The sequence below is a fragment of the Xiphias gladius genome, chromosome 5, assembly GCF_016859285.1.
Source record: "Xiphias gladius isolate SHS-SW01 ecotype Sanya breed wild chromosome 5, ASM1685928v1, whole genome shotgun sequence".
Classification (NCBI taxonomy): domain Eukaryota; kingdom Metazoa; phylum Chordata; class Actinopteri; order Istiophoriformes; family Xiphiidae; genus Xiphias; species Xiphias gladius.
In genome coordinates this window covers 19,505,130-19,577,218 of record NC_053404.1, presented here as the reverse complement: position 1 = coordinate 19,577,218, position 72,089 = coordinate 19,505,130, and the positions used below count along the sequence as shown (strand labels likewise).

The 72,089-nt window shown below is 41.0% G+C and overlaps 1 protein-coding gene across 1 annotated transcript; it reads left to right on the top strand.

The window, feature by feature from the left end:
* Nucleotides 1-12,264: 12,264 nt before the first annotated feature.
* On the top strand, nt 12,265-70,030 carry LOC120789770 (cadherin-18). The gene is made up of 11 exons (XM_040126748.1): nt 12,265-12,495; nt 25,143-25,437; nt 30,324-30,443; nt 40,531-40,698; nt 42,001-42,188; nt 42,982-43,235; nt 48,537-48,673; nt 50,994-51,115; nt 53,080-53,197; nt 62,406-62,657; nt 69,215-70,030. Exons 1-11 carry the CDS (start codon nt 12,265-12,267, stop codon nt 69,718-69,720), a joined length of 2,391 nt encoding a protein of 796 aa, XP_039982682.1. The 3' UTR covers nt 69,721-70,030.
* The last annotated feature ends 2,059 nt before the right edge of the window (nt 70,031-72,089 follow it).

Here is a 72,089-nt window from a genome sequence, read left to right as displayed (position 1 = left end):
GTCCACAGTTTCATAGGAAGAATGTCATTGGAAAACATTTGATTGCCAATGTGCTGCATGAATATTTAATATACTGTTGTGGGGGTGTTTGCTCAGAGACTTTTCCTTTCTTAAATAACTCTTAAGGATGAATTGTCATTATGTAATCACTGTGCATTTCTGCCTGGACATCCAGGAGGTTGCCTCCGAGTATTTTATTTTGTTCTCTGCTTAAAAGCGTCGGGGTGGTGAGTATGCCTTTTGGTCACATTCGGGAGGTTTCAGCTTCTTCAAGGGGAAAGCCTATGTTTTATTCACCTGGGCACATCCCTTATCATTCTTATACCCGTCTATATTTACACTCTAAGCTTTAGGCATTTCACTAGGACTTTTATACTCGTAGATATACACAGAATAAATTGGTGGACAGTCAGCATCTTGCTCTAGGAGAGTTCAGCAGAATATAAGCATGCTGATAGACAAAACTGAGATTAAATTTCTGGTGATGGGGCGGCTTCTCTGGCAGCTTTCACTGGGACATGGAGTTCTAAAAAAGTAGCACATAATGTGCAACGCATTTGATGGCGCAGGTTTAACACAAATTACTCACCTTTATTAAATACTTCTTAATAATATATGTCTATATGTCTGTAGAATTTGGTGGTTTTAAAGCTAAATATTTTCAAGTGAAACCTTACAGGAACTGTTTGTCATATTGTGCTACCGCTGTGTTGAGAGACATTATATTTACTACTTGCTTTCAGTGCAATATGGATTCCAATTCTAAAAGCCATGTTGTATCCTGACAGAGAGAGTCCTGCCAGTCAGTCGTCCGTGCCACGGCGCAAGGAGGAACCCCGATGTGTGGCACTGATAAAAAAAAAAAAAACTAGCGTGCTGTGCGCCTGTCAGACCCGCTCACCCTTCACGTGCATCGCCGAGACGAGGAAATGTGAGATAGATGTTAATTGGACAATGCCAATGATTTATGAGAGTGAGAGGAAGAGGGGGGGAGATGGACAGGGCGTCCCAGCGGATTCACAGATCTGAGGTGGATGAGGGGCGAGCCACGGGAGGCCTTCCGCCAGAGTTGAGACGACAAAGGGAATTTTAATGCCACTTGAATACCTCTGCAAAAGGTTGAATTTAATACTGAGTTTTATAAACAAGCAACGATAGTTTCGCCGAGATACATTTTTTTATACAAGTTGTCTTCTATTACAATAACTCATGTAGAGGCAGAGGAATAGGTAGAATAGTCAGAGGAAAGAGACTGAAGTAAACATGCGCCTTCGCCATTTTCTCATTCTCTAGTTTTAGACAAGAATGTATGCCTTTGGTGTAGTTTTTTTGTTTCTATATTGATGCACACACGCTACATTTTGGAAATAATGGAAAGTATTGTTTCATTCATACAGTCGGTCCATCGCCACCATCGCTGTTAGCGCTCCAGCCGAGTCGTGTATTACGGAAGCGGATTGTCTTAGAACAGTCTCCAGAACTGTGATTGAACCATTCACTTTGTGACAACATCTGCTCGCTTCCATGCCTCTGCTACTGTGCTTGTGGGCTAGTGCACTGTTGCCAAACTGTCAAAACCTGTGCCAAAGGTGTCAAACAGCTCTCCCCGTGCTAAAATGAATCTCAGTGCGCCTAAACGACTCGGTGTCAGAGGTCTAATTTTTAATCTAGATGTCCAGTTGATACCAAAACCAGTTTTTTAAGTTTATATCCATAAAATCTTCTTGTACTCCAAAGATGCATTAAAACCTGGGATTTCATTCATTTATTTATTAAATTACAACTCCGGACTTTCCACATCATCAAGAGTTCCTTTCTGTTTCATTTTTCATGATTCGGGGGGGGGTATTGCCCTGAGTGCCAGGCACTACTTCTGAGACATGGACTACAGGTAACATCAGATCTTTTCACAGATTTGCTGATTCAAATACTCAATTATTCAATTAGTCGACTGGCAGAAATCTAATTTACAACAATTTTAATGATTAAATAATTGTTTAAGTATATTCCCTAAGCAAAAATGGCAAAAATCCACTGGTTCCACGCTCCTCAGATCTGAATGATTTCTGGTTTTCATAGTCTTTTATGATAGCAAACTGAATATCTTTTGGTTTTGGATGGCTGATCAGACATTTTCCAAGGCTCTGGGAACTTGTAATTCAGTTCAACTCAATTAAAGATACCTAATTTGTTCCAACAATTCAAGGCAGCGACTCTGCAAACAAAGCACACATAGACAACCCACCTACACGCAAAAAACAATTCAAGAGTACAAACATTAGAAAGAGTTAAAATACACAAGGATCTATAGCAGTGGCCAGTCCATAGCTGGCCAACAAAGTCCAACACCACAAAGGCACATATCATGTCAAAAAAGGGTAGAGGTCAAATTTGCCAATGCATAAACAAATCAAACTGACCATTTCATGTATTACGGCTCTTCACAAGTCTAAATTGCTTCTGGAATACAACCAAACATTCTTCTATCTGTTTTACCTGCAGCCAATCTAAAATGCATTCCTGATGGCATTAGCTCAAAGTAGTCATAGATGGGGATTTTTCACTATCTTCTGACATTTTTTGATCACAATCATCGATTAATCAAGAAATTAAGCGCTAGATTAATCGATATGAAAGTAGTTGATTGTAGCAGCGCTTGTCTAGAGGACGCCACTACTCAGTTTTCTCCGGAGTCCGAATAACGGCTGTTGCAGTGAACAACGTAGACTTAATGATTTACGCAAATATCAAACCTTTCAAATCTTCCTAAACAATCCCTCAAAGTAGCACGGTGAAAGAGGAAGCCTCGAAGGAACAACAAAAAGAAAAGCGAAACGAGTCCCAATCAAGAAAGCTCCACTGGTGATTTAGAGAAAGAGGAAATAAGTTGTGAGAGAAATATAACCTGAGTGGGAAAGTCGTGATTCGCATTTTGGCCAGAAATATGCTCTGATTTTCTTTGCTTTTCATGGTACTGCGGGAGTTTTAGATTTCAGCAGCGTTGGTAAAGATGTGAAAACACTACTGCCCCCCCCCCAACCCACACAACATATTGCACATTCTCCTTACACTTCCCCATGACTATTCATCCCTCACCAGCTTATTCTTTATTTGGACGATGACGTGGCATATTTGTCTGTTGCGGCTCCTAACACTCCCTGTCTCTGTGGGCTCTTGAAAAGCAGCGTGGTGAGCGTTTTGCGAAACCCCCAAATCTCTCGCACTTCAGCCTCTCATGAGGGAGTCTACCTGGCAGCGAGAAAGCAAGCTTATCTGTGTATGAAATGCTAATGTGAATAGCCTCAGCCCTACTTTGTGGATGAGAGCACAGAGGCCCTCTCCTTGTTGTAAAACCCGCCTGCTCTGTGTGTTTTAGCATGTGTGAAATGGTGAAGCCTGCTAAACTCCAGTGGCCTCAACCAGAATTTAGACGTCTCAGGAATGAGGGGAACCAAGTGCTGTAAGGGAAATTTAGATATCTTTCGTTCTGAGTCCACCTAAATCCACTAAATCCCAAAAGCATTAGTGGCTCATCCAAGTGGTGCTGAAACGATTAGTCAATTCATTGATTAGTTGACTGACAGAAAATTTATCAACAAGTATTATAATTAATTATTCATTTAAGTCATTTATCAAGCCAGTATGCTTCTTAAATTTGAGGGGTTTACTTTGTAATGCCCTTAAAGGTGCTTATTTTTTTGTAAACTGTTCCTCCGACCTGAACGACCATATAGGTTGTTTGTCCCCGTCCTCTGAGATGTCCCAAAGGACCGTCTCCAGAAATAGTGCCCAAACACAGGCAGACCTTTGAAATCATGTCTTCAATAATAAACACACAGTTAAGGTTATGGCGCAGTCATGGATAAGAGAAACAATGACGACGGTTCGTTCCATGTGGGAGGCGCACGGCAGTCTCTCGTGTCAAAGTCCTGTGTTTCGTGGCTCTATCCATCCACCTTAGCCTTTGTCGCTCTTCATACTGCATCACCTGACTTCCCTACAGGACTTGACTACTACCAGGCGCATTGAATGAATTTTCCGTCCTCGTGATTAATTTGCAGCCCATTTTTGGAGGATTTTCAAAGCTACTTTGTTTGGAACCCTGTTCGCTTGCCAGCTGTCTTCTTCTTCCGTGGCTCTCTAGGTGTATCGCTGTGTTTCTTGACATGTTACTGCCACCAACTGCTGATCAGTGGAATGGCGTCGGACTGCCTGTAGGACTCATGCACGAGATACAAATAAAGACAACCAAATATTGCTCAATAGTGCCACGGGTGGTCAAAAACTCCAGACTACCTTTAAGTTTTGGACTGTTGATTGGGCAGAGCAAGCAATTGGAAGTAGGGCTGGGCAATAATTCAACATTATGGATTACTGACTTTCAGCAGAATAATGTGATTATGATCTCGTATCTTAGTTATTTCAGTTTTTCAGTTTTACACGTAGGAAGAGTTTGGCCTTATGTGACGCATAAAAGTGGGACACAGTTGGACACAGCGATTTAATATGTGATTTGCATCTGCGGGTTTTCGACTGTTCATCGGACGAACTCAGCAATTTCACAACTAATTTAAAGTTGTAATAAGCACTCTCTTACATTTTATAGACTAAACAATCAATCAGGAAAAAACAATCAACAGATTAATCATTAAATAATGAATAATCATGAGTTGGAGCCCTACATCCAAGCGTTTGCCAGTCTTCTCCATCTCATGTACATGATTTTGATGGACCCTTGTCTGGATGTTGTGCAGCAGCGCTGCAGTCAGAGTGTAGAGAGATGGCGATGATGATGATGATGATGCAAGTTGAAAAACTGTGTGTTTTTTTTTCCCTGCAGTAGCCAGCAGATGGGTGCTGTCTGCTTCATCCTGGCACTCGCACTGTATTATGAGAGCTCAAGAATCCAGCCATTACACACACAACAGATGGGACATTTTCCATCATCCACTCAGCTCTCATTAAGTAGCCAAACAACATATAGTGAGGTGGACGAGGGCAGCCATGTTTTTCTAATTTGACACCAAGAAAGAAGAAGAAAAAAAAAAAAAAACGAGAAAGAACTCCTCCTTCACAGATATAATTAAGGTTGTTTAACTTGGCATGTAAACATGAGGAGATGAGACCATCGGAGGCTTCCCGCTCTCATCTCGGAAACCTTTGCCTCTGCGAACTGTGTGTGAGGAGTGGTGCATTTTGAGTTTGAGGTAATCAAAGCTGAGGGTGAGGACAGATGGTATTTGGGGGTTAGTGTACTGTAAGGACAAGTTGCTGTTGACTTAGGGAGACATGGTGGGAGGGGGTGACTGACACACCATCCTGCCCACATGACTCAGTGGGAGTCGTTACTGCAATGGGCCTAATTACCGTCAGGCCTAATCTGTGTTTAAAAACCTGCTGCTTATTCCTTTTAATTACCCACAAGTGTAGGAAAAAGATCAACATGCAAGGTTGGAGCATTTGTCTTTTTCCTGATTTTGTATGTGCATGAGAGAGAGAGAAAATAGATGGTTAGAGCATATCATATTTTTGATTGATATTTTTTCATTCTCCCATTCAAGTGAATGAGGAAGTGACTTTTGGAACCCACCGTAGTTTTGTTTCTCCTGGACTGTATGCAAAGAGGCCTTTAACCGTCCTCGTGCGCTGGAGCACAAGTGCGCTCGACGGTCAAGTATTTTCTCTCGGTTTTACACCTTCATTTAAAATGTTACTCAGCCAGTTCTACTGTCCGTAGCCGGAAAATTGAATTACTTTAGCGCTCATCACTTTAGGGAAGAAGAAAGAGAGCTGATTCTCAGATCTTCAGATGTCCATTTGACAGGAAGATGAGTCGGGGAAGTGTTATCTATAGAGTTGGGTCATGATTATTAAATTATTTTAGAGATTGTTTCCTGCCGACCATCCTTATCAAAGACGTATTATTGCAGGTGATGGAGCATGAGCTCAGGATAACTCAGAGAAGAAAATATCTTTCGCTTCTGGAAAGGTCCTCAAATCGATGTAAAATGTGTATATTTATTAAAAGCAGGGGGAAGGAGTTGCGGGTTGGAAATGAGATTTATGAGGACGGGCGCAATTCATTTTGCGTTGGGGATGCGTAATGGTTGGAGAAGCGAGTGTGTGACTGTGTGGAGATGCTGGTCTGAATCTCAGGACATATTTCTGGCTAGAAAAAAAAAAACTAGTCTCAAGGTGAGCAAGGCATTTAACGCCAGCAGAAAAACTGTGACGCTGCAAGACAGCTTACATCTCTGAAAACTATTTTTATCCAGCTGTCTGGACAGAACCTTCGTCAAATCCACAATGGGTGATGTTAATGTGCCAGAGTGATATTAAAAAAGCCCATATTTACCACTTAATTCAGCCATGACTCCCCGTGCATTTTCTAGTAAGATGGCATTGTGGAAATAGTACAATCAGCTTGGCTAAAGCCCTGAATCGCTGGCACCTCTCCTCAACCTATTTGTCTCCTCCAATTTCGTGGAACCTCTAGGGTGTGCCACACATTCAGAGGATTGCCTGGCTTGTGAAGCTGATCAGACTAATCTGCTTCCTTACACAAACAATGAGCTGGGTCAAATCAACCCGATAGACTCCAGGCAAAAAGCGCTTATTTATAGAGCAGGTAGAGATCATTCAAATGCGCTTTTGCAGTTCCGAAAAAAACCGGCCGTTGTCACTGTCAGCGAATCAGACAAATACTGTATGTACAGCATTTAGTTCCAGAGGCCATACCACGACTGGATATGCAGACCATGAGTGTTTATTACTGACACTGGATTCTGAATGAGATGCATCCGGAAACCTTTTTTTTTTGCTCAAAAAACCCCCCCAAAATAAACCGAAATAAATTCATCAAATCAGACCCAAAGTCTTTGTATAGCTTAATGCATTTTAATATTTTGCACAGATCATAGATGAACACATTTGTGGTTTGAAGATAATGTGTGCAAATATGGCTCCTCCGGACTAAAAATGTATAGTAAGTCTGTAGGTTCTATACAGCTTCCTATAAATACAGCTCTCGCAGATATTTATATTTCTAACAGATTAACCGCTTGACATAGCTCTAAACTCAAAGTGCCGCCTCACAGGAGTGAGTGATGTGGATAAAATTCCCTCTCATGGCGTGTAATTTTATAACAATATATATATATATATATATATATATATATATATATATATATATATATATATATATATATATATATATTGTGATGTCAGACGGACATTTCATTTGAGGAATGGTATTTTAGTTAAAGTAAGCAGACAGAAATGCCTGGTGTTGGATAATCCAGCAAATAAATCACCTGACAAATCAAGGTACTTTCATTACATCAACTCAGAAAGCATGTAAAACCTGGCGTAGTATTGAAAGAGTGGCAAACTATTTGACGGTAGACTGTACACATGTTGTCTCAGTGTATGTAATCATACAGCCCAGCCCTACTCATTACAACCACTCACAGTTACATTTAATCCGACAACCCAATTCTGTTGATTTCTCCCACTTACAGTCAATATAAAACCATGTGTTTGCAAAGCCACATACGTTTTCTTTTCATTGTTCTAGACAAGAGACGAGGCCACAAGTTGCATCCACGGATCCCGAATATGTCTTTAAACTTGCCCTCCGCTCAAGCTTCCATTACAACGGGTTCCCAGAGATTTCCATCTGATTCAGCAGAAAGAACAGAGAAGAAAACATAAATTCCTGTTCAGGCCTCAGGAACATTTCGCGGCATTGTAACAGAAAAACACAACACATTTTGCTGTGTCACTAATTTTCTCCTCTGCTGTTTGTGCTTTCCTGTACTTATTTTAACCCTCTTGTTTACTTAGCGTAGCCCGGTGAAATATCGCCCAAGACTTCAGGCCGTAAACAGGCCCTATAAAAGGAGCGGAAAATGTTTGTATTGGTTCCCTCGGGTGAGGTGAAAAGTCAAGTCTCTGTCTCTGTTGTCATCGCTCTGTCCGGCCCTCTTTGTACTGAGGCCAGCTCGGTGACCCGCCCCAGTCTTCTGCTGTGGGCAGAGAGCCGATGCCGCGCAGTCGAATGCAGTGGGTGAGCTCTCAGCGGGGGGGGGCAAAACATTAGCTATTAGCGGCAGGCGACAGGAGCGTGTTCTCCACCTCTGCTAGACAGAATTGAGGTGACTCTCTGTTGCTTTCTCAACAGCTCTGTCTTTTCATTTTACTTTAGATTCCTACCTCCTTAAGTGTTTCCCCTCCTGCAGTGTCATCAGTGGCGGTGGTTACGTGCAAGAACTGTTGGTTCTGCCCCGACTAAGGTCTTATTCAATTGAAGTTGTTTACATGGCCAGTTGATTCCCTGCGATTGAGTTTTCCTGTTTCCATGAATAAAACAGGAGACAGAGACACAGTATTTCTGTCTGCCTATAGTGTCCTAGTTACAGGTTGAACAATCCACCATAGCAAATAAAAAAGGAAAAAAATAAAAAGTATGAAGAGGTTCAACCTACCGCTGTGGTTATAAGTATATTTTGCAATTGTGCAAACAATGGGCAGATGTGATAACTCAGTAAATCTAAATTTTGCATGTGATGTGATGTAACTTTGTCAGAGATATTAATATTTTAACACATTACAACATAGTTACAAAGGTTTAAAGGACTCATTTATCGACTGAGCAGTAGGTTATCTGGGAGAGAAATCCAACAGCTGTGCAGTGGAAGTCTTGAGCCATGAATAATTTATTTTTATCAGTTAAAAAAAAAAAAAAAAATCATTCAGTCTATGAAATGGGAAAAAACGAAGAAACAGTTGTATAAAACAAAGAAAAGCAGGAAATATCCCCATTAGAGAATCTGAAAGCAGCAAGTACTTGCTTGATATAGACCGATTCAATGATTATCAAATTGTTTTTTGGGGTTTTTTGGTTGTTTTTTTTTGTGGGCTGACTAATGAGTTGGCTGGTGTTATACACAGTATTAATATATGTAATTCTTATATATTTTAAATATGTATGTTCGTCCGTCTCGCAGTACTTTCTGATTTTCCTACCCTGTCGGTGACTCAGTCCCAAACCCACTGGTTTCTGGCGAAGGTCTAAATCTTTGAAAACAGGTCACAAATGTTTAATTTCATTTTTTTCTACAACAGCCGTGGCACTCGAGTTTTTAGTAAACGTGACTCAAACTGGATTAAATAGTGCTATTTTCAGCAACAGATGTGTTTCGTGGGTTTTGAAATAGCTTTTGGACAGCAACGGAGGTCCATAGCGCGGAGCAGTAAATTACATCAGCTTTGACTTCACTAAGAATACTCCAGATCATTGTCGGTTTTGGTCTCTTCATTGGATTAGTTGACAATAAGAAAAACATTCAATAATGCCAGCCTTATCCTTCAGAATCGTAGAAGAACAATCCGGTTTTTCATAATCCGATTATCAACTTAACCAGGATGTTGCCATCAAGGTACAGCGTTAACAAAAGCAAATCACACCGAATTGCATGTGGATGTTAACGTAGCCATCTTTGTGTGCATCCTGCCAAAGTCTCTGTGGCTGCCGCTGTGCAGAACCCATCCAGTTAAACGCTGCACATATATAAACACGCCGTGGGCAGAAGGCTGCTCAGAACAATATCATCAACATAAAAAGGGGGAAATGATTTCCATTGACAGAGCCAGATGCTGTTGATTTCATGGCTCCCTGAAATGTATTTTGCTTAGAATCAGCATGATAATCACACAATTAGGAGACTGATTGAAGAGAGCCCCAGGAGGTGAAAGTGAAACCACTGGAAAAGATACTCTCACTCTGACAGAGAGTCTGACTCACTCAGGTGCCACAGTTGTCTCACCAATGCTACCACTGTGTAGGAAAATTTGCTACAGTGAGGTTTGAATCATGATATAACTGAATCGGTTTTGAAGCACGAAGAAGGAAACCTTAAAATCTTTTTGACAACCTTTTCGAAAGATCTTCTCCATCGCTCGTCTTTGCGGGGCTCGCCGCCATCTTCTCATTTGTAGAAACGGCAGGTAAAGCAGGATTGGGGCGTACCCGTACCTGTGCAGATGAGAATCTTCTCCCAGATTACACATGTTTAGCGTCTGGCCCGAGTGTTTATCCTCCGCTGCTTTAATCCAAGTTGATTAGGAACAGACTCTGCCTTCCTTAGCAGTAGGTATTGCCCATTACAACCACTGCACTTAGTCAACGCCACCAACAACTATAGTTGAGCTGCATAATTTGCATGTAGAGATATATGAAACACGGGGATTAGTCAGGGGATTCTAAGCACTCTTAATCCATATATATGTAAAAATATTTATATTCATAAAAAAATAATTCAGTGATTATCCTTCAAAGTACGTGACAGTTGTAAGTTGCATTAATGTCTCGTTTTAGCGTTTCTCTCTAATGTTGTCACAGGAATTGTAAGAGATGGAGAGCAGCAGCCTTTGAAGTCTGTCAGCTTCTATATCCTATTAAATATCAAATGCATGTGTTTGTCCTCCTGATAATCCCCACAAAGCTGCTATTCTACTGCAGCACTTTGAATGTTGGACCAACTCTGCTGCTGGAAGTCGGTATTTGTATACGCATCCGTATGCACTTCCCTGTTATTACTGTTATTTATGAAAAAGTGCCCAATCTCCTTTTTTGTTTTGTGTTTGTTTTACAGTGTCGACTCGCTTTTCTTTTATAATTGCCCTGAAGATGGTGGTTGGTTTTTCATTTAAAAGGGGTATCTTTCTAATTTTATTTCATTTCAAATACACATTGCAGTAATAATAATGGGTATATCTGTAGACAACATGGTCAACACACTTGAAAGGCTAGTTAAATGGACCTTTGAGATGAGAATCTTTTGTCACAGCAGGTGTGCGGTTGTTTTTAAGTGTAATCACCAGAGCCTGGCGGGATGCTAGTATGTAGGAGAACTCTGTGTCCTCCTGTTCTCCCGGCACAACTTGATGCGGCGTGTTTTGAGGGAGGCCGCTGATCTTGCAGAATAGCAACCGACATAAGATTCTGAATGATTACTTTCCTTAGTTGGGCAATCAAACCGAGGGGCATCTCAGAACAGCAAAGTCAAAGAATGCAATTTCCTCTCGTCAAAAAGAGGCACTTAAATGACAAATCTGACGCCGAAATCCACCCCAAGACCAGACAACGCTCTACAATGCCTCATCTTTAAAGACCACAGACTTGCAGCGGTGCAGTGAACTTTCTTGCAGAGGGGACCCAAGACTAGCAGAGCTTCACCCGAATCCTCACTAACGCTGAAATTCAACAATGCTTGCAGTTATTTTTCTACCTCTTCAGTGCCATCTACAATGCATAATTCTGACTGAGAAAAACTGTTTCCTTCTGTCTTTTCCATTCCAGTGCCTTCTAAAAAAAAAAAAATCACCCTCTGCCTTACGTCTGAGTGGCTTGACGTCTGTCCTTATCATAGTAAATGCATTTCTCCCTGCCACACTTATTATTCACTGTGCTGAGACACACACTAAGCCTCGCAGTGTGCCCTGGTCACGTTAAAACATCCAAATCAAACCCCTTTTTTTTCAGATTTGCTTTAATAAAGCCAGCTCATCCTTTGAGTTACAGGGCCAGCACTGCACTGCTCTGACACATGACTCTGACCCCACATGGCAGTATCAGTCACCAAGCAGTGATCTGACCTTATGGGCATGGACAGCCTTTTAACAGCACTGCAGCTCCTTTGGTCCGAACTTATTTGTATCATCTGCATAATGGTCAAAATGACACAGGGTTTCTTGTTGCCTTTTTGTACTTTAGCACGGTTCGAAAGTTTGAAGTGGACGTCCTCATCTGTATGGATTTATGAGATGCAATTTAATTGGAGGGAATTAGTGGACATTTAGCTTCTAATATCCATCATATTAATCTCTAACTCTGTGTTTCTCTTTCCACTTGTCTCTCTCCCAGGATATCCAGAATGGCTTCAGGGATTAACCTCTGCTCCTGGTAGAAGTACCCAGAAGTTCACCTCCATTTGCACAGCATCTCACAGCCTGGGAAATTTCATAATGTAAATGTATCTTGCCCCCCCCTTTTTTTTTTTGATAAACCTTTTGGCTTTGGGCCATGAACCTTAGAGGAGCTACCAGGACTGCTGTTTCCTTAGATTGGATTTAGATTCCTCTTTTGCCTGGACTACTTCAAGGGCCTGCAGCGGTGGCTAGTGGTGGTGGCTGTGGCGGTGGTGGCGGGAGGACCTTGCCACCTTGGAACACAGGGATAACGTTACAAAAGCGCGCACCACCATGAGGGTATCCACCACCTCCTGTCTCTGTCCCTTTCTGGTCTGCCTCTGCTTCATCCAGAGGTGCTCTGGGGCAGGCCACCATCTCCCCGCCAAAGTGCCCTCCAAGAACGTGACCAAATTGGCTAATGGGGAGACGGAGGTGCACCACAGGCCTAAGCGTGGCTGGATCTGGAACCAATTCTTTGTTTTAGAAGAACACATGGGACCGGATGCACAGTATGTGGGAAAGGTAGGATTTTACTGAACTGACTGCAACTGTAAAAAAATAAATCTTTTGATCCCAGGGAACTTGCTTTTGAACAGCTTACTTGGCATTTTTGTCTCTCCTCTTGTTTATTGAGAAATGGGTTACAGCAGGGGCGAGCTGTTCTATTGAGGTAGATTGCCACGTCGGCATTGTACATACTTTTTTCCTCTTCTGAAGTGGAAATCCAATTCTCATTTGTGAAGGTGTGTGTGTTTTTTTTTTCTTCCCCCCCAATCATTACGACGTCTGACTGAGTTCCTCTCACGATAATGTCCAAAAACTGTTTTATTCTCTGTAATTAAGGAGTGCCTCTCAGCACGTGTGCCACTCTGGGAAGCAGGCAATGCAAGAGTGGATTAAGTCTGAAAGTGCGAATGGCCCTCTACATCAAGCTATCTTTGAACTGAAATATTAGATTTCATTTCTCTGTGGGAAATTAACCCAGATTTGATCTCTTGGTGGGAAATGAGGCACCACAGTACAAAATTGGACAGTAGTGCAATAGGGACATAGTGAGCAAGGGTGCCTTATGGTTGGAAAATTTTATTAATGTAATTTCAGTGTCATTTCAGAATGACTGATGTCCCTCACAGTGGGGGAGATAGTAGTGGGTGTTCTTCCTGCTTGTGCAGAAGGTAAGGTATAGCGTGGTTGTTTGAGGTTGGTAGTGACTTTTCTGTTAGCTCCACAATAAGCCACAGGGAGCTGGTTAAGTCCTTTGCTTGCAGATTGCCTGCCCTTATCTCCTGAAATGTGAAAATGTGTTTCTCCGCTGCAGTGATCATTATTCTAGGCACTCAGGCACAGACTAATCCCCTCAACTGCACTCTGACAGAAAGAGAATGAGAAAGGCAGAACGCTCCTCTGACTGCACATATGTCTGTATTTCCACAACAGTACCATTTGAAAAGAAAAAGAAAGAGAGAGCGTTGACGTGCTTGGAAAAAGGGTGAGAGGGGGAAAAAAAAAAAAAAAAACAACAACAGCAAATATCACTTTCCACCTCAAAAATCTGGTTAACTGACAAAGCATTAAGGAAAAGTTATTTATTGGAGAAACATGTTTTGGCTAATATTATTTGATGCATGATTGAACCGTAAAATCCCACAGTGCCAACAAAAACAATCCGTCAGCGTGCATGAGGCATCGTGTCCTGAGTATTAGACAGTACAAAGATATCTGCAGCATATTCAAAGCCTCGGTTTATCGATGCAGTAAGTGCATGAAGACGTTATTAGTCAAACATTAAATTCATCCACTGCTTTGAAGTTCATGATTGTTTGGTTTGCTGGCTGGTTGGCTGCTAGCTCTACTCCTTCCTTAAGGGTGTTGTTGTTCTGTGTGTGTGTGTGTGTGTGTGTGTGTGTGTGTGTGTGTGTGTGTGTGTGCGTGCGCGCATGTGTGTGCGGCAGGTGCTGCTGATGAATGCAAAATAAACATAAACAGCTAATCCTGGATGATAACAAAGCACTGAGAGGAAACATAAACATTATTAAGGAATCAATTTGACATGCATGTTTAAAGAGATGAGGTCTCCAGATGGTTAGCACAAAAAAACATTTAATTATGTGGGTTGGGACTGGTGTGCAGTGTCCTAATGTGGCCAGCAGACAGAATGACCCTTAATTAGACAAAGACAGGAGAGCAGGAGGAGGAGGAGGATTAATGCACTTGGCACGTAGTGCTCTGTATTGTTTTTTTTTCTTCCTCCCTTTGCTTGATTAAAAACTCTGGACATTAGCAAGCGGCAAATGAGAAGTTCCCCTACAGGGAATCGCCAAGACTTTTTTTTGCCGATAATTGCTTTCCTCAAAAAATGCGAAGTTTTGAAACAGACGCTTCGTGACAAGCTATGTGGTAAAAAGGTAAGCAGAGAAATGGAAGGTCATTGGATGGACAACATAAAAAGCCGCTGCGTGCCAAGAAATCTGCAAGGTCAAACGTAACACTTCCATACTACAATGTAAGACTCGACCTTGGCAGTTGGAAATGTTATGCGTACTCTTTACTGATACTCTCACATAAAGGACAGCAAGGAAGGACTTCTGACAATAAGTGAAGCGGCCAGTCTGTCAAGAACATTTTTAATCCCCCTGAGGTATCCCATAATCCCCAGTGACACCTTTCTGGGGGGCTGATGCATTTGGGAAATGACAGCTTTGTGCATGAGTGAGACGCAAATGCTTGGTAAAGGGAGAGGGCTTGTCCAGATACGAGACAGGAGACATCCCACTCTCCCAATGGGGAGAAATGAATGTCTTCATGTCAATCAGCTCAGCTTGGTGCTTTGAAGTAGTCGGGCAGGTTACAGGCTGGATGGTAATTTTTAGAAGATGATACAAATCCCCAAACTCTGAAAGAACATGAACTGCAGTGAACTGCCTGCTGTAACTTAGTTGGAAAATGGGGTGCAGCTTTTTAATAAGAAGAAACAGATCCTTGGTCAGAAATCCTCAAACCGAATTACCATTGGGTGTCTGGCTGCTGCTAAAATGTACAGTAAATAATGTGAGATTTGACGGAATGGGTGCTTCAACCCAGACTAGGAGGAATACCCTCCTGTCTTATCCTGTATTCATTTGTAGCGTAAAGTAGCAACCTTTAAGAGAGGTGCCCTAAATGTTTTATTCATACATCTAAAAATGGATTTTGCAGTGACAGAATCAGGCAAATGTCTTGTTTCATTTCACAGTAATTTCACAGCTAGTGTTACATTATTACACTGCGTTGTTGGAAAGAGAAACATCCTGAAAACGGCAGAAATAATACAAGCACTGAGGGTTTTATGACACTGAGGCATGCACATATGAGTGTTGAAGTGTGTCATTGTATGTATGTGGGGCTAAAAGTGAGTACTCTTTTAATTACTCTTTTGTTTAAAGGCATAATTTTAGAAAACAGTGAAGAAAAAGCAGTCCAAAACCCAAGATATTCTATTTATAATGATATTAAACATAGAAAAACTGTGAATCCTCACATTTAAGAAGCTGCAAACAGTTTTATTTACCTATTTGCTCTAATTTTAGCTCTGCTTTAGTCTCCGCCAATTCCTGAGGAAAATATCTGACTGTTTATCTCTACTATGTTCAGCAGCTAGTTGCTAATTTTCTCTGTCTGCTTTTTGGAAATGGACAAGTAGCACACAATGGTTTTATCAGAACTTTTGCACTGAAAAAAGGACCAAACAGTTAAGTTGGGGCCTAAAAAAACCCAAAACATTAGCTAAGAAAGATGCTAAAAAGCTTTGTAGAACCTTGTCGTGAAGGGGACTGCAGAATTGGGTGATCATTATCTGTGGGAAAACCAAGGGAAAAAAAGGAAAAAGCAACATAAAGTTTCTTAATAAGGTGATGGGCCACCATGTGCCGCCAGAACAGCCCCAATGCCCCTTGGCACTGATTGAAGTCTCTGGACCTCCACTGTCAGGATGAACACTATTATTCCAAAAGATATTCCCTTATTTGGTGTTTTTGATAATGGCGGTGGTGAGCTTGGTCCAAAATCTCCCATAGGTGTTCAGCTGTGTTGAGATCTGGTGACTGCGAAGGCCATAGCATATGACTCACATCATTTTCATGCTCATCAAACCATTCAGGGACCCCTCGTGGCCTTTGGATGGGGGCTTTATCATCATGGAAGAGACCACTCTCATCAGGATAGAAATGTTTCATCGTATGATGAAGGTGATCTCTCAGAACAACTTTGAATTGATTATCAGTGACCCTTCCCTCTAAGGGGACAAGTGGACTCCAACCAAGCCAGCAAAATGCCCCCCGCAGCATAACAGAGCCACTATATCCCCTCACTGTTGGGGCCAAGCATTCAGGCCTGTACCGTTCTCTTGATGTACGCCACACATGCACTCGCCCACTTGTCGAGAACATGTTGAAGGATGAAGCATCCAGCTTTTTTCCACATCTCTGTAGACCAGTGCCTATGGTTTCTGCGCCACCCAACTCTCAAATGTGTATACATCTTTGTAATGAGCGGTTTATGCGCTGCAACCCAACTATCATATCCGTCTCTAAGTAATTGTCGACAGACTGATCTTGCTGACACAGTCTGATCACGTCCTGCTTTCACATTCTCAGTCACCTGAGGAAGAGTTGCTCTTCTGTTTTTCCCCACATATCTCACTAATGCGGGAGCATCGTCCAATGTGCGCTGTCGACCACATTTTCTGACCCTATTTACTGACGTCTTTCCCATAGATCTAAATGCAGATGTCACTTTAGCCACTGCTCCTATTGAAACACAGGTCAGTTGAGCAGCTTTTGTGACTGAATCTCCCGCCGTCTCTACCACAACAATGAGCCCTCTTTCAGAGTCACGTAGATCTTTTCCTGTTGCCATCTTCATGCAGAATCAGAATCCACTTGGCCTGCTCACATTTTTATACACGTCGCAGAGAATGATTGGATGTTAACTGCTTAATCATACCATGCAGTGGACCTGTGTGGAAGCATCTGCAATCTTTATGTTTCTCAACTTATTTTTTGTTTTTTTCCTTTAATTTGTCAACCCTCTGTATTACGGATAGTCATGTGATCCATTACTAATATAAAAATAATGGTCAGTGAAGCTTTAATCAATTCATGATTATCAAAATCATTCACTGAGTAATTGTTTCAGCACCAACATGTACATTCAGTAAGTGCTGTGTGTGCGTACAAGTGGCAAATAGAGATTCATTGATTTTTCTCACTTGCGTTTTAGGCAATTTGGATCAACAGCCTTGGAAAGGCTCATCATTATCTGGTCAGGGATAGAAATGTATCTGCCGTGCTTTGTCCTTGATACGGTCACACTTTCATCGAACAAAAGATGCAAAAAAAAAAAACAACTAAGCCATGCCAAGTAAATTACAGTTTAACGTCAACGGATTAAACAACTGCAGAAAAAAACACTTGAAGCTCATGTTTGCTGCCTGTGCAGGCATGTGTAATTTCCAAAGTGCATTCCCCTGTCCTCTGGCTGAAACCTTCAAACATATTAGCACCATTTAGATACTTGAGAGTAAACCATTTGCCTTCACTCTCTGCCAGAGCACGAGGCAGAAACTTCATGTTTTCTAAACCTGATATGCTGACAAATTCATTCCTGCCCCTTTCAAATATTAAATTTTAGCAGCAGTTATAGGCAGAGCCATTAAATGAGTGTCAGAGTTCCTTCTGGGACTCTAATAATCTCATTACTGTACATCAAGAAGTCAACCATCCTGCTGGGAAGACAACGATTCATTCTGTTGTCTCCCCACAGATGTCAAAATAGAGGACAACTATTAGGGCGGATCTCCATGATGTGCAACATTGGCACGTCTTTAGCACACCCTCATCACTGTCTCTTGATGTATGGTCATTAGGGCTGGCGCTCCATCATCAGGGTTTACTGTGACTGTTACAAATCAATCGAAGAGAAGGGGGTGCTCAGAGGAGTTGATTGGAAGGGAGCATGGCCAAAATGTGGTGATAATCAGACAATCAAGCACGCCCACATAAAAAGTGATTAAGTCCTCTTGAGTGAAGTATAAGAGCCAAGATTTAATCAAAAACAAACCCACCCCCCTTCACTAATTGCAAATATGAAGCCAAGGCACTGATCATCAGCAAGGGCACGTAGCCTGCTCATTTCTTCTTCTCTTCACCCCCCCCCCCGGGGCTCCCTTCACTATGCACACTGTTGATGGAATAAATGCTCCACTCCCTGACTCCTACCTTCATCTCCCATTTATGCATCAGTAAAGGCCTGCTTTCAATATCGAAGTGACGCGGTTTTGATGAATCTTTCAGAAAAGAGAACACGAAGTTAATGTCACTACTGTTTGTCCGGTGCAGGTCAGATTACGAGAGTTGTGAAATCATAAAACCAAGAACACACAGGTAAACAAAGATGTCGAGCATGGAGTGATGCATGCAAAGCTATTTGTAGCTTTGGTGCATCTGTGCCCTGATGTAGCCTGTAGGCCCATTTAACTGTGCCGTGAAGTTGATGTCTCACTGAAATTTTAACTTGCTGTATAATCGATTATAAATCAGCATAGGATCAGTCAGCTGAAATGTAGCCACTGTGGTTGTATTTTGGCATATTTTGTGCTCTGTACGTAAAATTGGCCAAACTGCGATCCTGGATTTCATATAATTTTCACATCCAGAGTTTTACACAATGCTCGTTCATTTTCTGCTAGCTACAGAGGGATAGTCTTCTTGTTCACCTTCTTGTTCTCATTCCACACAGCTCATAATGAGTGGACATAACAGCAGTAAAGCAACATCCTCTGAGACAACCAGAGAGCAAACCAGGCTGGCTAGGTACATACATTATGCGGATCTGTACACTGAATACAACCAAGCCATTACAGAGGGCAGTCACCGATAATGCAGTCCGGCCAGGCACATACATTATCAGGATCTGCACAATGAAAAGGACAAAGCCATTTAAGAAGAGAAAAGAAGTAGAGGTGCAAAATAGATGAAGGTCAAGCTGTGTAGCAACTAGTAATGTATCAGGATGGCACTCAGTCCTTCACTGGTGCTATGTAACAGTGAAGATGGTGTTACATATCATGTACTCCTTTTCCAAAAAAGTTATTTTCCATGTTCCATTACAGTTCCCCAGCATGAGGAGCGTTTTGGGAGATCATCACAACACCATGTGGCCAGTCAGCTGTATATTTGTTCAGCACAAAAAGCTAGCAGGGAATGAGTAATTGGCATGGTGGTCAGAATAATAGTAATAACATATCACATTATTAGTCTGTGTTTTTATTAAGTAAGTTAAAACAGTTGAAAATATGCTACATAAGTAGTGACTTTCTAAATGGCCGGTTAATGTACATCATGTGGCAGCTTGTTACATTTAACCTATAATCTTGATAAATGATTCTGTCTTACAGGTAAAATACTAACATTTCCTCCTTATTCATCAGCGCAATTTTCACACTGTGTTCTGTGGGAAATAATTTGTGACTTCCAATTTTTCATCAACTCTGACAGACTGAATGAATGACTGAATAATTAAAATCATAAGTTACAGCTCTGCCTTAATTACGTTTGTGACCCATTAACTTTATTATATTAACCCGCATTATTACACGAGTAAAAATACGATTTAATTTTGCAGAAATAACGTTCCAATGGCGGGTTTCTGACAGGTTAGAGGAGTGCTTTCTTCCTCTAATGTCTTCTCTCCTCATAATTGACTTTGACACCTGACAAGTGGCACAACAGAGGCAAAGGTAAACTGTTTGGCTGTGAACACCAATTAGCTTGCGAACACAAACAGTTTAAGGCTACTCTCGACAACGAGTATACAGAGCCCAAGCCGTGAAAAAAGCAGAGCTTGTTTACAAAAGGAAGTGAAGATACACTTACTATTAGCTTGTTCCTCTGGGCATGTGATGAAAAGTGGGGGTTCTCCTTGAGATTGGAGGGTTTTCGCCGGCGCCTTTAAAGCCCCAGACTCTGCTGATCTCTTTAAACTCCTCCGAAATGTATTGCCATCCGCCAGCCGCCAGCCACATGCCAGTCTTCTATTCCACCAGTCTTTAATAAAGTCGCCCATTGAGACAGAGAGATAAACACGATCCCGTGTTTTGATGCCCTGTGGAGGAAATGTATTCCTTCAAGTCGCTGTGGGGAATATGGGGGTCTATGTGACAAAGCAACAAGGTCACAGAAGTCATAATTTCACCTTTATCATGGCGTCTCCTCGGACTTCTCTGATCAGACTATATTAGAGATTTCCATACATTTCTATTCGGTATTTATTGTATGGACTGGACCCCTTCTGCATTCCCACACCGAGTTCTGATGTTTGTAAGGCTCATATCAGGCCTGCTCTGCAGTTTAACAAAATTAACGTGTATTACACTGAGGCGGGTAGTCATGAAAATTTCTGTCTGATCAAAATTAATGAACTATAAATAAAACATCCCAGTGCTGAAACCGAAATACACTGGTGGCACCCTCTGCAGAGAAAAGTTGTGTGCAGTTTTCCTGCAGCCAGGGGGTATATCACTATCTATCAATATTAGATCTATCAATATTCGCACCGACACCTCATGTTGTTGTCTTTACCTGCTCATATGGCCGGCACTTCATTATCTATTTATGAATGTTTTTATTTTATTTTACTTTACTGTTCTAAGTGAAATGAATACTTGGTTTTTTTTAGCTGCTCGGATCATGGACCACATCAGACACCCAAAATAAGCAAAAGACTGCTACGTATACTCAAACAAAGGTATAGTTGATTTCAGAGGAAACTGAAACTAGTGATTATGAAACGTCTATAAAATGTCAAAAAAAGGGTGGAAAATCATCAGTCACAGTTTCCCTAAAGGCCGAGAGTTGCGGATTAAAAGAACGGAAATGTATTGTGAATTGATATATTTGTTGGGAGAATAACAAGGCAGCGTCTATGTAGCCTGAGGCGACCTGTAAGATTCCATCAACATTTTGATCCACCCAGAGCTTCACTTACCTGTTTAGAGATCAAAATCAACTGAGACTGTAGAGGTTATGAGGGCATTCATCACTCCTCAGTGGAAATTGTTCAGTACCTTGCACCCGTTCGCAAGATACCGAGGAACACATTTGCTCAACTGAATTTCTTGCAGACGTTTCATGTTTACCCAGATCATGTTACATGATTCCTGGTTACTGAAGGTAAAATTGACCTCTCTGACCTCTCAGGTACCTGTTGCTGCCATTTTGATCCTCAGAAATACAGTGCAAATACAGAGTTTTTTTTGCTTATTGTTATGGTTTTATTGCTGTTATTTCCCTTTGCTCTTGTCTTTGAAACTGGTCTTTGTGTTTTTATCTTTTTTATGTGGTTTTCACTACACAACTGTTTCTGTTTTCTTTTTAAAATGTGCTTCATAAGGTAACTTTATTATCAGAATACTCAGTGTTATGTCCATGCCCTTGCAGGTGACAAGGTAACCTAACTATCTGGTTGTGAAACAAATGCTTGGAAAAATTCTTTTTTTTTTTCTTTTTTCTGAAGACATCTTAAGAGTTCTGGATCCTGGATCTTCTGTTCTGCACCGGAGTCTGGAACGTTTCGAGACATGTACGATTAAAAAGCTTGGAATTTACAGTATATCATTCACATAGTCTGTAGGACACATTTATCATGAGTACACGGTGGACCATAATGGAGCGTTATGGAAGGTAAGGGTGATTTTAAAACCATTTAAGATCACCAACACACCGAGAACCCCTGAAAATACTCAACTCGAGCATGCATCCTCACTGCTCAGTAACTCCTCCCTGATTTGGACCTTCCGCTTTCTTCATATTGCTTAAGTCTCAGCTGGCCTGACGCTGCCGTTCTCTCAGCCTGTGATGTTTGTGTAATGGCCCGCAACCTGTTGACACTTTTATCACCCATAGATTTCGGAAGGCAGTAGTCACCATATGCATCATTGGTTCGCACTTTGTCGAGCTTGATTTATTGTCTCCAGCAGAGGAAGTCAATGGCTAAATTAGCACTCTGACTGGAGGTGAAATTACATTTATGAGCTGGAGTTATAGAGTGCTGCTGGACAGAAGTGGATATATCCTCGTAGTAGTTGTGGAAGTGGACTGCCCTTAAGTAAGAAGTCTTGTTGTCTGTATTTAAATGATTCAGTTTATAGGAAGGAATTGATTTTCAAACTCCAGGCAGCACTGGAACCTAATATTTCTAAACTCTTCCCACACTGCCACTGATGGGCGAACAGGGTCTGATTTCTCGCTTTGGAGGTTGTATTTCATATTACTACAATCCAGCAACTGATTAACTACCTGATTCAACAGGATCTTTGACTCCCTATCTAATTACAGGCTTCTTGTTTACCAGGGAAAGGACAGTTGGCTCTCATCAAGAGTCAGGCTTGCAATCAACAGAAGCTTTCTAATTAGTAATTCATTTGCTAGTCCAGGTTATGATTAGATGTGGCCTGGGGACCTCCGGCATTCAACTTTTGAAATAAATTGTCTCTGTGAATTGCTGGGCATTTTATACTAGTAAAGCCAAAGTGTTTAGCTTTTCTCTTTTTTTTTTTAACATTAATTTGTACCTCCTTGGTTTTACTCATCGTTAAGTGACTGGAAAATATGCCCCGGTTGGCCAGAGCCGAGCTTCAGGGTCAGTAAGGTAACACGAGCGAATTCATTTGGACTTGAATGGACTTCATGGTGAATGCGAGCTGTCTAGTCATGCCAAAGCTCCCAGCAGAGATTTCTGATGGGGGTCTAGTAGAGAATTTGCTGCGCTTAAAATTGGGATTAATTATGTGACAAACGGACAGAAAAAAAAAAAGATGTGTAATGCAGTTTGGTCAAGTGTTTAATGCTGTAAAGAAAACTGAACAGTCTGATGATTGATTTGATTGTAAATTTGGATTACTGTGAAAGTAAACTCTCTTGTCTTCAGCTCTAGTCTGTACTCCAGAACACAATAGCTACGTCCCAGTCCAGCAAACTCCCCCAGTCAGATGTATTTACAACAGAATCACAGTGGGTAATGTGCCAGTTATTCTTGCAAGCTGTCGAGGGAAACATCATCTAAATCGTCGCGTATCAATCCGGTGTAGGTGTGATCAAGTTTATCCCCGTGTTTTTGTTTCAGATCAGTCATTATATCATGTATCACAAAATGAATTAAGTTACAATTTCTGTTGCTGAAATTTCATATTACGCTTTGTTGAAACATATGCTGAGGCATCTAAGACTGAACGTTCAGAAATTCAGTTAGTTGTAAAATGCTGGCTCTCTTTCTAGGGGCTGAGTGTAGAACCATCAATAAGGCTTTTAGAGAATCTTAACTCATAAAAGCCCTTGATTTAGCCCTAGTATTGTGGCACTGAATTACATAATCAACACAAATTTTTATTTTAATTTGAAAGTCAAGATGCGGCGGATCCTGGGATTTAGACTGCTGCATCCCCGCCAACAGCATTCGTCTGTGTTTGTTATCCTTTTTATTTTGCACCACCCAACTTGAAATATTGATTTTTTTTTATATTTTATTATTCTTTGACCGATGCACCTGCAGTTCAGGAACAGATGATTTGGCCCTTATGGAGCTCTGTTAGTTGGCTGATGCTCTTGTTAAAACTCAAAGCGCGGCGCGCAAGACCTCTTTTGTATGTCACATATTCTGCTAATTGGGATTCGAGAGGGAAAAAAAAAGAAAATGGTAGCAATGGTTTTGAGTCCCTTTTCATGCCATTTTTACATTATTTTGTTATTGGGTCTCCCTTTTACATTTGGGTGCTTTGCAAACAGGTCTTCATAATATCCATGGTTATCCACACTATGTATGTATTATACATAGTATATTGAATGAATTATGAATGATTTATTTGCTGCAAGTGTATCTTATGTTCTACAAAGACTTGCATAAGTCTTGTTTGAGACAAGACTGAGGTATGCTTTGGAAATCAAAGGTTGTGTTCACAGCTCGCTGATGTGCATCTACAAATGTGAAACATAAAAATACCACCAGTATGTAAAGTGTTGCCAATGCACATTGAAAATGGATGTTCTGTTAGGGGAAAAGGAGGGGAAAAAAAAAATGTGTTTCTTAACATGTTTTATTCATGGGTGAAAATGAAATTGTTTAAATGATGATGTTACTGTGGTGCCCTGGTTTGGAAATTCAGTTGTATCGTAAAACGATATTTAAAAAGTTTAAAACTGCAACCCAGCTGAGCAATTGGCATCAAAGTCTTAATGCTCTTGGTATCAATTATGGCTGAACAAGTGGCTTGGCTTTTCCTTTATTCCTCTCTCTCCTGGTGAGAAAGAAGGCAGCGCTCTTCCATCTTTAACAGTCTTGTAAGGATTTTCCCCCAAAACGTTAATCTCTGAACATTTTTTCAGCGCTGCTTGGGTACAGTCAAGCCTGAGAGAGGAATATTGAATAATGTAATGTCTGACTTAGATGTTGGGAGTTTTCTGAAGCTTAAACGTGGGATGAGGGCCGCCATGCAGTGAGTTAATGCTGCAAAGGTGACTGCTATATAAAATTCAAATATTTTAGATAGCCTTGGTAGAGATTATATCAAAGCATAGAAGGTATACCACAATTTATTTATAGATAGATCACAATTTATAGTTATACGGCCTAGAACCATGCCTTCATATGGACTAGGGCGGCAATTACTGATCATTTTCATCAATATTGTTATTATTTTGTTGATTAATCCATTGATTATTTTCTCCAAAAAAAAAAAAAGTCAAACAGTAGTGAGAAAGATCCATCACAATTTACAAGATCTCAAGCTAATGTCTCTAATTTTATTGTTTTTGCCAGTCCAAAACCCAAAGATATTCAATTGACAAAGATATAAACTGAGAAATGTGGAAGAATTTCACACTTGAGAAGTTTGCACTAGATAATGTTTGGTGTTGTTATCAATTAATCAATCAATTATTTCTGCACTAATATGGACATAATAGTGGTAGAAGTCCTTTCTCCTGCAGCAATTCCACATCAGTGCACTGCAGCCGTTGTAAATTTCACAACCAGGAATCATATTTTGAAACTGCGCATCAGAAAAAAAACCCTAAGAAGCGATTTTTGGCAACGTTCTTCCCTCAGTATTGACACACCCTCTGTCTGGTTTCCCCTTGCAGCTTCACTCCAACTCAGATAAAGGCGATGGATCCGTCAGGTACATCCTGAGCGGGGAAGGAGCTGGGACTATATTTATCATCGACGAAGTGACAGGAGATATTCATGCCACTAAGAGCCTGGATCGGGAAAGGAAAACGCATTATGTCCTGCATGCGCAAGCCTTGGACCGCAACACGGAGGAGGCCCTGGAACCAAAGTCGGAATTCATCATCAAAGTGCAAGACATCAATGACAATGCGCCCAAATTTCCAGATGGACCCTTTGTAGCTACGGTGCCTGAGATGTCTGAAGTGGGTGAGTAGTGTTATAAAATAAACTGAACCCTCAGATGTTTGCTCTCCACTGTCATCAGCGGTAAACCTTTGTTCGAATAGGTTGAAAGGTGAAAAAAGTGTCTAAACTTGTCCATTGGTCATGTTTATAATCCCTTTAATAGCCTACGGTGAGGAGCAAAATAACATCGCAGGACCTATGACTTCACATCCCGCGTATGTTTGAAATCGACTTATGACCAAGTGCTGCTCCAAGATGGTTTAAATGAAGGTATTAGTATTAAGAACCAGGATCAAACATGTTATTACCCTTTGCAGCACTCGGGTTTGTCCCGTCTGTGATTATGTTCTCCAGAATGTTTGATCTTCTGTAAGCCACCCGAGTCCTCTTTTTCATCTTTGTTTTTTGTTTGCTGTGATGGTTTCCCGGGTGGGCAAGTCTTTATACAGCGCTCAATAGTGCCTCCACAGCAATCCCTGCCATCGAGACTGTGGAGTCCTCCACATCATGGTGGAAAGAAAAGCCTCTATCCACCTCCTCTGAGACAGCTGCTCCTTGTATGCCCAGCATCATGTGGCAAACATCTATTTTTTATTTCTTTATTCCACTGTTCTGTTTTTAGCTCGGGTGAACAAAAGCCGCCCTTTTCTCAGTCCGGTGGATTCTGCCTCACAGCACAAAAGCTCAGAAGTATGATGCTCAAATATTTCACAGCACTACTTCAGAACATACGTAGGTTGTCCAAATGGTGGCCAAACCGCTGTCAGCGTGATTTTGTTGCAAATATACTATAAGATAGTGAATTTGTGGCTCTGACAGTTTGTTGAGAACATTCCCTTTATATCTGTCTGTCTGATGTAATCCCTTCAGTTGCTGAAAAGGAGTAGAAATAATTATTAAAGAATATCTCAAAGAGAAAACAAACAGCTTTATCAGTTTCTTGCAGCAAAAAGATGGAAATGTGCAAAAAATCGGTTTAATATGCAAACCCCAATAGACCTGTAGGCGCCCTCTTTATAAACAGTCAATATCTCCCTGGTTGCAGTCATGAATATTCATGAACAGGCAGGCCTGACACACATACAACTTTGCCAGTCAGTATATTTGTTTCTACATCGGATGTGTCAAGTACATGTCTTAATCTCCTCCGAGAGCGCTGCACCATGTACAGTACGTGTTGTGGTACTTTGTTTGTGGAGTAACATTTGTTGGCACATACTGCTGTTGCTACTGTAAGACAAAAATACATATAGTAAATCCTAGATTAAATGATTTTGATTATTGGATAAATCAGTTGCTGTAATCTTTAGCTCTAAATTAGTGCATAATAGGGTAATGAAAATATACTTGTAGTACTAATCTGTGTATTGGCATCCTTTGTTTAGTTCTAACAAGACTAGTCGTTTCAAAGTTTCAGTGTTCGCTGCAAACTTTATCGGCGGCTGCACAGACAGAATCAATCACCATTGATGACCCAAGGGAGAAAATCAAGGACTGTGGAGGGGAAAATAATTACCCTTTTTTCCCGCCCCCTCTTTTCCTCATGTCCATTAAAGTAATTCTTTTCAGTTCGGCATCTGCAGCATCAAATCGGCTGTAACAATCAACTGTCCTCACACTCCAGAGCGCTAATCCCCCTGCATTTGTCAATACGGGCGCTCCCGAGAGCACGAAGGGGGTTGCTTGGGAGTGTGGCAGCTAATTGGTTGGGATTTTTTTTTTTCCCTGTCTAAAATGATTAGCTGGGCACGTGGCAGGTAGTCAGACGTTACTGCTTCGTACCTCCCATTCAATAGTACAATCACATTTTTGTGTGCCAGATGAAAGGAGTGTCAGCTTCCTACTATTGCCTGTCTCCCAGTTGAGATATTCTAATTGGACATGCTAGAGATAGTAGCTCTGCTTACCTGTTAACTATTTATCTTACGGGAAAAACACTGTGTAAAAGTGATTTCAATACCCTGAGGGCGAGACGGTGGCTTGTTTAGATGAGTAGCTATGATTAAATGAGCGTTACTGGAACTAATGTATGGAAATTGAGCACAGTTGCACACATGAATAAGTGTTGAACCCTTTGTAAACGTATTAAAATGAATATTCAGGGTTGAATACAAAGGACAGAACAAATACTTTTGATTTATTTGCCCCTATTTGCCTCATCTCATGGAGATGCTGCTATCCATCATAAAGCACAGATCAATTTCGACACCCATGTTTTATAAAATGTACCTGCTTTCAAAATCCAAATCAGTTCTCCATATCTGATGGTGGGCCTCTTACCTACAGATTGACACAATTAATCCCATTAAAATGACATCTTATTTCAACCGATTAAGTCTCAACCAATATCTTGCTAGAAAATTACTGCTTTGTTAGCAAGGAAATAGGGCTTTTTTAATTTCAAGACTAAAAGAGAGTGGGGATGAAACAAATGGTACACAACCCTCGACTCGGACTGAGGGGACGAAGATGAGAACCCACTGGTTGTAAAACGGTTTCAGAGACCAACCTTGATCTTGATCTTTAGAGCATTATGTTTTGTGGTCATGGCAATGAGTCAGTAGTGACGAACGGATTGAAACCTAAAGGAGATGATGAAAGTAGATGTAAAAATATGTGACTAGGTTTATAATCGAAAGGATGATCTGTCGGACCATGTGCATGCGTCATAATTTTTTTGCAAGAAATTCAGAAGCCATTTTATAGTATTGGATATTTTCTAATTAAACCTTTACCACCAACTGTTATCCACTGCTTGTACTATGGAAGTTTTCACGGACATGAACATGTGATATGCTATGTATTGATTATCGATTCCTGTCTTCTCTGTAATTGCTGTCACACTTTAAAAATAATGCAGGTATAATGCAAGGTGGAGTACACAACTGGAACCTTAAAAATATGTGGTGTCTCCCTGCTTTCATCGCAAGGGTTTAACAAAATATAATAGTCAGATTGTTTAAATTTAGAGGTTACCGCCTGCGGAAGGGGTTGGGTGTTAAAGGATTAAAACCAACAACTCCTTTACTGTTATCCTAGATCAACAAAGTTTTCCCTAAATGTAATTCATGGTTTTAGTCTCTAGAAATTAGCACTAACATAGGTTTCAGGCTCCTTCCTATAAGATGGTATAGTCTTAATAGGTGGTGGCCGCTTTGTGAGAACCTTTGACTAAGTGCGTTTGTATCGTGAAGTGCCTTTATTCTGGAGGGAGTCTGTAACATGAAAGAAAAGGTGAAACTGTGAAACTCCTGAGGCCAAGATCCCAGCGGAGTTTTACTGCCCTCATGCAACTGATTTTCAAAGATAATTCTCTGCAAACACGTGCATGCTGACTCTTGAGTGCCTCACTCTTCAATGACTGGTGCCCGACCTATTAATGTTGCACTCGTCACCTTGATAGTTCCAGATATATAGTACTTGAACACATAAGTTGAAGTGTGTTGTGAGCAATAGCAGGTGCATTGTACAGTCTATAAGGAGAGAATAGTGCGTGCATTATTAGTCAGAATATGCAATAATATGAATGTGTTACCTTAGTTTGGAAAGCCTGAAACATAAAAAAATATAGATTGACACAGTGAAGTTGTTATTTCTGCTGAGATTTACATGGAACACGTTGTAATTACATTCTGAACCATACTGCATAGAAACATTAATGAAACGAGGTTACAGATGAGCATTTTCTTTACTGAAGCTATTAACACAGACCATTTCAAAGTTCATCAATTATGTACTAACTAATAAGTTTTCCTAGACAGATGATTAGGAAACCAGCTCAGCTTCCAAAGCAATCCCAGAATTAAGTCCAAATAATTCCCACTGCAATTTTTGCCACGAGGTTGACAGAAATTCAGAGTACCCAAGCATACTATGGAGAACATGGTTCATTATGGCTGACATTTCGCATTTCACTCTTCAGGTTTCCACGAAAAAAAACAAGTCATATCTGGTGGGACACAGCGGAGTGAGTTTCCCTTGTTTTAATTTAGTCTAATTCCCAAAGGAAAACGGCAAAACAAATGTCCAGAAGATTTACAGGCCCTAAAATATGTCATATAGCTGATATGTCTCCTACCACAATCATACTATGATTCTTTCATATAGTAATCCATTATATAAGCTTGTAGTGCAATTACAATGCACTCATCATACAATTATAATGGGTTAATGAAGCCTGTAATGCTGTTTGAGCAACACTTGGAGTGTTAAATTGAACCACAATGGCTCTTACAAAGACTTTTTAAATAACAGTGTAGATAATGAGCCATCCCTCAAAGTTTTCAAATCGTTTGTCTTGGTCTCTGTCATCTGTTTGTCAATGTAAGAAGCTTGAAAACTATGACCGGTGATTGCGCTTAAAAGCATTTTCCCATGGAAGCCTTAACATCTGCAAAATTGTCCAGCCATTATCCTTTCATGAGACGTAACTCACACAAATTGCAGTCAGCTCTTGTACAACAGTGCCTGCGAATTAATGTATTATATATATACACACACACACACACATATATATATACATTTCTGTGCTTTTTTTGATGAAGGATTGACCACGTTGTCTGTAATAATGATTTGCCAAAGCATACTAAATCAGCATGCTTGTTCGGTAGCTAGCTGTTTCTTCGGGTTTAAGAGAGGTGCATCTTCTTGAAGCCGAAAGCACCTTTTTATTGAAGATGTGTCCGGCATTTTAAGCATCTCGGTATTCCTAGCCCCGCAATCTTATATTCAGATTTTGTGCACAGCAGTTCTCCTCGGATGTAAAGGCACCAGACACGGTTGCTAGGAGATTTTCAAGAAGTAGCCATTACGCAAATCCATCACATCCAGACTCTTTCACCAGCGTTTGAAAACCTTTGAGACAGACAGGAATTCTCAGGAAATAAATTTGTTGTGTTCACTTTTAGGCACGTCTGTGTTGCAAGTCACGGCGACGGATGCTGATGACCCCACCTATGGAAACAGTGCCAGAATAGTCTACAGCATTCTACAAGGACAGCCATATTTCTCCGTCGACCCCAAAACAGGTGTGGTATTACTGCATGCTTTGGAAAAATGCTAGACAGAGAAGGCACCCACGCTCTTGCAAGCATGGCAACTATAAGTATAAACTGGAGTAATAACTTTGTTATAATCTCTCTTGTTGTGCATCCTGCTGTCCGATCCGTGCGCCATATGTTTCTTTGCAGTGAACATCCTGTTCTGTCATTGCAGCACGTCTGACGTCGTAAAAGCTAAAAACAGCCACAGCAGAGTTATGGACTACTCATACGACTGCTATATTGTTGAGCACACAATCCTTTCTTTGCGGGCCATAACTAACTCCTCAGGGGTCAAAGGAGACATTTGTGGAGATGCCTTGAGAAAGCCTTTGTTTCCTACCTTTTGAAAGGGGCAAAAAGCCCTCCGCTTGCTCAGTGTTTTCAAAATCCATCTTTTCTTTGTCTGAGAGGACTCTACTAGATCTATAAAATGTTAATAAACCCTCTAAAGTGCAAGACATATAACTTTTATATGATGTGAAAAATGTGTTGTTGTTAGTGTGTGTATATCTGTTTATTTCTGATCCGTCTCTGTCTCACAAAGTGAGTGTGTAGATGTACGCGAGTGTCTGAAGTTTTGCATGCTTGCCTCTGCTGCTCCTGCTGCTGTTGTCGGTTAACACGAACAACAATCCACTTGTATGAATTGATTCATTGCTGTCTGGAACAACTATTGGCCCCTGTGAGACTATACCGCCCATGTAAAACATGAAGTCTTTGCTGAATGAGCAACACAAATGAATTGCTGAATATTTTGACTTTGCCTCGAGGGAGAAGGCAGCGGGGATTGATGGGGCAATTTCACAGCGGTGTGGTGAGACCGAAGCAACACCAGTTTCTGAATGCAAACTGGGCTTTCTCACACAACGCCACGTTTTGTTCAAGTCCACTATACGTTACTATAGTTGAAATTTATTTTAAATCTCATTTTGAATGTAAAAACTATTGTTCTACTGTGATTTTCTTTCCGTGCAGTCTGCTTTTGGACACATCAGATGGCTTGTTTTGCTTGAGCTGACGCGGCATCTTGTCTGCATCATAATTCAGCGTGGGGCGTGCAGAGAAGTAGGGACGTGATTGAAGGCCTAGCCAGCTGCACTCACTGAACAGCGCTATTCCACCCACACGTTTTAATTTATATAAGTCGGCTGTTGTTTTCTGCCACTGGCAAACCACCCTCCTCCCTCAAATTAGGACAAGGAACTACAGTGGTCAGTGGAAAATGTGAACGTGGCCTAAGTCTTAAAGCAGTTGTATTGGCATGCTGCCGTATTTGAGCACCACACTAGGGAGCCGAATCGGCTCCTGCATCTGTCTCACAGTGAACTGGCTTGCGTGCACCTCCTCATATCGACATGTACCTGGCTCCCAACATGCTTAAACTGCAGAGAGACAACATCACGGGGAACTCATATATTATTAGCAGGATTAAGAGAGCACACACACACACAGACAAATCTACCTCTTCCCATCTGACCTTGGTCTAGTGGCCTGATACAGCAGTGACAGATTTTTACAAGACCCACGAGGTAGAAGGAAAGATCGTTTAAGGACAGAGGGTAATGGTAGCATTTGGCCTGGACAGATGGCATTGAGGGAATCCCCAAAGGACCGTCTCAGGCTTGACCCAAATCCTCAGCAAGCAACAAAGTGAACGGTTTTACCTGTTTCTTCTTCCTGGCTTAATTGCTTTGATAACATCGGCTTAAACCTACCAGCAACTGAAATGACGGACCTGTCCAACCGTTTGGAAATCCGTATTAAGTGGTTAACTCACCACATTTACACTATATAGCACTTCCAAACCGTAGAATAGCACAAAGTATGGATATAATAGGCTGTCTTGGCAAAGCAGTCATGAACTTGTGAGACGTTTACCAAATATCATATTAAGTATTCTTGTTGCCTTGCAGCTGTTAAAATTAAAACACTGTATCTTAATATCCCCAGTCAAACTAGAGGGCATCTGTGGATATTGCTACAGTACGTTAGGACTGTATGCTTTATAGTAATCTGAAATACCGCCATACCATTTATTGTGAAAAATAATACATGTTCAGTACATGTTGTACTGTTACTTACATAGGCGCAGTTACTCTGTAAAAGCTCTTTAGGATAATCAATTGTTTTTTTTAAATTTTATACACAACCTGGAGTCATTCACAAATATTGACAAGAGCTCACCCTCCCAAAGTGAGTGTTAGAATCACTTTTTGATATCTACAGCATGTTCTGTTACTATCCCAAAAAGCCTATTTTGGGACTTGACTTGACATTATTCGACAAGAACTCCTCAAGAAGGTTAACGAACACGGCTACACATCTGCAAAGTGCCAGACACTGACCCAACAGTCACTTGTACATATTCTACCAAACCAGAGGCAAATTCCATTGGATGTTCTGCATTTCAGAGTCAGATACCTAAGACAGACATGTTAATAGCTCTATAAAAAAAAATGACACTAAGTTTATACTTCTTTACTGACTTATTAACCCAGAGAAAGACATTAAGGCAGCGGCTTCGTTCCAGTGGAAATAAGATTGAGTCATAAAACTGTAACTGAAGCATCTATGATGGTGTCATGCAGCATGCTAAAAAAAAAAAAAAGATATAGGAATTTAGGATTAGATTTACTTCGCCGTGGAAATAAATGAGCATGGCACAGACTTTGAAAAGACAGAAATATAACTGATACAACTGATAATGATGGAAAGTCTGATGGGGAAATGTGTGAGATAAAGAAAACAAATGCGGCAGCTTTTGCACTGCGTTATAATAATTTGACATTCCAAAATATTTAGTATGGCCTTACAATTCTTTTTCACGAGTTCTCTCTCCAAAGTTGTATATAAAATGACAGAGTTGTCTGCAAATACACATATTACATTGACATTTGGACAGCTAATAAGGTTGTTGCTGACAGTGTTGTGACAGTACAGATGTATTGGTGTTTCAGAGATTTACAGTTCTTTCAAAACCGTTCAAATTGATCGATGTGTTTGATATTCATGATCTGACGTATGCACGGTGCTCAAAAGGTCCTTCACAGAGTTGGGACGACAGTTTAAGAGAACCAGATTTAATGATGAGTGTGGCAGGCTATTTGTCTCGTTGACTTCATCAATGAACTACATAATGCGCTCAGTAGAGCGCAGACCTCCGCCCAGGCCAATGTCAAGTAACATAGACCTGACCTCGGAGGAAAAAATTCAAATTCATAGGGGAAGATCCGTGGAGGATATGAAAAGTCATTATTCCATGTAAAAAGTGGTTAAAGACCAAATGCCAAAGTATAGGTGCTGCCTAAGGCAAAATTTTCACATTTCATTGAAATAGCTATAAATTCAGTTATGTTACCATTTTGAGAAAGACAAAGAAAATCAAGGGCATATTTGTGCAAATTCAAAACGGTATGGTGTTCCTAGCATTATATGAAGCACAATGAGTTGCAATTTAGAGGTGTGTCTAGATTAGCCCCTCGTTAGTTAGTGAAGCACAGAGACTGCAGGTTTTTCATTCCAACTACACACTACAGCAATGAAGGCCACTGATTATGACACATTCAAATCAAGTGACGAGACAAATCAGTGAATTCAGCTGCTGTAGCATGTTGCTAGAGAGACAACCTGTAGACTCCAAATCCAATACTATTTTTTGCACTCCCCTTCTACCCTGAGTTGTTGCATGTGGAGGCAACAGTTTAGAAGCAAGTCCAGTTTTTAATACATTCATCACCGATAAGCAGGTAATTCCTTTGTGATATCCCAGAAATGACTGGATTTGAGGGAAATGTTTTAAGCACGCTTATTTGCTTTGCTGCTTAGAGGTAGCACTTTCATGCCAGTGTGGAAATTTTTGAAGCTAGAGCCAGGGGAAGGCAAACTTAGCTTAGCGTGAAGAAACAGTTACCCTGGCTGTTGCCAAGTTAAAAAAGAAAAAAGAAAAAAAAAAAAAAAACATTTGCCTACCAGCTCCTCAAAAGCTCATTAATAAGTTATATCTTGTTTGCTTAGTCCACACAAAAAACAAAGTGTAAAAGCGACAAGTTGTGGTTTTGGGATTATGTGCTGGAATTTCTTTGCCGGGAGCAATGACTTCCTGAAGTTGAATTTTGTACTTATCAAACAAACATGATAAAGAGTGGTAATTAATAAACTTTAGAGGTGCTGGTAGTTCGAGTTTGTTACCTTCGAACAGTCTGTTTACCCCACATTCCAAGCTAAGCTAACTGGCTGCTGGCTGTAGCTCCATATTAAACAGATAGACATGAAAGTGTATGGATCTTGTTAGCTAACGCAGCAAAAAAATTTGTATTCACCAAAATGTCAAACTTTTTAAAATTTCCCCTTAAAAGTTGCATTTTACAAAGAAGCTGGAGGGTGAGAGAGGTTTGTTAAGTCACGAGCTTCTGATAACAATCACAAATCCTGGCAGAGTGTCCTTTCAGGAGGATCCTGAACCTCCTTCCTGCTGCTCATGTCAGACTTGTCTAGGGATTTTGGTCAAAAACAAGAGCAGGTGCACAAGGACAACAGAAAGTTAGACAGCGGAACTGAACCTTTATCTGCTTCCTGAATATGAATCACTCAGGATAAAACTTAAAACGGTGCCTTGATGTACATTGCACTGGTGCTTTTACAATAAGGAAATATAACCATTCTGGTGATGTGGAAAGCTAAGTTACATCCTAACTGTGTGGGGGATATTCACCGCAATGGACTGACTTGATCACATGGTTTTCAAATCTCAAAACTGCAAGCCAGCAGATTTAATAGGAGCTTTCTGTATCTCAGCAAAAGTACATCTTAGAAGGTGGCTGCATTTATCCTTTTATAGTCGTGCCGTTACTCATGTCTTTCCCCGCACTCCAGTGCATCTGTCACTTACCCGCAGAGACATCAAGGGTGTTCCTCTTGAGTGTCATAGTCGAATGCCCCCCCCAAAACCCCACCTCACAACTGTGCTCGCACACGCAAGTAGAGGCAAAGACACACCACACTGCAGAACCCCTAAGTCCCTTTTGCATCCTAAATAGGCTAATTTCTCTGCTGATCTGGGATTTGGGAGTGTTCGAGTTTATTGAAGGAGCTGACACAGATCAAGACGTTTTTTGCGGTTCACGGATTAAGTCTTACTGCTGGTTAGATCAAGGGAAAAGCGGCCACTTTGTCAATCAGTTGTGATTAGCCTTGAGCAGTCCAACCAATTATTCTCAATCAGATACATGATCTAATATATAAAAAGAAGAATCTTTGTAAAGTAAAAACAAGACATGTACTACTATGATTTCGGTGATTATTATAACTCCTTCTGTTGATGTTATCTACCTTTTCTCCAGAAATGCTGTAAGAGTGCAGACACGCAGGGATAACATCTTATTGGATGGGCCAAAAACCAAGATTCCTGAAGCTGGAGATTGAAGAGCGCTTTAGTAATCTTCTATAATCCTTTTTGTTCACCCAGGAGATTGTCCTCCTTTAGAAGTTTCCAGCCAGACAAAGAGCTGGATAGTGTGATGGTATCAACTCTAATAGACTGGGGAGGTTGAGGAAAAGGCTAACCACCTCACTGTGTCAAATGGGCCCAGGTTCAGGGAAGTCAGCTCTTTCTCAATTATTTTCTAAATTAACTGAGAAGCTCCATAGAGATTTAGCAGAGACTATCTGAGGCATTGCGGCTCAGAAATGGTCAGGAAAGGGAGTTCAGGGGTGCGATCTTCATGTCAAAGTACTGACATACCTTTCAGGTACTTGCAAATCCCAAAGAACACCGCTGTGGACTTTTCTGTATTGTTAAAGAATTTCATTTAAGAATGAATGCAGGTCAGTGATTGTACGTTTGTAATGCAGCTGCACTGCATCAGCGTTGAATGTGTTGCCACACATTCTTGGGTGGTCACAAATTTCTCTTCCTACTGAGTGTTTTCTTCAGAAACAGCAGGGCAGCAGTTTGTTTGATGGCAAATGATTTACAGTGGTGGACACCCGTGGAATTCCAGAGGCCAAAAAAGAAAATTTCATACTTTTACTGCGTGATCATTGTTTCTACATCCAACGCTTAGAAATATTGCTCAGAAGCAATGTGCCTTCATGAGTAAAGGGGTAATAAGAGACTTGAAAGGTCAGATCGTCCGTCGTAGTGTTGTTTTATTGGAAAGTGTGGCCACTTGCCAAGGTTTGTGTGTCTCCAGGATCCCCGGTTAAGTAATGCTAAGACTCCAGTTCATAACAAAGGACATCCACTGGAGTTTGCAGACCCAACATCATTACAGGAAAGTGGCTGCAAGCACTTTGATGAGTTTTGAAACCAAGAAAGGCCGCTATGCAGCTCTATGAGAGCAAAAGACAGACATTCTTCCAGGCTTCCCCTAGGTCTTATAATATTTTTTCTATTTGCAATTAGTTGGCTTTGTAAGGAAAAATAATGTTTTTTTTAAATATTATTATTTATAGGTAATATTTCGAGTTTTCAAAATATAAAGCAGTGGTAACATAACTGCATGAGAAGAGTGGCCAACTAATTATCAAAGTTGTGTTTGTATTTAAATTCACTACTTAAACCTCCTGTATATCATCCATTGTTAAGAACTGCTTTTATTGTTTGATTTTTCCTGCGGCAAAAGCACAGATATTCCAGTGTATGTATACAGTGGACACATACTAACATCTTGGCAGCTTTCAAATCACAGATAATCCCACTATTCCCAAAACGCTGGCGTTTATTATTTATTTTTCTGTCTCGTCAACTCGGTCAGAGTTCAAACAGAATGCAGTCTATCACTGTCTGCTTAGCATTTTAAAGGTAGAATATACCAACGAATAATTCACCACCACCTCAAAGGTCAGTCGACTCCCATTTAATTGAGGTAATTATTCAACTAGAACAAGAGTTACAATATACAACCACTATTACTTTTAAATGAAGAACTAATTATAACGTTGAACGAATAAATTAATAAATGAGATAAATGGAATGAACAAAATGCAAATACAGTTGTAACTAAATATTTTCAAATAGTGCATGGGGGAACCTACCTGGTGGTGAAAGTAAATTTATTTGCTTCTAATACCCCTTGGAATAAAAGCGCTGCAAAGCATTATTATTTGTCTAAATTGCTGCCCCACTTAACGGTTGTTCTTTTGCAAGCAGAACTAATACACACAAAATGACACCATGGAAGTAGTAGACACTCTCAGAGTTGGCACATAAAACAGACTGAACAAACGCTATATAGTGAAAAGTACCGTACAAATAAGTGGCTAAATTTACTTTTAATTTACCTCACAACATCCAAGTGTTTCTGTGTAGCCTTGAAGTGGAATTTGAGGACACACAGTGTATCGTGACATTTTATTTTTTTTTATGACCAACTCTCTTATCCAGTCCACTGGTTCTGTCCTTTTTATGACAAGAAGTATAGAAGCATCAGCCACTGGAGAAATATGAATAGGAGGAATCAATAGGTTAGAGTATATTCATACTACTGTGGATGCAGCAGTAGTAACTATATTCACAGCTCATCATGGAAACTTCATCTCCTTGTCAAGTTTATATCTTTAAATGTTACACATTGCAGAGATTGCAGAATCATCTGACACTAGCTTAACGCTTGAATGAAATTTTTAGCAGAAAACTGATTCCTTGTATAACATCTTCTGCTCATATAAGTCTTTTATTTCGTTTGGCTATGATAATTAAATATTACTATACCATTCTGGTCTATCATGCTATTTAGATTATATTTTGTCTTTTTGTTGTTTCACTGCTGATGGGTCCTGGATCATTGGAGGTCTATGGGACCTCAGCCACAGCTCAGTGTCACAGATGATGTGTAACCTAAGATCCCCTGGTTCTTAATAGTGTTGGCTGCCTTGCTCCTTGGCCCACTTTTAATGATTATTCTGCCTGAGGCGAGTGGATTAGTTTCTGTCTATAGAGTCGTGAGGAAAGAAAGAGGGAAATTACCTATTGTATAACACAGCCATAGCTGCCTCTTTGGTGAAATTAGGGAATCATAAAACTGCATTAATTCGCTCCAAATTTAAGTTTTGTTAAATTCATGCTGTTAAGGTTTGAATAGGAAATGGAGTACAAACAGAAAAACTGGTACAAATGATAATTTACTTGGTCAGTTGTCTGAAACAATGTTTAATGATGTACTTCAGATGCATTTTAAGAAATGTAGACATACCATGCATTTTTAATACTTTGTCCAATACAGTTTCTATGCAAAAATGTTTGCTTTGAATTAAGCTGCCACATGCAATTTTAAAGACCATGAACATAACAGCAAGAAAAAACCAGAATGTGGGTGTATTAGGTCTTTAGTCATGTTCCTATGAATCACACAGGAACTGTTGAACACAATTACAGAAAATAATGTAGTGTTCTTTTATTCGTATTTCAGGTGAAACAGTCTTTTTATGTTGATAATGTGCGTATTAATAGTCAGCTTGATGTGTCCAAGGATTTTCATGTCTACAGGAAAAAATTTTTGTTTTGTTTTGTCCACCTAGGAGCAGCAAAAGCAAGCTGTAAAACTTCGTAGGAAACCGTTGCCTCTTCATATGTCCAGCAAATACAGAGCAACATTAGCATTCATTTTGAGTCGTGTTGTTTGGCTCCTGGCAAATTTAAGTCTCATAGTTACTTTCCTTTTAGCTCCGTTTTTGGTCTCATCCAACTTCTGGGGAAAATATAAGACACAGTACACATATGAACATCAGCCATGTTTGTGAAAAAGGCTAATTGCAGTTAATTGCATTAATCTTGTCTGCCAGAGTAGAATGAAAATAAGCAGTGCGAGTGGAGTAAGAGTGCACAAACATAGCACAGAACAATTTTGGTGTATCTTCTTTATTTTTGTTTTGTTTTTTTACAAACAAGGAGTATAACGTGATTTGTTTATATATCATTTAATTCATGCAAAATATGTGATTAGTGCTTTTTTTTTTGTCAACATAAACCACCTCAGAAAATAATACATTTTCACCTTGCGTATGTGATGCCTTGATTCATGCTCGAAAGCCATCTTATCAAACGTCACTTGCTGTGATTTCCACTTACAACAGGAGGCAACAACACCAAAGTCCATTTCACATCATGATCAACACCATGCCATTCCCCCCTGGGTCTCACTGCTCCCGTTCAACCACTGAGTATTATTGCAGGGTTCACAAGTTCACAAGAACATAAGTTCAATGGTTGCCAGAGGGTGTTGGCTCTGGGGAAAAGTGAGATTTACAATGAACAGGGATGTAACTGGTGGAACATATTAAATCAGGCACCATGTGGTGATTTGGTTTTAGGAGGTAAGATGGGGAATTGACGCTCTAGCACAGATATAGACACACACACACAGACAAAACTAATTTAGACTAACAGACATGTTAAGACTGCACACAAACACACACAGGGTAAAATATGTGGGAGCCATGCACCTATTATATTCAGTAAATCACCAACCACCCAGAAACACAGGAAGCAAATACCGTGCCTGTCTTTTTTAGCTTGTTTTGTGTCACAATTTACCCGTGTACAGTTTCTCTGTAGTGGGCAGAGGTGCAGTCATATATCACTGAGTTAGCATAGTGAAAGTTCATGGCAGTGTTTGCTGTGTTATTGTAGTAATAAATGTGATTGAGTGGGTGCCTTAGAAAGTTGCATTCTGCCCCGATCCAAGGTTGCGTAGTCGTTTTAAATAGGATGAAAAGTGAGGAAAGGCTAACCTTGACAATGAGAGACCAGGTGATTCAAAATGAAAGACGCACAGTTTTATGGTGTTAATCTTTAAAGGAAGGTCTGATACTGTGCTGTATGAGTAGTCCTTAACTGAAAGAGATTTTTGTGGAAAAAATATCAGGACAATGGCAGTAACAGTTTGACAACATTAACAGTGTTATTTTCACTCTCTCAACAACACTCTTTCCGTGTCTGAATCTAGAAATTTTTTCTTTTGTCCAATAACTTTTATTCTTTTTTATGCTGATGTGAAAAAAAATCTGGTTCCATGGGAGACCTTATCAATACCTACTTAAGTTGAAATGGTTTTGTTTTCCTCCGACTATGCAGGAATCATCAGGACTGCCTTAGCTAACATGGACCGGGAAGCCAGAGAACATTACACAGTTGTAATCCAAGCCAAAGACATGGCAGGCCAGGTCGGAGGCCTCTCTGGCTCCACCACCATCAACATCACTCTGACAGATGTCAACGACAACCCGCCCAAGTTTCCCCAAAGTATGTATAGCACACAACCAGAAGATGACATTCCAAAAAACAAAATACGTGCTATTCAGTCACATCACAAATGCTCTTGCAACCATTTCAGGTGGCATCATGGAAGTTTACTGTCAGCCAGAACAATCATTAATATAACATGGGACATTAGACTAATCTAAAAGTAGGTAGTTGTTTGTGTTGGAATAAGGTGCTTTCATTTAGAAACTGGAGAACACTATATTGACTTTGACCGAAGCCTCTACTTGTGAGTTCTTCACCATGAGGAAATGTTGCTTTTTGGCTTCTTTGCTAGTTAACTAGCCAGAAGGCTAATTTCACAAAATAATCAATGGTAATGTTAATGTCTTACTGCCATTAAATGGCAAAGCTGTGACTGGTAATGTAATCAGCTGTTCCCAGCCATTTTTGGCCTTGAGCAGAAGACCTCCTTTACTGCTGCCTGAGGCAGTTACATTACCTGAAAAGCATTCATAAGAAGACTTCTGTACTGCATTTTCATTGTGGGAGTGGAAAGATAGCAAGAGAAGTAACTTTGAGAAAAGTGCTATGTACTCTGTGGCGCAAAAATCCTAATATGTTTGCACATGAGTGTATCCTCTGACTTTGCTGCTTGAATGAAAATAGAAAACATCAGTATGTCAGTATTTACAGAGACAAAATTCATTACAATTTCTTCATGCAAGCATTGATTGACCATATATCAGTCTTAGAAGGTTTAGGGTGCAAATGACGGATTATTTAGGCTTCCCCTCATAGAACTATTCAACGTTCCTCACTATGATGTATTATGCTTCATTATTGTGTGACTCAGTAGTCTAATATTGCAGTTAAACTTTCCATAATTAGCTAAATTAGACAAGCATTCATCCAATCCCTCTGTTTTGCAGTCTGAATTTTCTCCATTTTAATGATAAATTTAAGACATGATGAAGTTGTGATTCTTTGCCTTTGAAAGTGCCTCATCAAACACCAATCCCCCTTGGCTCTGAGTTTTTTTTCATTTTGTGTTGCAGTGAAAAACTATTTCAAAACCATCAACATTTTCTGAATAATCATCTGCCTCAGAGTTTGATCTGCTCCACTGCAGCGCTATCAACCTCGGTTTAGCATTTAATGTCAACTGAAGCACTGCAGAGGATTCTTAATGACATTCCCTCAGGAACACAGGGTGTCAGAATCAAATTGCTCAACTACACTCTGTTAGAATGACATTCAGACAACGATGTGGGGCAGATCAGTCTGTGTTTAAAACACTTTTTTGCTGTCTCTAAATGGGTACGCATCAATGTTCATCCACAGAAAACTACCAGCTGTACGTCCCTGAATCAGCTCAAGTAGGTAAACCGGTAGGGAAGATCAAAGCCAATGATGAGGACCTTGGCATCAATGCAGAAATCAAGTACAGCATCATTAACTCAGAGGGGGCCAACATGTTTTCCATATCCACGGACAGGGACACGAGAGAGGGAATCATCAGCCTCAAAAAGGTAAGCGAATACCCTTGTCAACGCAGAAAAGGGATCTTTGAGAACTTTTTTTCGAAAAAAACGCAGGGAAATGGACGTACATTATGTATCGGCCTTTTGCTCTTTGGAGACAGACTGACAGGCCAAATGTGGATTTTTGACCTCCAGTGGTCCTGTAGAACAACGTTTGAATGACGCGGATTTGGATATGTTAACTATTTGATATTGTTTGCATCGCATTTTCTATGTGGTCATACTCATGCACACACAGATATGCCATCTGCAGAGGGTTTTGCAGTTAATGGAAGTAATGCGCTGAAAATGCAGCAGTGCTTCAATAAAAGAGGAGTAGATGAAGAAGAATGCCAGCTGATATGCAAGTTCCAAATTATTCAAAATAAAGACTTTGTTAAGGTATTTGCAGTATGAAATTGATACAAATTGTAGGTCTAGGACTCTTACGCTGTCTTCAAACTCCACTTAATTCTACTGCAGCTAATACAGCTAAAAAAAGCATGCACTAGATTTCCTGTCAACACACATGTAATTAAACTGAGAACAGTTCTCTCAGACTAGTAATTTATTCTTTAATTTCATCTAATTAAGTTTGGTAAATATTGCACTATTTTAGCTTTATTTTTGCAATAGTAGTTAAGATAAAGGGGGGGAAAGGCCTTACAAGAACACAACAGGGAAAAAAAGCAAAAATGTAAGTGAATTCACTTTTTCTCACTTGCACAATTCAAATAAAGTGTAACTACTCTGTACTATGACCTTTCTAATCATATGTCCCTGTGGTGCCTTTTCCCATCAGCCTCTGAACTTTGAGAGAAAGAAGACCTACACTCTCCACATTGAAGGGGTGAATACACACGTGGATCCTCGTTTTTCCTATCTTGGGTCATTCAAAGATTCTGCCACCCTTAAAATAACAGTTGGGGATGTGGACGAAGCCCCCGTCTTTTCTATGGATTATTACATCATGGACGTATATGAGAACGCACCGAGTGGCACAGAAGTGGGCGCTGTAACGGCTCGGGATCCTGACAGCAGGAACAGCCCGGTCAGGTGAGACACAGTCACTGCTGGATGTACATATACAATCAGAAGTGAAACGATTACAGATATTGAGAAGCAGAGCTGCTCTGAACGCATACTGTCTGACTGGTTGTGCTTCACTCAATGTTGTCGAACACTTTTTTCTTGTTAAGAAATATCAGAGCAAAAGCAAAGGGTAAGAGAGGAGATGGCTAATATCATGAGGCTTATTTTAAGACTCAACACTCTTTCAGATGTGACCGGAAGCCAATGTAACTTTGTCACTTTGTCAACTAATTGGTTGCCAAAAGCTTTATTTTATTTATTTATTTTAAACATAGCAGTCTTTGCAAGATGGATTTTAAAACGAAATCTAAAACGCCTGGTTACAATATCCTTTTGATTGTCTTAGTTGGTAAAGCATATGTTTGCCATGCACGAAGATTTACCAGTCACATCTATTTTGCTGCAAAAAATGGGGACGCTTTGGCTTTTTTGCCCGTTGAGGTTTAAGTCAACTAATACGATTATTTCTGCCTCCAAGAAATGTTTGTCTTACAAAAACTCCAATTTGCATATAATATCTCTGCCTCACGTAATAGTACCATTTTATAGATAATCATTTGAAGCTATGAAATAATAATATGAAATAATGCATTTTGAACATATGCTGTAGGCTATGTTTTGTGTCTATAAGCACTATAAGATAATTAGAAATACTTTGTCTGTCAAATTAAGGATGTTTCAGGTGGCTATGAACTCCTCTTGGGTCATACCAAAATAAAGCATAATGTTAAATAGATTGAAAGATGTACTGCGATGTGTTTAATAGCCTTGTTTGTTACTGATGCTATACATGCCCCAAACGTTTCATATCCCCTCAGAAAATCAGCAATATGCATAATGAATTTTTTGGCATCGTCGGGTAGAGTTTTATTTTGTCTGCAAGTCTGTGAAGTAACTTGAGGCAATACAATTGCTTAGCACATTTGTATTCACTCTAAATGTGTGCTTGTGTACTGCTGAAAAAAAAAAAAAAAGATTCATATTAGCCTTAGGCAGTGGACTAATCTTAGTTTTTTTGCTCTGCACAGGTACCTCGTTTCATGACATTACGCTCAAGCAACTACTGTATGCACGGCTTGTATTAATTTGAATTCCCTCTGTAGCCTCAGTATAAATGATGGAGTAGCTGTAAACACGAAACTCCTCGTGAGATGAAGGATTGCTGATATAACAATGAGAACCAATCTTCTGTTGCTGTTGTTATAAGATCATAGTTTAAAGCCCAGCCATAGGCTGCAGGCCGGGGGTTTTCTGAACAGCAGTAAGCACAGAGACTTATGACCATACTACTGTCTTCTATGTTTTGGAGAGGTGAGCTGCGCAGCTCCTGAAGAATAATTTACAATTGGAAATGGCAGGAGCACATGGGGTAAAGATGATTCTTTGATTCATGTCAGAATCTGAAGTTTTTTTGTGAAAGATTTGTAGTAAACGCGACGGTAATCTACATATGAAAGAGTTTCCTTGCTCTCCTTGTGGGATACCTTCTCTTCGTCCACCCCTACAGTGCATCATGCCCAATGTTCACCGCGTAAAGAAGAAAGGCAGAAGGAAGTACTTCAGTGACATCCACTTGAACCCAGGAAAAAAAGCTAAACAAACGTGCCACTGCTCCCCGTGTTGGTGTCAGAATGCAGAATGCAGCGTGGATCAATATTTGGCTCTCTTTGATCATCTGCCCATGCATGCACTGAAAGAAACGCGTTATTGAAGTGACATTTCAAATGCTGGTGTGAAATGGACATCTAAACAGCCAAACGAGGTCTTGATGGCCGATTACCTCTGGTTGCTCTTATACATTATCATAATCACTAGGAACAGTTGTGCCAACTTCCCGGCCTGGTTACTATTAAGCACAGTGTAGATTCAAATCAGTCCCATCGCTGGCTTGTATTAACTGACTATTTCTTTATTCATTTCTTGATTTATTTTTACTAGTTTTAACATATTTGAATAACCGACTAACAATCTTTTTCTAAAGGCAAACTGGCCATCTAAATGAGTTAAACTTTACACTTAAAGAAGTTTAACTTTAAGTCAAATATCCATGGTCCCGAGAGGGTAATGTAAATCCGGATGACTTCTCCTCTAACAGGAAACATCTGATACTAAAGACTGAATCAACACTATTCTCGACTATATTATCAGCTGTAGTCTGCCTAGCATGCTAACGCACTAACTTTAGCATGTTAACAATTATCTGCAAAATATTAGCACTCAGCTTAAAGAACAGATGAGCAAAGTGCAGCTGAAGCCGACAAAGTACTATACATTAAGGCTTGAACACGCTTCTCCAGGCTGCACATAAGCGATTGTCAGATCTGTCTTCTATACTTGCACGAAGGTGAAAGTATTTTTGAAATCGTTTCGGTCTTACACCCACCACCTGACAGAAGGTTAGATCATCCACTCAGCTTGTTTGATTCGCTGGGCTGCACGATGTGTTCTTGAGATTTTTCTAAGGGTGTGATCTATGTTTAGCCATAACACCCTCTTTATGAGACTTAAGTGTATGTTTACATAACTATAATTCCACCCTTTCACTAATGAGAGTCAAGAGCCAAATCTGAAAATGTCAGCCCAGATTTCAGCCCGACAAGCCGAGTCTGATATGTCTTAAAACCGTCACTTTACAGAAGATAAACCCTCAGAAATGGGATAACAACATGGAAATATCTCTAATCATCCTCAGGCTGTCTTTTGAATTTTGCCATGCTAGTGTTAAGGATTTAAGGACAGTAAAGTTGCCTTTTTGTTTTGTTATCCATCAAAAAATGTTGTTTTTGTGTTCTGTAGTGCAAATTACCACTTCACTGGGCTGCTAGCAATACTATAGACTTTTAAATTTGTTGATGTTCGTTGCACTCCAAGCATTTTGCATCGAAATAAAAAACACTTTCACATTTACTGTATTATATTTTGAATTTCCAAGAATGCCGGGAAGCAGCGGTTCCTGTTGATTGATTCAGGGGGGGTCTGATAACGAAGCCTGATGTTTACCGAAGAAAAGAATATATTTTCTTCTATCAAGTTGTTCTGGAAAATCATTAAATCATTACATAGTGTAACATTGTATACTTTGGCTAGTTATCAGCAGGAATATGAAAATAAAACCACCAAACAACAAAGTGGATGTGATGTATCACCAGAAGCAGTAATTTACTGTATTGAAGTGTTTTTCATTGGAGCCATAAAATGACATAAACTGTCATAAAATGACATTTCTTTTGAAACAAAGTGAATGCTCAGCCCGATAGTTACAGCTGAAAAGCCTTCATGCTCTTATGAGCCTGAGCATTTAATAAATCATGACAACATTACTACTGAGGGCGCTGCATAAACTTGTAAGCAATCCATGCCTAAAAAAATTACTTCATTATTTCAAATATATGCAATCCTGGCATTAATACCCCCTACGCAATTTCCATCTGTCATGTCAATTGAAAATTGTCAGAAGCCTATATTGCTCGGGAGAACGAATGCTGGATTAAAGGTGTAAATAGGTCATTAAGAGATAAATTAGGGAATACATATTCAATGCTCATTTTGTGCTCGAACTCATGAGAGAAGCAACTGAGCCCATTTCTGCTTTGTATTCCACAGACTGCTTTGCTTCTAGTTTGATAACAGCTTTGCTAGAAAGCCATTACAACAGAGTAAACATTGCCAGCAGAACATCGCCTTTTGTCATTATTAAATATTGAGAATAATTGCTCTTGACTTAGAAATGTGTATTTTCAGAACATCCTGTCAAGACTTAAAGTCCACTTAAAAGCAGTTGGGATTATTCTATTCATGAGCTTTAGAGGTGGGCGAAGACTTTGATAATCATGGAAGCATAAGAACGTCCCCCTTTTGCTTGTACAGCTTCTTCACTTTATTCATTGTACTGCATGGTTTTGTTTGAGTGAGTCTCTGATCATTAATGTGAGTTTTTGTTTTCTGGTTTGGTACATTTTCTTACCAAGTACTACATGAGCCAAAGTAAATAAATACACGTTTTCTAATGCCTCAGTAGAACTGGTGAACTAAAGCCGGGGCCAAATAGACGTTAAGTCCCTGCATAGTGTCCTTAGGAATTTAACTAAGCACTGTTTGTCTTAAAGAGGCACTGTACCGGTAATAAGCAGTAAAACTCTCATTGTACTACTTGTATAATATCTTTTTGTGGCTCAAAAGGGAGATTTGTTTTGAAAAAACATAACTTTGATGATATCAGTTGTCTCCGGTTGGGCTTGGAAACTGCTAACTACTAACGGGAAAGCCATCGTGACAATCTTTGGGCATTGAATTTGAAAGACTTTGGTTGCAAAAGCGGGAAATGCAGAACCTAGTATCTTTGGTCTTGACCCAAAGGGACCAAAAGTGACGATATCTCAGTCTGTGTTGCATTCTGTGCATTGTTTTTTGTCTCTGTTGTGAGTGCCCAAATGTAGTAGAGGTAGAATACCAACTCGCTGAAATGGCCACTTATGTCCGTTTCAGTTGTGTACATTTCACATTCTGCATTTGAGGTATTTCCCAGACACCCTTATCAGTATAAAACAGGAAGTGGCTCCATACTGATACTGAAGGGCACTTCTACAGTAATACGGCTCCTGGCGGATATATTGTGGTTTGGCTGCACTCGCTGCTAATTAGTCCCAGCGGCCGAATGCATCCCTGCAACTAAAAGACACCTCAAGGTCAACATTACTCTTTGCATTTTTAACGATTTAACCGCAAAGATTAAACATTTCTAAAATGTTAACAGAGCCTGGAAAAGTTATTTTTCCTGTGTGATGTCATCTCAATGTAAAGTCTATAGTGTCTATATAGTCTCTTCTTGGCGGGCTAGGAGGAGAGAACCCAGAGTGTATGTGTAGAGGTCTTTGGTGATTTGCAGGTCAAAGGCATGTAGACGTTTTTGTTGTAACTGGTCTAAATATGGTTGTAAAGTTACATATAATCACATTCCAGTCGCTATAATTCCACGGGATGCAGATTTAAAACACAAGTTAAAATGTAGTCAATTGAATGCGGTCGAAACAGTGGCAATTTGTAACCTAAACTTCGCTTTTAGCTTTAGCTCACTTTTAACCTCAAAGTCTAGACATCTTTTGACCGGTAAATCAAGAAATTCATTCTTACCGGGCACCACTATATAACTGTACCCTGCAGATCATCCACTGTTGTCTTGGTGAACCCTTCTATTTATCCATCCCTGTGTTTTTGAAAAATGCGTCTGGAGTGGATACATATGTTCATAATATCGTTTCCTAATAGGTATTTCATGGACAGCAAAGAAGAAGGAGAAAGGTACTTCAGAATTGATGAGAGCAGTGGAGTTGTACGGACGACGCAGCCTCTGGACAGAGAAGACATGCCTTGGCATAACATCACCGTGATGGCCTCGGAGGTTGGTAGGTACCCAGGTTACTTCCCATAAACCCAACGTTTACAAGTTGGCAAGTAAAAGTATACCTGCTGCGTCTGTGTGCTCTCATGTGCGTGTTCTTGATTGAGCATGTGTAGGTGAAGCCAGCCATGTTTTCTTGAGCCCTGTATTTCCTGCCACGATGACATTGCGCTTCTTGAAGGTCGCAAAAAGAATTGTACAAACAGATTCTGATATAATTTTCATCTTGGAAAGCTGGAGAAAGTCTGGAAGCTTGAACATGTTCCATTTCTGTCTTTGTGCTAACACGAAATAACGTTTTTCTCTGTAGCTGTAGACCTACAATTTCATTAGGTTTCATCAGGAATTTGGCCCTGAGTTATCTACATATTTTGTATTCATATTGACATAAAAATGGTTTTTACATACACTACACTTACTGTACATGCTGCACCATTCTCATCCCCTTCTGACATATAAATATGGTGTATTTCTCCCATATTTGACACGTGAAATTGCTGTAATGCAATTGCCTGAAAGAGGCAGTTAAAACAGATTGCAAGACAAAAACAAAGGTAGGTGCCATAGCTCTACCCAGAAGTTTTTTTTCTTTCTTCCTACGCTACAAGATAACAAGACAACCTTAAGGGATCATATAGTCAGAGAGAGCAGTCCAGGTTCAAATTCATGGAGTGTAAAACTGAACTCAGAATCAATATCAACAAAAGAAAGGTTCCATAAAAAGGAACCACTATATGAATCTGCACTGCGCCCTCTCCCTTTACCTACAGAATAAAGTCTGCAGCACGTTTTGGGCAGAAATTCACTTCAATGTCCTGATCAAAGACGCTTCTCTGGGATACTGTACCTGTTGATAGACACATCAGCAGCAGCAGGACACCAAAACCGCAGTCAATGATTGTCACCCGCAGCTCTTGCTAGATCTCTCCAGGTCACTGTCCCTTCTTTATCCTTGGCCAGACCACCAAATTTTATTTAGGCGTGACAGTAAACAGGCTGTACATACAACCCACCTCTGACCACATAAATGACCAGATGTTTTAATAGCATAATTAACAGTAATGTCCCAGTCACAAACAGTATTTAAAAACACAGCCCAACATCAGGTGACTTAATAGTGAAATTAATAATTGAAGGCTGGAGAAAACAAGGATGAAGGAGTTCATTTGCATATTGATTGGAATGTATTCAAATAGGTAAGAGTGTATTTTCCTTATAATTAACTACAAAATCAAATTAGTCCCAATTGTTTCAATTTCCTTTCCCACATTAAGAATTAATTGAATCAATGCAGGCCCTGCTAACTTCAAGAATTGCTATCGGGTAACTTGGGTAATTTGTAATCACAATTAGGAAAATCTCTTGCCAACAGACAGAGGTGCTGCATGCTAATGTTTCTTTATCTCGCCACCTCTCCTTAGTATTCAAGGATACAGTTACATGCCAGGACACTATCAAGAGGCAGGATGATGCTTTTTTACCGCTACAAATGAGCAAGGACACCCGGTATCATAGACACAAAGCACCCTGCACAGTTCCCTGCAAACCATCCTGCAGAGACTTTACCCCGCTGTCTAATGGCCGCCAGGAGTAGATAGAAAAACCATAGTGAGCGACCGAATTAGCAAATTAATATCTGATTAAATTTGCCATGTCAAACCTTTCACTGTCCTGCAACGCACTCATACTGTAAAACATACTTGCACCTGGAAGCTACCCAGTAAAACCAGTCCTCTTCAGCTGGGGGCTGAGGTAAACCCACAGGGTGAATGTCAACTGCTTTGCCTAAGGGCTCTTCAATAATGTTTGTGGAACCAGGGATAAAGCGAGTGAAACCTGTTCCCCAGACCCCAGACAGGCCTCACGAGTACTAAAAGCAAAACACAGTCAATATGAAATCTTAATTCAATAGAGCAAAGCATAATTCCAGTGTTAAAGCATGTTTTGTTTTATTTTTTACCAGAGGACATCGATATTAACATCAGATGAAAAAGGGCATATGTTTTACATGCTTCATGAATTGCTCACGCAGTACACTGGGTAAATAGGACCGCACACACCAACTGGGACAACACAATGGTGCACAAAGATGATCAGATGTGCTTTAATACACAAAATTGCCTTCTGCAACGTTGCGTCCGTCAGTGCTTTTATAATGCCACAGCCTAAGAAAAAAAAAAAAAAAAAAAAAAACATAAACAGCCCAACAAGAAGAGCACACTGTGTCCCAGTTTAAAAGTACAGTTTGGATGCTCTACTTTGTTATTGAGGCTTACATTTGACTTTCATCTTCTTTCTGTCACGTGGTCTCTCTCTGCACACAGACAACCCCAGCCTTCTCAGTCACGTTCCCGTCACCGTCCAGGTCCTGGACATGAACGACAATCCTCCCGAAATCGCTACAGACGAGGAGATAATTGTGTGTGAGAGCTCAAGGCCGGGACAGGTGAGCGCCTACGATTCACCGGGAGAAATCTGCGTAACACATATCTCATGCCTCCTTTTCTGTTTTTCTCTTCCTCTCTCCCCCCTCACATTCAAATCCTTCCCCATCTTAAACCCATCTCAGAAGGTTTTGAGAGCTGTGCATTGAATACATGCTTCCTCCGCTGAACTATTGTTTTCCTTAGCAAGTTTGGGTTGCTCACTGAGAGCTGAGCAGCAAGAGACAGTAAAGGAATTTGGAGAGAGCTACTTAATCATTCCTCATTCAAACTGAGTATCTCAGCAGCAAACCATGACAACTCTAAATCAAAGCTCATTCCAATTTACTCTCAGTAGTCTTTGATTCGTTTGAATTAACAAGGTTTTTGAGATATAGAGCAATCAGCAGCATGGAAATGGCTGAAAGGCTGGTTAGGCGAGGGATGATGGAGTAAAGACAGGAAAGACACAACTAAATACATTTTTAATAGTTTTAAGCAGGTGGAAGAAAAGTTTGAATGAAAGTTTACATTAAATTTGAGTTATGGTTGCATCATAGCCTCAGGATTCCTGGCCCAAGGGATTAAGTGAGAAGAATCATAATGTGTTGAATCAGATAGTAGCACACCAATATTCAGATGACACCATGTGAGAAAGAATAGAGCTGCTCATTAATGTTTTAGGTACTGGTTGCAACTCAATTCTTATACCACAGCGATGGAAAAGTTTCTAATTAGTTGGCAGGTGCCCATCAAAATTGTCACAGGACAGCTTGTTCCGATCAAGAGTTAAATGGCTGCAGGTAACCACAGTAACAGTGGACCATTAAAATGTGATGCAGTAATTAAAGTGACATGCTTTTAAAAATGATTCACAAAATTCTCATTTTCACGTCCTTCAAGTTTGTCAGTTGCCTGTCTCAGTACGAATCATTAGTAAATGTGAATGTCCAAGTGTCCTTGAGCAAGACGCCGAACCCCTAACTGCTCCTTAATGGTATCCGGTACTGAAAGACACGATATAGTATTATAACACCACTGATAGCCAGACTTCTACAGTATATAGAAAAAGACCACAGATGGACAAAATGGCTTTGAGAAGTACAGAGACACATCAGAGTGTCATTATTCTCTTAACCAAAAATTACATTGTGGAGAACAACTTTGCACCCCCCTCAGAAACCAATCGAGACGTGATGTTTCCTTACGCAGGCATTTTCGTGCAACAGCAATTTTTTATTGCTTCTTCTGGTTTTCCAAACATCCCATTAAGCTGATTTTTAAGAATAACTGAGTGGCAGTTAAGTGGGTTTTTTTTTCACATTTATGGGACAACGAAATTATTAAAACTTAACTTTGGAACCATTAATAGCGGAAGAAAAAAAAACACTTCTCAGCCAAAAGCTTCAACCAGTGCCACCCTGTCAACCGTGACATCCACATAAGTAAACTCAGGCACAAACAAAGCTTATTGTAATACGGCACAGTTAAGGGCTTGTGCAAGTGTACCAGGAGCACAGCAACACCTCAAATCTCACTTCAAAGATAAGATGTCCCCATGGTGACGGGCTACCAGGTTGTTTTTCTCTGAACACCGGCTCTATCCCTGCTCTTACTGTGCCTTTTACCAATTAAGGGTAAGAAACTGACATAAGTGGCAGTGAGGTTGCCCTGAGAGCACCCCTGTCACTGTTAGATGCCAGCCCCAACCCCTGGCACAAGCCAAATCCTAGTGTCACAGCCAGCCACAATGCCTCAGGCATCATACAAAGGTAGAGGAGCAAATGTTATGAGACCAGTTGGCTGTAGGTCAGAGGAACTTTGACTCTCTCCAGTTATGATCATGAGACATGCATCAGAAACTAAATCAACCCTTTGTCCTGCTTACAGTTAGAGTGAAAAGTGATTCCATATAGTGCAGCAGCTAATTAAATGTTTCAGGTGTTGTCTTTGGAAAGCAATTTACCCCCTATCTTCTGAACAACAGGTGATCCAGACTGTCACAGCGGTGGATAAGGATGACTTTGCCAATGGACAGCGGTTTTCCTTTGCTTTGCCAAGCCAGCTACCAGTTAATCCCAACTTCACCCTGAAGGACAATGAAGGTAATTAGGGAGATCAATATGTTTGTTTGCATTTCTTATGAGTTTTGCACTCTGCCTTCAGGGCAGGGCTCCATCCTCATTGCTAACATTCCAAGATCCAATAATCTGTACTGATTTCCTCATACCTTGGAGGTGTCAGCTGGGTATGGTGAACATCTTGAGACTCAAATGCCACTGGGATCTACTGTGAGTCGGGTCTTCATGAAACTTAAGTGTCATAGAGGTTTGGCATGTTTGTGCCCTCTGTTGTCAGATGGATTACCCGCTTTGGCGCTCTCTCTTTCCCCCTTATTTTGTGCCCGCAAGGGGCCAACAGTGGGCGGTAATGCGGCAACCAGTCTCAGTCTCAGGTGAATACCTAGCCCTGGGTTGGTCTGCAACCACAGGGCTTTTAATAGCTCTCAGCCAGATGATCTCAGTTTCCAGCTGAGAAGAGGAGTTCCAAACACTCCAGATGACTCTCTGAGCCAGAGAAAGGCAGGAAAACTGAGAGGAAGGGAGCACGAGAGAGATCAGAAAAATCGATGCGATAATAAGAGATAAGTCTGTTTGGCCCTTGGTCCAGTTTCTTCCCACCACAAGCTTTCCCTTGCCTACTTCAACTGCACTGAGGTGCAGAGGCACGTTTTGCTGCATTCATGTAAGTGGCACTCAGAGACACCCCTCACCTCCTGCCTACGTTCACTCCTAAGGGGGAGATGAATCAAACAAGGAAAGGATCAACTGCATCACTGCTCCATGTATCTCCTGATGAATTAACCTTTTTTTTGAAAGTGCAACTTTGGTATAAATAATTCACTGGGGCACTAATTTGTTTCAGTTTTACACATATTAACCCAGTAGAGCAGTTGATTGTTGGAGGTGAAATGGAAATGTGATGGTGTATTTGTTAGGGGAGAGGGGAGAATATTTACTATTCCATGCTTGATCATTAATCATTTGTCTTTGATTGGATCCTTTACTGTCTGTTGCAGTAGCCCTGATTCCTCAAAGGAGCCAAACATCTTTACCTAATCGACAATTGAAAACACTGAAAGATTCAGAGCTTGGTATAAAACCTGGTGCTACAATGACAGCCTTTTTATCCCAACTAATTAAGGATTGGTATTTTGGCATCTCTTTATGGGTGTGAGTATGTTGAAAGAGAATTAAAATATTTTCTTATTTTTGTCCCTTTGTTACTCTAGGGTTTTACCCAGACGTACATGAAGGTACACTGCCACAACTGCATGCAAAACATCTCTTGCTGATTTGCAACTATGCTGTGAATCACAGTTTGGACTTGAAGGAAAGCTAATAAAAGCTAAGACTGAAAAATCACTCGTTGACCAACAGCAGGCTAGCCACAGTGCTGCAGTCATTCTTTGCTTCCTCTTGCCCTGCTTTCTGTATAGTAAGATGTCTACCAGATAATGTGAGGCATGTCGTATAGTTGTGAAAAGTTGTGAACAGCAAAATGTAAATAATGTCCTCCGTGGCTGCAGATGATATTAAAGGCAGAGTGAGGTAAAGCCAAGTGTGTTTTATCTGTTATATTCTGGCCAAATAAAATACAGACTCTGCAATACTTGCAGAATTTTTTGGGGGGATAATAGCTCCTGGTAGGGTCTTCCAGGGCAAACTGGTCTCAGATGAGAAACCAGAGTAAGAGCAATTCAAAGCTTTGGATCGGTGTCTTTGGAAAAGTCTGCTTGTATCGGGGAGACTGGGGGCATCATCCTGAAGCCAGGCCCTACAGGCAAGTCACTGGTAGGTAGAGGTTTAACCATTATGGCAGGCCAGGCCGGGTCTACTTTTAGTAGACAAAAAACTAGATTTCAATTCCAGCTACCAGCAATCTGGACATATTTCCCACTCTTGCAAAGTGTTTCTGTCAAAGTATTTTTTACAACAGAGCCATCTGCAGAAATATATTCCCAAGCATTTGGGAAGGAAACCCCTCTTTCTTGAATATATTGAATAGAGTATTTTTTTTTCTTCTTTTGTTTCATGCTGCTTGAGTAATGGTGCCTTTCAGTTTGGGTTTTAGTGCCTGCTGCATACCATCCCACGGGCTCTTGTTTTTGTCAAACTATATCTGTAATATAATCCCATGTGGGATGGGCCAATTATGTGTCATGACGTGAAAATAAAAAAAAATATTATATTTATATTTTAATCATTTGTCATGGATAACCCCGAAAGAACAAAGGAGATTTTATGCAAGTCATAGTGTGGGATAACTGAAGGGTAAGTATAAGGAAAAATAAGCAATAGCACAGACAATTTATGCCTTTTGTTACGTCCTTAAAAATATATACTACATCCTGTAAAGCCAGCATAGAAGTGGGATTAAAGGACTTAAAGGAACCCTTGTATTTCCTCATGCAGCTTCCTCCCTTTTTCCAGGAAAGCTGTTAGAGAGCACGTACAGATTTAGACCAACTACCCGGGCCGTTAGTTGAGAAGACGAAAGAGCGGCAGCTTCCAAACAAAGCCTCTAACGTGTTCTGTTGACCGAAGAGTAGCTCCACTGGAGGTAGCTTTTAGACAAGAAAAGTGTTTCTCATTTTAAGAGCTACCTTTTACACTACCGGCTATCAGAGACACGCACATACCATCTGTTATACTCAGCCGCCATTCTCAGGCCAAAAACACAAATGACAAATCATTATATTAAAGCGTTTAGCATCAAGATTTTCTCTTTTTCGCTACCTGTTTCTGATCTGTTCTGTTGTGTAATTTCTTTGCTTACTCATTTATATTACAATTCCTTGTCCCCCGGGAAGATTTCATATCACCTACAGCATTTGTCTCTAAATTCTTCCTAGCTCGTCTGCACAAACATCCCTCTTAATGTTAAGCCGCTACACCCAGAGTTCGTACTGCCTCAGTCATCTCCAGTCACTTGGAGCCTGCATTTGCACTTGCACACAAAAGAGGTGTCGGAGTCATACAGCGTTTCTCCTGCCACTGTGTATTAGAAGTTATTTGCTGTGTTCACAATATCTGGGAGAGTGAGAGAAGCACAATGCACCACACTGTTGACTCCTGTGTCTGATAATTAAAGTAAGCTCTTCACACTCAAAGCAGCTTTGTCCGTTGCTGTTGTAGCAGACCAACAGTTGGTAGCTGTTGGTAGCCAGAGCCTAATACTTCCCTCTGTTGTTGTGCGACTGACGAAAATCCCTCTCAGTCACTCACACAACTAACTCTCTCCTGACCTCCTTTCCTCCTCAATTTGAGTTTGCTCACAGTGGATTGTCAGGAAACTCTGAGTTATTTGTGACTCTGTGCTCAGTTTTTGCATGAAAAAACAGGATTAAGTTTGAGACACTCTGATATTTGTAATGACCACTTCTTTAGCAATGATGACTAATGATATCTGTAAATCTAATCTAATCTAATCTCAGATTATTCCTCCTTCCCATTCACCATGATTTTTTTTTTTTTTTTTTAATAGGAACCTATTAACTAAAGCATTATGGCTTTATCGGTAAACTATTTTCTGTCTACTATTTTCTGTATCCATATCAGATTTGTTAAAAGCTGTGAACTTGTCTATCATTATCGGTGCTATTCCTACAGAAACCTGTCACAGCTCCAGCTCTGTGTAACAATGTCAGATCAGCGTGGTGGTTGAGTGTCGAGTTTCAGCTTAAAAAGGAAACACGGATTAAGTCTTAAATTCAGATCAAGGCCTTTTCCTTGTTTTAAATTGTGAAATTAAAGCATTTTTTCGCAAAGATCAAGCCAGGTTTTCCCGGCACACCTAGTCGTCATGCAGATGTGTCGATGCAGTTAAAGTGCTAGATGTTCTACAATAAATGCAGGTCAAACGCCTACAGCGTATTAGGCACCATTAAAGCTGAAAAACAAGGGGGATGCTTCTGCTCGGCTGCTCTCGGAAAGTACTTTGACAAACCTATTCTGTTAAAAGCCCTTTAAATATATTCAACTTGACTATGGCAACTCTACAATGACTGAAAATTGAATGCCTCTTTGATCTTGCTATCATTGTGATGACATTGGCTTCTAAAAAGACAATTAAACGGAGGCTATGATCTCTAAATAGCCCACACACTTAAATAGATCAATTGATTTCTGTAGGCATTTCTCACGGTTCGCATATAGAAGACCCTATGATATTACAGTATATCTGCTGTGTTGAAAGAAGCACTGTCAAGCCATTAATATGTGGGAAGTGTTAATTCGCTTTTATGTCATCCGCACTTCACTTGCGATGGATGTTACACTGCTAGATTGACAAAACAGCCATCATCTGCTGAAACAGCATGATTTGTGCAAAGAGGGCAGAGCAGTCGGTGTCATGCTGGTTTTGTCAAAACAAACAACTGAAAATTGCCACAATCTCAGATTTGAGTATTTGATTAGCTTTTCTATTATTCGAGGGAAAGTTCAGATGTTTACCTAATTACTTGATGATTATGATTTAAGACAAGGGAACGAGTGTTTTGTTTTTTGTATTGTATTGTTTTGCACAAACCTTGAAGGCATGCGGTAAGGCCCCGGCAGCCGGCGGTGCCACATCCAAGCTGTGAACCAATTTGTCCCGGCGTAACAGAGGACCATAATAGTTCTCTCCCGTCCACTTTGATTGTTGGTGCAGAAGAGTACAGGTCAAGCCATAATTAAATCAAATACACAAAACACAACCTTATGAAGCAAAGATGCCATAATGTGACGGTGTGAATAAGCTGAAACCAGTGCAGTTGGCACAACATTTCGTTTGTTTTTTCCAAGCAGCCAGATCACTGAAAGTATCCGCTGTGACGACCGGGCGCTGCCATTTTCTTAAGCTCAGCCTTACTGAGTCAGACTAATCCGTATTGAATTTAGGGGCTTATTTTAAAAAGGATGTTATGTTTGTCTCTGGATGTGCTGTTTGTTATTCTGCAGGAAATGCTTGGTGTTTCTAAACAAAATGATATTAGTATTTGAAAAACACTGATCCATTAATCGAAATACAAAGCTGCCTTTTAATAATACCTAGAGGTCTAACGGTATTTGTACTTTCCCTGCTGCGCTTGGTACGGAAGGCTTGGTTTGGTACGTGACTTGTTTTGATCGAGTAAGCCCCTATCAACCAAATAATTGCAGCGTAATTAGTCTTAACATAGACTAATTACAGTTTACGTCTTAGCGCATTTGGGCCGAACAGGCCTTTCAAAAGGTGCAGTTTCCACTTTGGCAGGGTGTTGGTTGTTAGTTGGTGGCTAGCAGATGCTACTCCGGTTAAGCTCGGGCCACACCACCGTACCTCATCAGCACAACAACCTCAAATGCTAAGCCTGAGCTTGTCTCCGCTCTCTGGGAGCATTATAGTTTCCCAGCGTGTCCACTGTACCGTAGGGGAACTGTGTGTCGACAACGTTCAGGCTACTTCAGGTGACCTTCTTTCTCTGCAAATAGCCTCTTTGCATTGTGCGGTATCATTTGAGCGCGTTTATTACGAGACAGAGGGGTGCAGAGTGCTGGTCACATGCTGCCATTCGCAGTCTGTCACAATGTTGGGTCAGAAACCAGGCTTACAGGCAGATGGATGAAGCAGGCAGGCAGGTAGGTTCAGACAGCAGGGAACTACACGCAGGTAGCACGCACAAAGGAAACCACACGGGAATGTATAATAAGCAGAAAATCTGAGAAGGAACAAAAGGAAGTGAACTGGTAGAGGTAGAGAAAGGTCGATTAGGGAATGAAGTGCACGTGGGGAGAGCCCAGGTCACTGCAGGGCTGATGAGAAGTGGGAACAGGTGTGTGGATGGGTGGGGCGGTCAGGTGATGAGAGAAGGATCGGAGGTCCAAAGACATCTTGTGAACAGCAGGTGGTGGGGAGATGAAGGGAAGAACATGACCTGGGAGAAGTGAGCGGGGCCAGGGGGACAGGGGCCGAGTGGAACCGGGAAGCTAGGACCGGTAATAATATACCCGCTGTAAATTATGTCCCACCATACTGTAGCACAGCACCTTATGCTCCAAGTGGCAACTGGAGAGAAGGTTCGTGCTGCATCTCATCAGCGGCACCTACACACACCCACCAAAGTTCACGAGGAATCCAACTAAGGGCATGTGTGTAGGCAGGTGTGAAGTCTGTAGATAAGTGTTCGCATCGCGTGCGTCTCCGAATTTTTTGGTTTGCTTTTATCTCGTAATCACACTTCATACAGTACATGCTCTGCGGAGAGTCAGCTCGATGACAACCATATTTGCATTCACTGTATGATAATATCTCAAATTTGAACATAGTTGTGCACCTCTTTATTGAATCCGGTATTGTAAATCAGGGATTCCCTGCAAAACACCACAGGAAACTGCCTTTCTTACTAAGCTCAGGTTTTTAGTTTAGACATACAAGTGTACAGTTCAAATGGCTTCCCTGTTTTGTTTGCTCATTCATAACCATCTAATCTTGAAAACTCAGGAGAGAGTTGAAACTGACCCTGTGGAGACCATAACCATTTTTACACGTCTGGCAATAAAGTTTTTTATTTGATGCTGATAAACCTTACTTAACTTTATGCCGTATCTTGAGATAGAGAGACAGGAATGCATAAGTGATAAAGTTATGTAAGCAGTGCTTCGCCTATCATTCTAATGCTTTTGGAAAAGTCAAAGAAATGAGGCCATTTGCGAGTTAGTGGTTAATACTCTGGCTTAACCCAGCGCTCGGGGAATTCCTCAGGGTTGTGGAGAACCTCGCACACGTGCATATTAATGTCCGTGTGCATTTCTTAATGTGATAGAAACACAGGTAGTTTTCGATGAAGCTAGATGTGCAGTCAAAGCCTACCTTCCCCTCATTTCCTCGGTGGCCACCTGCCTTGCACCGGCACTGCCTTACAGGTGACGCCACGTCGTGCGAGCTGTCACAGCGCGGTTAAACTGTGACTGTGCTAACTCGGGCTGCCGCCCCTCTTCTGCGGATGCCGCGCGGCTGCAGATGGCCCATCGCACTGCAGTGTTAATCAGCAAACCCATAGCTCTCCTCCACCCACCTGCGACGAGAGGCGGTCTAATGTGAAATTAGCATGACATAATTGATGTGCACTTCCTCGTCGCGGCCCGTACAAGGACCCGCGCCGCTGTGGCTCTGTGCTTCAGAGTGTAAAAGCTGTGACGCTAGGCATCACGTACACACAGCTTGTTTGTCTCTCTCCGCCTCAGCCTCTTTGCTCTCTCTTTGGCTCACGCACACAGACATACACACACAAACACACACCATTCAACCCCCTCACCTCCCCCTCTTCTCCTCTCATCTTCCAATTCCCCATTTCTATTCCTTGTTATTTGCATCTCTCAAAACCCCCCAACCCATCTGCTTGCTGATACGGTGATACTGCGAGTCTGACTTAATAAAGCTTGAAGTACATGTTGTCATTCCAACTGTCGATCATCATAATTATTCATAGATGGAGCAGAGATTGGAGTGGGAGGCAAGGTCTCAGAGCAGCAGCACGATAGGACAGCACGGCGGAGGTGTTTTCGCTGGGTGGAAAAGGAAAAGGTTACCCTGTACACGATTCAGCATTTTCTGAACTTAAAATATCACGTAGATATATATCAGCATGCAGTGTGTCATCTACAAGTTTCTAGTTAGTCAGTCAAGTGAGGCCCAAATTAATCATCCAGGTACCTGAGTCACCCTAGAAGGAGGTCTTAAATAAGCCTTGGCTGTACTGTTGCAGTTGTGAAGGGTAGAAGGGTGTAGTTGAAATTCTTAACATCTCTGTGTACGTTTGGCTAACAAGCTAGCCCAAGCAGCTACTGTATTTTGGGTCACCTGGCCCCCGACAAACGATGCCGTAAAGTTGGCTATGAACGGGTGCTTCTGCCAAGCATTATAAGCAAATAATTCCAGGCCGTTGGAAAAGCAAACAAAGAATCTCATGCGCGAGTCCAGCAACACCAATGCGTCACTCCACTTTGCTGAGCACTAACTCACGGCCACAGGATACATGAGCAGTGGTAAGCAATGCCTCAAATCAGAATCTAAAAATGCGGATGTTTGAAACTATTCAAATTAAATTATTCAATTTATAGAATTGCATATATTATAATGATATTTAATTATTAAAATTATCCAAATTGACGACTTAACATATTTTACATGTCCAGTGTCAGTAAATATAAGTGTAACACTAAATATCATCTTACGTTCTCTTTAACCGGTCTTAGAATATATTACATAATTCATGATGAAAGTCAGTGTACCACAGTGACTCGGTTTTGGAAGGAATCGGTGGGCAAGTGGACCATAAATGCCAGCAGATGGCTAATGGTGTCCCCTGCCAGCGGTGAGAGAATCTCGATCTTGTATTTTTGTTGCAGTGGAAATATAAATATTATATATATATCGATGGAGCTCCTAACTTCTATAATCTCTCTGTAGTTCCAAAATCCACTGATATATAACAAAAAAACCGGCTGAGGTAAACAAGGCTGTTTCAGTTGGCTAGAGCAGTATAGAGGACATTGGGAGGTAGCCTGCTGTGCATGTTATACATCTCCCATCCCTATGACAACCACAGGGATACCCAACATTCATGTTGAAGAATTCAGACCATCTTATATCCAGAATATTGCTATGGACTGAAGTGGATGTACACAGCCTGTCTGCTAAGAGTATAGGCCAATTAGATTTCTTTGATCAGATCAGAGCATGCATTCAAATTGAAGGTTAAAGCCCACTTGGGAGAGAGTACTGGCATCACAGGTTACACAATAAGTTTATTTTCCGTCCATTTTTTACAAGTACTTCAAGTGTTAGAGCTGTGTGTTTATTTGCATCTTCTTCCTTTCTGAATCTTGCCATAAAGCCTTCCATATAAAGCCTTTTTATTTCTGTTTATCTACGTGTCATGTTCCATTAACATGTGGTGTTTCTGCAGAAGCCAGGGTGAACTGTTCTTTTGTGGCACATAGAAATAGTAAACGAACACCTTTGAAATTAATTAGCCTTGGCACACACGGACACAGCCCACACTGTCAATGAAAATCTTTAAAGGCAAAAAATAAAAAAATCCATTTCTCAGTGGCAAATTGTGAATTGGACGTGGAATGGATTTTTTTCCCTGTTTAGCTGACGATTCATACGCTTAATCTAAATGTTTGCATAAATATGTAATTGCAGGCTTCAATAAAAGAGGGATGCAAATGAGAGGAAACCATCAATTAGTCTAAATTTTTTTTTTTTTTTTCCCCATTATAGACAGCACAGCTAGCATCATTGCAAGACGGCGGCGTTTCAACCACCTGACCCAGGAGCTGTACGAGCTGCCCATTGTGGTGTGGGACAGTGGGGAGCCATCGCTGAGTGGTACCAGCACCTTGACCCTGCGAGTGTGCCCATGCCAGCGCCACGGCAGGATCCGGATGTGTCAAGGCGGGGCATTCCTCTCCTCGGCCGGTCTCAGCACGGGGGCTCTGATTGCCATCCTGCTGTGCATCGTCATCCTGCTGGGTAAGTTGGGACCGTCGCAGGGATTCGCACTTGCAGTGGGGAGCTGCCTGGGGGCAAATATCCTGAGGGCTTGGACAGAGGACACGGACCATAGAGGGGCAGGGAAGAGCAGAAGGGTTTGAAAGGGTTTGACAAGGACAGAGGAGGAGAGAGGGATGAATATACATGCGAGTACCCGGGTGGAATTTCGAATGACGGTGGAAAGAAAGGGAGCGGGCAGGGATGGAAGAAAAAGAAAAGGATATGAAGGACAGAAGAGAAGAAAGGCAGAGAGAGCAGGGGGCCGGAGGAGAGGTGAGTAGTAAGGAGATGGCGAGGACAAAGACAGCAAAGAAGAGGGGGGTGAAGACTGCATGGTCAGTGGGATTCAGAAAGGAGGTGAAAAACAATTGAAAGTATACTGAGAATAACCCTACAGTGGTTGGAGAGGGGAACTTGAGTCTGAGAGCAGCGAGGATTCATGTTCAAACAGGCAGCTCAAATCAGAAAATCAGATTAGGCCTAAATCACATTTGTTGACAATTTGAAATTCAATTCAAGTCTGCTCTCTTACTATGCAACCAAATCGTCTTTTTTTTTTTTTACCCCCGCCCCCACCCCGCACCCCCTGCCTGGCAACGTTGCAATGTTGCGACTAGGAGAGGAGAGGACAAGCACGGAGGAATGTGGTGACAGCCAACACAGATACCACTCTTGTTGATCTCATGTGTGACGGATGTGTTCTGCACCGTGAATACAAAACGCCGTCAGAAATACAGTGAAAATAAACGGGGCTACTTCCACGTTAGCAGCCCGTCACAGCACCCAGGAAACACGTCCTCAGCCAATGATGTGCGTGCCTCGTTACTCTGGCAACCTGTCTTTGAAGTGACAGTGAATGATCATTTAATACACTTGCAAATATAATCTTGTCACTTTGAATTCGGAATCTCATCCCGTCATCTTTACGGGTCAGATTAAATAAAACAAATTAGAACATAATCTTGGAAGTGGAATATGTCTGAAATGTTCCACAAATTCTTCGTCAAAGATCGAATCATTACATTTCCCAAAGTAAACAGGTTCCTCTTCGGCGTTGCAGACCAATTTCTTCCTCTGCAAACCAAACTGTAAAACAAGATTAGACACAACTGTCTAATAACACGACTTCGGCGTGGCTGCTCTCCTCTCCTCTCTTCGGTGATTGTCTGTGGACATTAGCGCGTGAAGGTTATGCATATTCATACGGGCTGTCTGCCTCCTCTACGCCAAAGCCTTTGGCTGAGGCGAACAAAAGGCCATCACCACTGTTTGGAGCAAACACTTGAGTGAGAGACACACGCTGAATCCCTAATCATCAGCGCGAGGCAAATTCTAGTTGGGACGGAGAGAGAGGGAGAGAAACCGAGAAGATACAGGAACGGATCACACCTATATGAATTTTTTTAGAGGGTTTGACCAGTGGTGCATTTTGGGTTCACACTTTCCAGTTACAACCCCGGGAGATGCGAGGTTTCGTCAACGGGTTGCGGCCGGAATAAATCAGATTCCAGTGGACTGAACAGCCATTCATTTGACTCGCCCGAACCATTTTTCATAATTCACCGTCTCTGGTGTTCATACCAGGTACAGTGAAGAAAGAGCTGAATGTGGGTTTCCGGGTGGTGTAGTGGTCTAGGACGCATACTAAGTGACTGCAGAATCCCCGGTTTAAATCCCACTTGGAACTTTTGTTGCACGTCATGCCTCCCACTCTCCATATGGTATTTGTCTCTCTTTCCTGCCAAGCCCAGTATTGAATCTCAATGCTTATTTACCCCCGGGATTAACAGGCGATTCTGTATCTGGATACATTATCGGTAAAATGGCATCCGATCCACTGGACTTTGCATCTATAACTGTTATTAATAAGAGTTGTCACTAAATTGATTCTGCTCTCATTGAGCAGACCGGACTGGATCTCAATATGCACATTGGTTAGCTGGGGTGGGCAGACTTTAAACGCGTTGTGTCCCAGGGGGAAAGAAAAGTCATGCCATGGAGAGGCATTGTTTTGTTTTTTTAAATCCCCTTTTTGCGAAGAAAGAATTCCTAGCCACGGCTACAACTTGTAGTTTTTCCGCCGGGCCAGCTTGCGTTCGTGCGGAGGGGCGTAATTCTTCTCTTGCAAACTGCGAACTCGCTGCACGGTTTGCATTTGCACCCGGCTGACATTCAGCAAATTCCGATCACGCTGCGATCTGCGAGCAATCAACACCTTGCCTGAATGCGTTTTTTTTCATTTAACCAAATATACCAAACACAATTATTCCTCAATCAGAGGTACTGAAAGAAGTACTCAGGTATCATTTTGGCACTGATGTTTATGTATGAATTTAATGTGTATGTTACAAACTGTCCTCCGACACCTGTACGAATCCATCAAATCCTTGCACCCATAAAACCTGGGGATAGTTTGCGTTTAAATGAGATTGTTGACCAAAATGAACTTGCTCGAGGTTTAAAAAAAAAAAATTGGAAAAATGTTCTGCGTGAACAGACTTTAAGAGTCACACCAGAAGAAGTGAGCGAGAGGTCTTGCTAATGTTGAAATGCGGACTCATTGGTTTTCATTCAGAGCTCACTGGTTGGCAACAGTGGTGAAGCCAGCACATCAGGGTCTATTATACTTACATATACACGGCTCATACTTTCAATTCTTGTTCATCGTTTCTTGTCAGTGTGATTTGTTTGTGTCTGATTGTTTTCCATCTGCCCAATTAATGTGCGTGTCTTATCTCTGTGCCCGCTAATAAGCCATCCTAATTAAGCCTGCAGCAAACCAGAAAGGGATACATTCTATCTCTGAACCGAGTCAGTTGATAATATTGGCCTTTAAACATCACTTAAATAACGTGAAATATTCATAAGTAGATCATTGTTTGGATTTTATTCATTTAGTTTCAAAGAAAATGGTACAGAATTACAGTACTAATTGGGTTCAATGAAGAATTGGATTATAAATACAACCAATAAGGGTATTTCTACAGTCTCTGCTTGATGTAGAATGAACCCATCTGACTTTGCAGTGTCGACACAAAACAAATACTTACTCGTGACAATTGCAATACCGTGTCTTTGCTAAAATATAACATTTGTGTGGATTTGAGGATCGTATTTTGTACGATAATCCTCAGCGGCTCCGTTTCCTTCCAGTCCCACCACAGCAACAAGTTAACGGACTAGTAGGCAAACTGTCAACAGTGGTCGGATCGGGTGAAGAATATTTTTCAATGATTCTGTTTCTAAAATATAAACCACATCTATGCAGCTATTTTCGAGCTGAGTCAAGGTGATGAATGACATGGTAATATGGAGATATTGATCATAGTGAAGAAGTGCTGCCCTGTACTTGTGTCTCGACAACATGGGACAACAAAACCAGACAAACAACTGACTTAAAATATTGCAGTTGTCACTTTTTACTGGTTTACTTGCAGTTTGTTTTATAAGTTTTGCTCTCTTTCGGCTGCGGTCTGAGCCCTTGAGAAGCTGCAAGCAATGGCCTCCTATTTGGATCGTACACGGAATGCGAGAAACTCATCTAGTCTTGCAGTATAATCTTCAATAACCAGGGTATAAATGCAGCATAAACAAGACTCCTGGAATGGCTACTGCAGCAAATAGTAATGCTCTCTGGTGCCATAAGTGGTGTATTAAGCAACAGTTAGACCTCAGCTGTCCTTGGCTCGGCATATGAAATGATTTGAATGGACCACTGAGGGAGCATTAGTGTAGAGCCTGTATATTACGGTTTGGTGTCCGCAGTGACTAGGAATATACCACAAATACAAGTAGATCACGAACTGTGGAAAGTGCAGTCTGGTGTAAGAATTGCTGGTAAATAATAAAAGTGAATTAACTCGGTGTCTGGGCAACATTTTTATTTTTCATTATATTCAGGGTGTTTACCTCGAAATCACAGTGAGATGTTAAACTGTAGATAGTGGAAGCAGAAAGTGGCAAAAAGAAATGTACCAACTCCAAAATATGCATGAGGAAGTAACTAAAAATGCAAAAATGATTAATTTCCTATTTCTTCTCTCGATGATTGACCCAGCTCAACTCACACACTCTCAGTTTCTTGCATTGTGTAATTGGTTGCTTTAAACAAGTACGGCGATAAGCGATAAGACAAATTGTGTTTTTCACTCTAACACCACTTGGGCAGCGTCAGTGCACCAGGTGGAGTGAAGTGAATATTGTTTTGGTTTTTTTTTGCATAGATTAATCACATGCAGGTAGGGGGACATTTCATTAAAAACACAGGCATGGAACTGCACTGGACGATGAAATTACATGTAGATAGATGAAATCCGTGCATAATTACTTTCGCAAAAAGTATCTTGGGGTTCAGTCAAACTTTTTTTTTCTTTTTTTTTCCCATCCATAACAGAGTGGAAAAGTTTACAGTGTTGCATTTTACATTTAGTTTGACACTGTCCAATTACAACTCAAATCAGGGCTTGTGCAGTGCCCCATGGGCTGACAGCTAGCTTAGTTACTGGACTAAGTTGTGGTTATCTGTCATATTGCCGGTGGCAAACATTCTGTCATGAAACAAGCAGCCACAAAGAATTAGCTGTGCATCAGCCCAGACAATGATTTACCTACAATTATTTTTGGGCTCCAAGCAGATTATTAGTCTGGCAAATCGTAAAACTGCACCATGGCGCCAGACTCTTAAGGGTCCCGCAGGAGCAACTCTTTTGTTGGTGACCCTGCGTTTTTGCCAGAGCCCTCAGCATTGACACCCCCTCTGTGTCAGCATAGTGGCCTCATTCATTCATTCGGGACCACAAACGGTTTTTGCTTCTAATTCTTGTCCCTGGGACTCCCTAGCGGGCTAATCTGCCCATGATTACATCCATTAAAAGGAGAATTTCATGTACTGAAGTTGGTTCAGATTCTCAGTTGTGATGAAAACCTGAAAGAGGTCTGGCATTTTAGGTCTGTTTTGGTCCACTTATTCAGTGCTAGCACTTTTTGAATGGGATTATTCCCACTTGGCCAAGTGAACTGAAGGAGTAAAGGCTCCGGTGTTTAAAGAACTCACGCTTGGTGTCAATGCACCTTTAGCCTACGTCTACTCTGAGGCTTAAATCTCGTCTTTGAAACTGCATTACAGTCTGTTTACATCACGCCACAATATGTATACAAACATGGATTCTTTGAGTAAATACAGTGAATCAGCCAGATGCATCGCTGCATGAAAGCTGAAATCTCCACCTACTCTTAATCCACCGCCACCACCTTCCCGTCCCTCTGTCGAGCTCTCGCCTTGTATGTGTTGTACAGGTGCCTTTTCCCGAGAGACTGATTTAACACAGTAGTTTGTTGCTGTTTAGATAAAGATAGCATATAACAGTTGATGACAGTTGTATGATGCCGAAAGCGTTCATATTACCTTTTAAAAAAGGCTTTTCCCATGACTTTTTCGTTCCTTTGAGTCTTTATGTTTTTCCAAAAAGACAGGAACTCTGATCCATCTTGCTCGTCTCTGCTGATGTAGGATAATGAAGTGGTTTTAGATATTGCACCGCTGTAAAAATGTACTTCCCTCACTGATGCCATTTTATTAAATGGATGTTAGCGTTAACATCTTGCGGAGAGGTCATCATTAACCCAAAGAAGCGTAACTCTCATTAGTAGTGGGAACAAGTTCCAAGCTGTAGCATGTCATCAAATATTACTTGGCTTCATGACTTCATTAACAGTTGGAGAAGATATTTCAGACTGTAAGCTACTTATCAGCAGAGACACTGTGAAACACCATGCTACATTTTCATTGATGTGGCACAGCTGGCTCATTCCTTCCATTTCGGGCCTCACCTAAAACTAAGAGATGATTACATGAGACATACCTCCATATGCTTTCTCCTGACTTGACGTATTGCATTTTGGCTGGATGTGAGGTTGAGTTTGCTCCTCCGATGATGATAATGTGTATATTGTCATCATCTCAGCAGCTTGCATCCAAAGAGTCATCACAGCCTCAGAGCTAATGTCGGCTAATGCGATTATTGATTTACAACTCCTCAACGCTTGGCCACTTTTAGTGTCCTAATGGAAAAACGGATAAATATGCATATAAAATTGGCTTGTGCTCATTTGCTTTGCTGTTTACGAACCACAACATGTTTGTCTGTCATGAGCTATGAATTAACAAACAACATAGGCACAGGCAGGGATCGGTATTAGCATAAAAGAAAATGGCTGAGCATTGTAACCACATTCAACTGTTCCATTATGTGATGTTGTTCTGCTAAGCGGTTTGTTAATTTAATTGTCGAAAAAAGCAATTTTCTTCCTGTCTGACTTCTGTCTGCAACTATTACATGTGCCAGTTTATTGTATGAAGCTATTTTCCAGCATTATAGATGGAAAATAACTTACTTACAAAATAAAAAGATGTGCAGTATTGTTACATAAGGTTATATTTTTCTTTTTTTGTGGCATTATACTCAGCACCTTTCAGTTTTTTAGAAATACATTATAATCACTGATGCAACAAAAACCTCTCTTCTTCTCTTTTGAAGCCATCGTGGTTCTCTTCGTCACACTGAGGCGGAGCAAGAAAGAGCCCCTTATCATCTCTGAAGAGGACATCCGAGAGAATGTGGTCACCTATGATGACGAGGGCGGAGGCGAGGAGGACACCGAGGCCTTTGACATCATCGCCCTCCGTAACCCGGCCGCCGCCGAGGAACTCAAGTTCCGGCGGGACGTCCGCCCGGAGGCAAGGCAAAACTGCGGCCCACCCCGCAGCGGCCGGAGCCCGTCGGTGGAGCTGGACGAGGCGGACGTGCACGTCTTCATCAAGCAGAGACTGGTAGAGGCCGACATGGACACCAGCGTGCCGCCCTACGACTCCCTCCAGACCTACGCCTACGAGGGTCAGGGCTCGCCCACAGGATCCATCAGTCCTTTAGACTCTCCCGGCACGCAATCGGAGCAGGATTATAACTACCTGGATGACTGGGGGCCCGAGTTCCAGAAACTGGCAGAACTCTACGGAGAGGCAGAGTCGGATGGGACAACCTAGTCTGTGATTTCACTCCTGTTCAAACCAAATCTGTTTGAAATCTGTTTTTCAAATTTTCAGTGAACGATATAAACAAACAGAGATGCTTTCAAACTGGTCTGGTGGTTTTCAACTTATAATGTTGAACTAAAAAGACTGCTCTATTTTTCTTTTCTTTTTTTTCAATTTGTCGCTTTGGATCATGGGTCGATCATCTGGAAGTATTAAATCAGATTTTGAGATGGAAGAACAACAATATGGAGAAAAAGGGAAATGATATTTTCCATGGTGTATATTTTTTATTGCTCAATAAAGTCCTGAAATCCATATGAGTGGATATGTGAAAAAACTGTACATTTGTCTTCTTCCTCCGAGAATGGATCTACAGCACTGCGTACATTTAAGATTATAATGGTGGGAAGCATTACCAAAGGGGTTCCTGATTCACCGTGAAGGGGATGATGCTGAACCAGCCGTATGCAGAATAACAACACCTCCAGTCCAATGACCTTACATTATGTTTTGCTTCATTTATTCAATGTTGCACTCATCTTCGAAACGCTCACTGAAATCGGCCTTATATGGAAATATATGTAAATTTTTTTGATGTTAATTGAGGAGACTTGAGGAAATACCACCTTAAGTGGATATTGCTATCACAACAGGCATCTTAAATGATAATGACATTATAGCAGCTGTATATGTAATTAACATAATCCGAGGCGCACAATGAATGTGATTAACTTTTTCCTAAAGCCAAGATCTTTTAGTTAATGCTTAAATCTGTGAACCCGTCCAGATGTAACAGATTGTGGTTCCCCACAAATGCAGCAGACTGATATTTTAGAGCAACCTTGGTATCCCAAACTTTCCCCAGGGTGTCCTCACGGTCAAATTTCCAATTTATTAGGTGTTATTAGCTATTAGGAGCCCGTCTATAGGAGCTGGTCTCTCTGCATCGGTTCATTAATTTTACCCGTGCGTGACGCTTTTTTGCAATGGGACTGCTTAGGGAAATCTGGGTGTACAGTCTTTTAGATGGCGTAGAGGAACCCCAGTGCCGTGTCCCAAATTCGGTACTCCATAATAATTCATACTAATTGGAACTGGAGAAATGAGGAGCACCAGTATACATACTATACCAAACTTTTCTTAAACTTGAAAAGAAAGTTGTGGGCATTGGTCAAGTAGCTCGGGGGACATATTGGAGAACGAAACAAAAAGGTATGAAAATCATCTTTAACACATTTTACATCAGTCCCAGTTTGACCGACGTCCTTTAACACACATCTTGTGTGCTTTCCTGTGAGCTTAAAAGGGTAAAGCGCATTGATTTATTGTACACTAACTGCCGAAACGGTCACTACAAAGATTTGTAGAGGGTGTACACACTTGGGTATACAGCGATGTGTGGATCTGGGACGCGGAAGGAGTCATGTATCCACAGACCTTAGTTAGTGCTGGTTACGTCACTTTTTCAGCGATGTCAAGTTGTTTTAAGGGATTGTTCAAGAGATCCTTCAAACCGTCCATTCATTAGCTATACCGCAGGTTTTTAAGAGATTTCAGTCCTAATTCTTTGGTATCTGCTAAGTAAAGACGAATAATTGTCACATTTAATTTCTTCTCGGCGTGAAGTCTCTCCTTCCTTATAAGGAATCACGTCTGTTATATTTGATTCAAAGTGCCACCAGTGACATCTTTGTGATACTTTATGTGACACTAAATGGAAGAGTCTTTACATCCATTAGAGGAAAAATAATCACCTCATATTTATCATTTAATATGTCAAACAGACAAGAAAACTTCAAAGTGGTCTCATTTTGTGTAAAGTTGTCAGCTCACCTTCAAAAAGGTACAATTTGCTTTCATTTTGTGCTATCAAGCATTTTGTAAAACGGGACCATGTCTGGAAAGTTCAATAGCTGCCACAAAGGGGGGGAAACGTCTCATTTTGCAACTCTACTCTTCAGTAGTGCTGCAAATGTAATGATGATGACAGGACACGAAAAGCACTTGGGCACTAACTTCCGAACTCACACAAGTGGCATCATTTTTACAGGTTGATTAGTTATCTCCATCCAGGCCTGACTCTTCTGCCCTCACGCTCTTGTTCAGTGTTGGTTCACAAATGCTGACAATGGTCTTAAAATAGACAAAGGGGGTCGATGATGGGTATTTTACACCCTCCGCTCGTGCCTCCTGATATCGCCACCCGTAAAAATCCTCTGTCTCCTTTTTCTTCCCGGTTTCCTTGCTCATTCATTCCCTCTGCTCGCAGAATGGCTCTCTTTTTGTCTTTTTCACTGTTGGACTGAAGCAAGAAGACAGGTGTAGACATTTTTCCACATTTGTGAGGAGACCAAGGGCTTTGCCCACGGTGATATAGA

What these genes read in the sequence shown, in the direction of transcription:
- LOC120789770 (XM_040126748.1), top strand. Translation starts at nt 12,265, where the DNA reads ATGAGGGTATCCACCACCTCCTGTCTCTGTCCCTTTCTGGTCTGCCTC. An exon ending in GAATCATCAGCCTCAAAAAG is followed by an intron (nt 42,189 to 42,981) that starts GTAAGCGAATAC and finishes TTTTCCCATCAG; the next exon opens with CCTCTGAACTTTGAGAGAAA. An exon ending in AGCAGGAACAGCCCGGTCAG is followed by an intron (nt 43,236 to 48,536) that starts GTGAGACACAGT and finishes GTTTCCTAATAG; the next exon opens with GTATTTCATGGACAGCAAAG.